The 72,089-nt window shown below is 39.4% G+C and overlaps 3 protein-coding genes across 7 annotated transcripts; 2 read left to right on the plus strand and 1 right to left on the minus strand.

Moving 5' to 3' along the window:
* Positions 1-669: 669 nt before the first annotated feature.
* Positions 670-21,613, plus strand: TWF1 (twinfilin actin binding protein 1; the record flags this gene model as incomplete). Its single annotated transcript, XM_082311066.1, has 9 exons — positions 670-694; positions 3,968-4,045; positions 6,607-6,785; positions 8,068-8,163; positions 10,701-10,805; positions 15,370-15,495; positions 15,693-15,843; positions 16,270-16,391; positions 18,388-21,613. The coding sequence occupies 9 exons, from the start codon at positions 670-672 to the stop codon at positions 18,556-18,558; spliced, it is 1,053 nt and encodes a 350-aa protein (XP_082167192.1). The 3' UTR covers positions 18,559-21,613.
* Positions 21,614-24,407: 2,794 nt separating this feature from the next.
* IRAK4 (interleukin 1 receptor associated kinase 4) lies at positions 24,408-38,798 on the minus strand. Of its 5 annotated transcripts, none has more exons than XM_082309255.1 (12): positions 38,619-38,798; positions 38,161-38,330; positions 37,010-37,155; positions 36,502-36,696; positions 35,519-35,679; positions 34,758-34,822; positions 34,339-34,453; positions 32,131-32,240; positions 29,382-29,565; positions 28,456-28,518; positions 26,433-26,591; positions 24,408-26,332 (listed from the first exon to the last, which is right to left on the minus strand). In XM_082309255.1, the coding sequence occupies exons 2-12, from the start codon at positions 38,319-38,321 to the stop codon at positions 26,300-26,302; spliced, it is 1,392 nt and encodes a 463-aa protein (XP_082165381.1). In that variant the 5' UTR covers positions 38,322-38,330; positions 38,619-38,798; the 3' UTR covers positions 24,408-26,299. The 5 variants fall into 5 exon arrangements, with proteins under 5 accessions (XP_082165381.1, XP_082165383.1, XP_082165382.1 ...); XM_082309257.1 differs by having other exon boundaries at positions 38,609-38,687; XM_082309256.1 differs by having other exon boundaries at positions 38,614-38,667.
* A 487-nt stretch (positions 38,799-39,285) lies between these two features.
* Positions 39,286-50,855, plus strand: PUS7L (pseudouridine synthase 7 like; the record flags this gene model as incomplete). Its single annotated transcript, XM_082309736.1, has 8 exons — positions 39,286-40,180; positions 40,867-41,026; positions 42,671-42,866; positions 44,550-44,648; positions 46,175-46,256; positions 47,734-48,011; positions 49,782-49,835; positions 50,470-50,855. 8 exons carry the CDS (start codon positions 39,286-39,288, stop codon positions 50,791-50,793), a joined length of 2,088 nt encoding a protein of 695 aa, XP_082165862.1. The 3' UTR covers positions 50,794-50,855.
* Positions 50,856-72,089: the final 21,234 nt, after the last annotated feature.

Raw genomic sequence — 72,089 nt, forward strand, 5'->3', positions numbered from 1 at the left:
GACGTGGTTCTGTGCTCTGTCCCCTGATTTCTGGGCTTTTCATCAGGTGACTGTTTAATGCAAAATCCACAATACACACAAGCAGCCTGGTGTCCCACCCTGTGCCTCCTTCCCTGCTGCCCCAAGCAAGAGCGGGAGGTCTCCATGGCAGACTCCTAGAGATCAACTACATTCACCTCAGTTATTTTTCAGTACTTCGGCCAACCAGCAACCCTGGGGGACACTTGTCCCTTTCTGCCGGGGAGGATGACGGCAGGCGCGGGGCCGGCGACAGGCCCTGCCCGGCTGCAGGTCGCGCCACACGCTATGGGACGGCAGCTGACGGGGGCGACAGGGCAGGAGCGGGCCGCAGCGGACAGGGCTGCACCGCCCCCCCGCCTCAAGGCACCCGGAGGCGCCGTACGGGGGCGCTGAGGGGGAAGCGGGCACCGGGCGGGCCCGAGGAGCGCGGCCCGCCCCGGCGGGGCTCTGCTGTAGGGGGCAGCAGCGCGGCGGCCGCTGCCCGCGGCCGGGGCCCTGGAGCCGGCCCGGCCCGGCGGGGCCTGGAAAGCGCCGCGCTCCCTCCCGGCCGCTGAGTGGCGGCGACGCGTCACGTGTGCGCGGCCGGGCCGGGCCGGGCCGGGGCGGGCGGGGAGGCGGCAGACGGCACTGCCCGGGGCGCGGCGCGACATGTCCCACCAGACCGGCATCCAAGGTACCCGCCGGCGCTGACCGCCCCCGCCGCGCCGCGCAGCCCACCTGCCCCGCCTGACAGCCGGGCCCCCTTCCCTCCTCTCCCCCTGCCAGCCGGGCGGCAGGCGGGCGGAGCGCCTTTCCCCGCGGGTCGGGTCGGGTCGGGGCGCGGGGGGGAGGCGGCCGTTGTGGCCGTTTAACGGGCCGTTCCCGGCGGGATTTTCTCCCACGCCGCGCTCTTTGTTCGCTACCGGAGGAGCCCGTCCTTTCCGCCGCGGGATGGCGGGGGAGGCGAGCTGAGCGGGGGGAGACTGCTGCTGGCTTCGGCCCCGGGCGGGCGGCCGCCGCTCCTCAGGGTCGAACCCAGAGCTTCGGCCCCAGTCCGGGGAAGACTTGCAGTGTTTACCCGCACGGCTAACCGCGCCTGTCCGCCTTAGAGCGGCAGGGAGCGCGCCTGGGAAAACCAGTCACTGCAGAAACCCATAAATGGCGAGGAGAGCCCCCGGCTCGGCTCAGGTAACTTCCCCGAGCGCAGGTTGCCCTACCGCGGCGGGGCGACTGGTGAGGTGGGAGCCGGGGCTGGGGGGCTGCCCGGGCACCTCCCGCAGCCCCGGCCCCTCCCGGCTCTTGGAGGAGCTGTCGCCGGCCCGGGGTGGCCGCGGCGGGTTCGGGATGGGTCGGGCAGCCCCGGGAATGCCGGGGGTCACTGCCCGCTCCGTTGTAGCGGGAGCCCTGAGGGGAACCGGGATCCCCGGAGCAGGGAGGCCCACTGAAAAGCCCATCACTGGAGGCCACAGAAGGGAAAAGTGTGGGGGAGCCTTTTTTCTCCCATGTTTCCCGGCCTTGGAGGGCGTGAGGAGCAATTAGACAGCGTATTGTTTCTCAGTATTGTCGGGTCCCCCCCCGAATCACAGAATTGCTAAGCAGGGATTATACTGCAGGATTATGGGGGGGGTCGGGTTTTACTGTCTCGATTTGTGCAATCTGCTTCTTCGGTGACTAGTACCGTGTACTTTGCCTGCTCTCCCATATTTATTGTTGAAGGTGACTTTTGTCCCAGCCACGGCAGCTCTTAACTGCTCTTCTATTCCCTTTTTTGTCCGTAGGCTGCATTTGGTCTGCACCCTTTCGCCTCTCTTTTCCTTCCCCTGCGTGCCAGTCTTTGCTCTTTTTTGCTGCTTCTTGTTTTAAGTTCTTCAACCCTTCTCAGGCTAGAGGTGCATCTGGGATAGCTTTTTTTCCCAGGCTGGGGAAAGCTGTTACAGTGGCTCTTCATTCCCTTGTTCTCTCCCCTGGCTATGCTGGAGGGAGGAGCAGGAGAATATCCTGTTGCTTACCACAGGCAAGAAGAGTGGCTAAGCCTCTTCTGCTGCTCTCCTTCATGCCTTTGAGAATCTTTTGTCCTCTGAGGAGAGCTGTAGAGAACTCGGCAGCTTTCCTGCACAGATCCTGCCTTGGCAGGCACTAATCAGGGGTCCTGTTAGCAGCAAAGCACCCGCTTCTGCAGTTTGGAAGAGGAAGAGCACTTGTTGTGCCATTGCTGGCTTTAGCTACAAACAGGCTACTGTCACTCATAAACAATTGCAAGATTTGACAGCATGGGCTGCTCTTTTCTGGAAACAGAAATGAAGTCATGAGGACAGTGGAATGTACCAGGCAGTTGCTAAAAGGACTGGACTTTCAAACAGGCCAGTGCAGATAAATGGTGTAGGAAGTCGTAGAATGCATGGAGCTGTGGGAAAATACACTAGAATATGTTCACAGTCTTCTAAATAATCTTTAAATAATATTCCCTGTAAAATATTCGTGAAATAACTGCAAATTTTAATTCTGTAGATCTCTGCTATGCAGAAAAGAATATCATTCTGTTGTGAATTTTAAAACTTTTATGAAAAAAAAAAGCATAGATCACTTGATAGTGAGATGGTTTCTCAAACGCCTTGTCTCAAAATATTACTTCAGGAGCTGTCACAGCTCTGGTATCGGTGCAGGGACTGCTCTATTTTGGTCTTGTTTTGGTGTGTAGGGTTGAAATGAGAGAATAAAGAATAAAAAGATAATAGACAAGAAGAGGAAAGAAAAGAGTCCTGGGGGAAACGGAAGGTCTGGAAAGTGGTGCAGTGGTTGTGTGCTGAATGGAATGGTGAGGATTGGGAGAGACAATTAGAAAAGCTGGCAGCAAATTATAGTGAGGGTCTGCACTGGTTAGTGGGAAGATGCTAACTGGGATGAAGCTGGGGTTGGTAACCTGATGCAGTTCAGTTTGTTTAACATCCCCTTCCCCTCCCACACCATTTTGGAATTTCAGAATGGGCCTGGACATCACTTCGATGAGCATAAATTTAAAATGTTTTGAGTATGGGCAGTAATGTTGCTGGATGCCATCTGACCATCTGTTCAGTTGGCCTCAAACTGACTATAAATAATCCTTTTTATGTGTTTCCTGGTTTGATGTGTGTTTTGCTGGTGCTATGCTGTATGCTGTGGGATTACTTGAAGGACCAGCTTGCAATAAATGTTCTTCAATAAATGCTGTACAACCCCCGTCTATGGTAAAATTAAACCAATTTGCACTCAGATTATTTAGCAGAGCAGTTGAGGTAAGAATGATCCATCTATGATTCAAGCACAGTTCTTCAGTGTGCTTAGGGAAATGAGTCTATCATGTTTGCGGTATAGTGTCAGTATGAATTACGGACGCTTAAAAATATTTTTAGTTACTTCTTTGTAAATTCATTGTAAAGCTATCCTGTTGCAATAGGTCAGGGTTTGAACAATGTCATCAAGATACATACAAGGAGATAAGGTGATAGGAAAGATGAGCAATGGGTGGCAACCTTCACTGGTACTCTTCAGAGAGGTTCCCTCAGGAAAGACAAGCTGTAACATTTTCCTGGCAGGCGTAAAGTTTCTGTCTGAAAGTTTGTACTAAGCCTGCAGACTTCATGAAGCTATTGTAATTTGAGATGCGTCATATTTTTATTGTGTTGTTGTGTTATACTCTGAAACCTGAGAGTGATGATGCGATGTCACCTTTAATTTTCACAATGTTGAAAATCATATGGTATGCTAGAGAGTAGGGCTGTTTTGTACTGTCATCTTTTTGTGGCATGCTAGGGGCTGGAATAGTATGCAGCACAGAGGGAACATCACTCCCGTGTTCCTTTTCCAGTCCAACTTTGTAGTGACGGGCCAGTTGTACACTTTTCCAGTGTTCTTCTTACCTTCGTGAATATTCTTTGTCCTAGGGAAGTGAAATATGTTAATTTGGTTGCTATTATTTTCTGTTTTTCAGCTAGTGGAAGTGTTAAAGACACCTTTGTTGGAGCCAGAAATGGACAATACAGGCTTTTAAAAATAGTCATTGACAATGGTTAGTCAAATTTTAATCTCTTTCTCTGATTCTTTTAGATATTTTCGTAGTTGTTTTAGTGACCTACATGTACAATTGTTTAAAACTCAAAACTCTGCAAAACTTAATGTTACTAAGATCTTTCATGTACAGAAGGTAAGATTTAAGTTTTGGTGATGCTAAGCTTTTCAGTATGATGCTACTGTATTTTTGCATTTGAATTTTTCTTCCAAATGTCAGTTCATATTTTACCAAAAACTGCTATGTATTTCATACAGATAATATAAATGAGCTTACTATTATCTTACTAAAGAAAGACCAGAGGAAAAAAAAATCCACACCTGTGTAGCATTTTGGCACTTTGGTTACTTTCATTAGACAGAGAGATTCTTACACAGCAGGTAGTCACTTTAAATGAAGTATAAATGTTATCTGCCTTTTATAGTGGGATCAGCTGCATGTAGAAAGTCCTGTTAAAGCAGATGTTTAAGTAGTAATCTGGCTACATAGAAAATATCTTTAAAAATCTGTAACTTTGTAAAATTTTCAAAGCTAAAACCATTCCTTAAATCTCATGTACGTGTATAAATATAAAATTACATAATTTCTTGCAGAACTTGAGTTTGATCTTTGAACTTCTTGGCAATTGATCAAGGCTGCAAACATTGAAAGACAGAATGCATAGGGGTTTTTTTTGTTTTGTTTTGTTTTGTTTTTTTTAAATAGCAGTGCTGGTTGACTGTATAAGACACTTAATGGTTTAGTCCGTCTTTTCAAGTACGTCAGATGCCCACCTTGGGTTTTTTGCTCTTTCTACAGTTCATTCATTTACAGTACACTGAGATACCTGTTAGCTGGAGAAAGGTACTTGTGTGTACATGTACATACACATACATACTTTTATTGTTAGGTAAATAACCTATTGTTACCATCTTTGTGTTTGCTCTTTTTTAGGAAGTCTTTTGACATTTTAATATTGCTTTCCTTAAGGAAGTGACAATAGTAATATTATAGGCAGGTCACCGTGGTAAAGTCTCACTAGCACAAGGTAGCAAATGTTGGCATACCATTGAATTTTTTTTTTTCCCCATTAGGCAAGGTAAAACAGTATGCTTTTGTGTGTATGCTACTTTTTAATATGAAATGAAGCCTAGAAATAAGATACAAATGGAAGACATTCCCTCTTTTTGCTTTGTGTGTATGTGTTTGTGTGTGTATATATATATATATATATATGCATTTTGTCTGTATGTAGAAGCAGAATCCAGTCTTTGATACTGTCTTCCACAGTTCAAAAAGAAATCTCTCAAATTCCCAGAATACTGGAAGAGGGACAGTTGCCTCATCTGTCTGCAGGAGCTTTCAGAAACTGTCCTTCGTCAGCAGATAATAGCCAAATTGAGTTCTGCTAATCTGAGTTAGTTAGAGAAGAGGTTTCTGCTGGGCTATAGAGTTCCTCTGATTGCATTTTTCTCTCTTAAATCCAAGTGAGTATAAAGCCACCTAGAGTTCAGAATTGGCAAGTACATTCTGAATACTCTGGTCTAGGTGTACAACTTCAGCTACTTTGCATCTAATTCAGAGAAGGGCCAAACACCCTCTCCCTGAGCTGTTCATGTTCTGTGACTTACTGTGGTAGAGTGCCTTGCTCTGAAAGCTTTGCTGTAGAGGCATTTGTATACTGTTGTACTTTTGTCTGAAGTTTTAGAAATTAGGTCCTAGACTCTCAAAAGGTATTTTGTATACTAGCTACTATGATGGTCCTCAAACTTGTAGGATCCCATTTAAACAAGGTATTTCTGTTTTGGTTGCGGGGGCTAGTATTTATTGGGAAGCTGATAAATGTTTTGAAAGACACTGTACTAATGCTTTCCTTTGGAAGCTGAGATGTGATTTATAAATAAGAGAAAAATCTTGTTGCTACAGCTATTCACGTAATTAAATCTCATCTGAAGTATTCTATACAGACTTAAGCCAATTATACATAATAAACAACTTCAGTCATTTAAAGAGACCATAGTTATGAAGCTGTATTAGAAAGAGGTTTATCTACTTACATAGTCAAGTTAAAGTGATTAGTGCAAGCATGTTCGTTCCAAACTCTTTTCACTGTATAACTGAGTTATTGACTCCTTACAATGAGTACAAACACCAATATGTTATAGCAAGAGCATCAGTAATTCTAATTCTAAAATTTAAAAGCTTACTCTCATCTTCTTTTTATTTAAGTATTCCAATTTAAAAATAAACTAACTGGCAGAAGACAGTTTTTATTTCCCTTCTGTGTACATTATGCTAAAAACACTAACATCAGTCTTATCCCTTCAGATCAAAGAACTTGATGACAACCAGCAGATTACTTCTCAGCTGTTTGTATTTGGGTTAAAGTAAGTTAGGGTTTGAACATACACAGCTTTTGTAGGAATTCACATGCTTTCACACTGACTGTTCTTGACTCCTGTTCTTGTGGACATACTTATGAAAAAAGAAGTGTCTGATTAACTGTTTACTGTAATTGCTAATTTTGAAACACAGTATTAACTGTATTGTTGCTAACGTGTAGCTTTGGTTATTGGTTATAGAGCAGCTTATTGTGGGATCCTCTAGGCGGCCAGCTGGATCATGGGAAAAGGATTATGATGCCTTTGTCCTTCCCCTTCTTGAAGACAAGCAACCATGTTATATATTATACAGATTAGATTCTCAGAATGCTCAAGGATATGAATGGATCTTCATTGCATGGTCACCTGATCACTCTCCTGTAAGTAACAGTCATCAGAGGCTTCATGCTGTTAATGATTTTTCAAAAGTGTCATTTGATTTGAGTCCTAGATATAAAAGAAAAGAATTTGAGGAATGAAGCATTCCCCAACCTTCCCCTCACTTTCCCCCAGGCAAACTGGGAAAACACCTTTCTTGAAGCTGGTTGAGGAACAACATCAGTGGGTCTAGATGGAGTGCAGCTGATCCAATTTATTTCTAGCCTGACTGGAGGAGACAAGACAATGTTTTTGCCCTGTTTGTTTTTCTGTCTTTCTGTCAGTGTTTCATGAAAATTCATGGAAGGATATAGGACAGAAATCTCAATGGGTGTTACCAGAGAGAGAAGGATTATAGTGTGAGCTCAGGCTGTTTGGCTTGCTGGCTGCCCAGCTGGCAATTGTGGATCTGTGACCTGCCACAGAATATACTGTTTCTTAGTAGTTAGAGAACATGGGAGGGAACTGAGGTTACAGTTAAGGATTTCTAGGAGAAACTAGGATACTGTGTACAGGTTCTGGGAATGTGAGATAAGGGAAAACAGAAAGTAAAGCTATTGCCATATTCCTACTACTTTCACTAGCAGTTAGGAAACAGTAAGAGACCAAGAGCAGGAGTGCATAGAAGAGATTAGGTGGGAAAGGTGAGGTGTTGTGGTGAGGATGGCATGACAGTGAAATAAGGTGGGAAGATGGGACTGTTGAGAGAGGAAGAAGTGACTGTGTTAGACACAAGTTGATAGGGAGCAAACATTAGATCTTCTGCCCCCAGAAAATTTCATTTTTCCACTCTGTAGTTGAACCAAAACTGCCTGGAGTCACTATCAAATAAAAAATAATAATGAATTATTTGCAGTCTGCTCTTTCTTTATCTGTTTTATCCATTAGTACACAGACCAGTGACAAAAGATCTAAACAATTGTGTTTTTTCCCATTTAAAATTAGTAAAGATTATGGTGACTTTTTTTTTTCCATTTAGAAAAAAAGCTCATACTCTTACCAAAGATGCAATTTAGTTTTGGAATTGCTTTGATAATAATGCATAGTATCATGCCCTTGAGAATTTAATAGCATGTGTTAGTATCATGATCCAGAGCTCATTCCATGGAGTTTATTCTTTATTAAGAATTACAGCTTCAAAATGCAGTTTCAACACTTAAAATATTTGTTCAAGAAACATGTTTGTTAATGGACTTGGTACACCAACATGCTAGATTCTCTGTGTACACCAAAGAAAACAAAAAAGAACCCAAACCAAAACAGCACTGTTTTATGATATGCTAGGTTCGCCAGAAAATGTTGTATGCAGCAACCCGAGCAACACTTAAGAAAGAATTTGGAGGTGGTCATATTAAGGACGAAGTATTTGGAACGGTACAGGTATGTTTTTCTTTTTAAAGTCAGCATGCTGACTTTAAATACTAAATACAGTAGCTGATCTTACTGGTATGAATTTGTGGTGTTTCTGATCTTTATTGATTAAGAAAAAAAGAGTTAAAAGCTATGTGTATTATTCCAGTCTTAAAATGTAATTGCTGTCATTGGAACAAGTAACTACGTATATTTCACAATTTCAGGCTAAGAAATCCTTGCTTCAAATGGCTATGAAAACTAATCTTGGAATAATGGGAGCATCTCTTAATCTCATTGCATGCATGTGAATCCTCAAAAAGCTGGAACACTGTAACTTTCAGGCCAATTGTATACACAAGCCATTTTGGATGTATGGTTCTGAATCAGAAGTGGGCTAGAACAGCTATCTGCAAGCTGTTAACATCTGAAAACAAATGTTTTTATCTTAAACCAAGGATATTAAGCTGTCAGTTCTTTAGAATTTGACCATAAAATGTAACTCAAGTCCATGGCTGCCATCTTAACTTATGGAAACAGAATTTTAGTAGCTACTAATTTGTTCAATGAGAATACTAACAGTTGACTGTTCACTTACGGTAAGATAATTGGAAGGTACATGTATGAAATCTAACAAGCTTCTAAGGGATGTTGAAAAGCCTGTAAGGAAATGTTAGGCTATTGTCTTGCCTTGGTTTCTTTGGGAAATAAGCCTTATGTCAGGCAGACATCAGACAGTCTTGACTTTTTAATCCATTGCCAGTTTTAAAGAAATACAAGTTAGAGTTCTCAAAAATACAGAATTCATATACCTTTCATGAAAACTGATAATTACTTAGAGATCAAATTATCATTCCCCTTTTTTCCTCCTTCAGCAAAGACAGAGAGAGTGCAGCAGTTATCTCCTTTGGCCTGTTAATTAGTTCATCATATGCACAAATCTGAACCAAAGCACTGCCACTATTGACACAGGGAGCTGGTGCTGAACGAAGGGAAGGAGTTGAAGATTTGGGGAAGAATAGAGGATATTGTAGTGGGGAAAAAACTGTGGAAGAGACATGGGCTGTTGTGGTGGAGAGACAAGTCCACAAAGACATGAGGCTAATAATTCTGCTGCTCACTGAGTAAATAATTTGTTATATGCAGCATTAACCTGTGATGGAGGCTTCGTTATCCTAACAAACACACTAAGAAACCTCTCTGGAGAGGCTGTATTCCAGAGAAGTAGATAACCAAGTTGCTAAGAGGGTTTGCTGGTAGAGCTCATGTTATTTTTTTCTTGCCCATTCAGTCAACTAATCTCTCACCACCACTTGCACCAAACCATTAGCAGTCTATGTAATATGTAGAATTTGGGCTCTGAGTTGTAGGGCTAGATGCAAGCCTGAGCTTCCATCACAATTGTAAGGAAGGAGCATTGCATTTGTCTATTACTGTTATTTCAGAATGTGTTTGGGGCACTTAGAGGATGAAGTCAATGTAACTCACTTTTTCCAAGTTTATTATGTTACAGCTTAATATCTCTCTAAATTGTTGGTTTAGTGTCTTTATAAGCTTCTTAATTGTAGCTGGCCTCTAATGTTCATCAGTGTGAAAGTCACAGCTTCTTCAAAGTATTCAAGTCACAAACCTCACTCAGAATCTTGATCGTCAGCATCCAGTGGGTTACTCTGTCTTTATTTTCTTAGACACAAGGATGGTTTAGTTGCAACCAGCTCTGTTATCCTGGTGGAACCTGGTTATGGTCCCACCTGCTGTTTCACGTGTATTGGCCTCAATACATCTGGGCTCCTGAAACAAGACGTAATGGAATATTGGCACTGGAAATTGTATTTGGAAAGGTCTGTCTCGTTAGGAAAGGGAAGAGCTAAGAAGGAGCTTTCTCTTTCTCCTTAGAACTTGAGTATAAAATCACATTATATGATTGCGTAAAGTCCTGCCCTTTCCTGGGTGACTGCCTTAATTATAAAAACACAACAGTATTTGCCTCTGGTATCAACCTCTTTGGAGACGGCCAGAACTGACACTGAGTGTTAACAAATTCTGCAAAGTGGTTATCAGAATTCATCATTTCTGTGATGTTGCATCCTAAACTATTTGCAGTATCATGTGCTTACTCCCTGTCCTAAGGTAGCATTTCTGTCTCCCATTTTTAGATAGAAAACTACCAATAAGCTACCAGTCTGAGCATGCAAATTTTGTAAGAAAATATATATATATATATATATAATTTATTAGAATTGTGGCAATTCTGTGAGGTTTTGTCCAAGAAGGCTGAATAACTTTATGCACACTGTCTTCATTAATGCTAATTTTTTAATTAGCAAGATAATTAGGGACTGCTTGTGGAAATGCTGCTCATGGTACAATTGGGTATAAAAGCAGCCCAGTGGGCCCTGCTGTACAGGTAGATGAGCTGAATTTGCAAATGCACCTACACTTGTAACGCCTTCAAATAAAATGACCATAACTGTATGGGAAGTAACTGCTTTTTTTATTCTGCATAGAGCACCTTTGAAGAAAACTTTCATTATCAAAAATGATCAATATTGATATTGTGCTTTCAGGATGATGTTTCACTGAATGGATATAAAAAATATTTGATATCACAGTCCTCCCCTGCTCCTCTGACTGCAGCAGAAGAGGAACTTCGACAAATTAAGATTAATGAGGTACCTACAATGTCTTCAAGCGTGGGTGGGAAACTGGGTGCAGAGTTCCAAACGTATTGTACGGAAAAAGTCTTTCTAGGGTAAAAAAGGGCAGAACAGAAAATGGAAAGTTTTGGAAAGTTTGAGTGGATGAGAATATAAATTTATCTCTAAATGAGTTGAGATTGCAGGATGCTGATGGCTGGAATTGAAGTGGCATGATCTTGCTGAGTTTGCAAGGCCTAGTGTCTGAGTCAGACGCCTCACAACTGCAGAGCTGAATTGTTGCAACTTTGGCCCTTAACATACTTTTAATATCACTGGATATGCTTCATTGTGAAGGGTGACTGAGCACCGGCAAAGGTTGCCCAGAGAGGTTGTGGAGTCTCCATCTTGGAGATATTCAAAAGCTGTCTGGACAGACATCTGAGCAGCTGCCTCTAGGTAGCCCTGATTGAGCAGGGTGGTTGGACGAGATGACCTCCGGAGGTGCCTTCCAACCTCAGCCATTCTGTGATTGCCTACATACACTTCCCATGGTGGCAGAAATAGTAGAGAAAACACAAAATAGCAACTGTTGCAGTGAATTATTGCCAGGAGTATTTCAGCATCCTTATCCCTAGAGGAAACACTTAGCTTCCAGCACCAGTGCATTTGTCTTTAAGACTGAGAGGAAGTGAATGAAATTCCAATAAAAATAAAATAGAAATCCAAAACAAGTAGCTAGTCCTTTTAAGAGACTGATTTGATTTTGCTACAAACGCTTTATAGAAAAACCTCTAATAAATGCCTTTTACCAAATAATTTGATGATTGCCAGCTAGCTAGTGACTGAAGATTTTCAGAGGGTTCTTTTCTCACATTTTTCCTTCACTTGGTTACTGTTTGTGTTCAGACTTGTATTAAAATAGGTCATGTGCTCATCTTATTAGTTCTTTAGGCTTGTATTTTACAGCCATGGTACATGTGTTTGAAATATGGTTTGTTTCTGCAGCTGGATGCCAGCAAACCATCGTGTTAAATGCAGCTCTGTGTATTCTCTAATGTTTTCACTCTACCGTGCTTTTGCTGCAACTTCGTTGTTTATTGACTTTTGTTCCCCAGTGGTTTCTTTTGTTATTTTCCATGTCTAATTTTGATTAATCCAATATAGAAAGGCTCTCATCATCATCAAACACTGCATTTTACTTGAACAGCTTTAAAAAAGAAAACCACTAATGAATGTAAAACTTCTGTGGTATTGATGATCACTTCTGGTATTAGTATTCTCTCTTATGCACTACATACGCTGTGTTTAACAGCTGATTAAAACCTTATGTGCTATTGTGAAACTTCATCAGCAATAGCTGTGCTTTTCAGAGATACATAAACTGTAGATTGCCATTTTGGCTTTGTTTGAAGCATCTTGCAATACATTAACTTACATAATTTCTCTCTTCATTGTTTCCAGCATTATGAAGCCTGTAATTAGACTTGGAAAACTAAAAGCTTTCTGATTTAAAGAAAAAAAAAAAAAAGTGTTTTCCATATATGTATTGTTTCATAATTACCCTAAGCAATATTTTACTGGGTCAGATCAAAGGATCGCCTAGTCTGCCATCAAGTCCCTGGGTGAACAACAGCAGAAATCTAGGAAGGGTATAAGAGCAGGGCAAGGCGGCCATGATAATTCCCTTGAATACTCTTCTGTTGCCTCAGCGTTTGCAGGTAGGGATCTTCCTAAGCAAGAGATGATGTCTTACTATATAATTATTCTTAATGGGTTTTTCATCCATCATCTAGTCTTGTTGTTTTTCTAAATCCACATAAAGTTTTTGTTGGCCACAGATCCTATGGCAGTGTATTCCACAGCTTGACAAAGTACTATGTAAAGAACCACCACCTGCTACCTACTAGTTTATTCTGATATCCCTACAGACTGTGTGGGGAAGGCAGAGAAAAGTCATTAAGTCATTCCTCAGTTCCCCCTCCACACCTTTGATAAAGCCAACCGTATCCTGGGCTGCATCAAAAGAAGCGTGGCCAGCAGGTCGAGGGAGGTGATTCTGCCCCTCTGCTCCACTCTGGTGAGACCCCACCTGCAGTACTGCGTCCAGCTCTGGGGTCCTCAGCACAGGAAGGACATGGACCTGTTGGAGCGGGTCCAGAGGAGGGCCACAAAAATGATCGGAGGGCTGGAACACCTCTGCTATGAGGACAGGCTGAGAGACCTGGGGTTGTTCAGCTTCGAGAAGAGAAGGCTGCAGGGAGACCTTATTGCAGCCTTTCAATACTCAAAGGGGGCTTATAAGAAAGATGGGGACAGACTTTTTAGCAGGGCCTGTAGTGATAGGACAAAGGGTAATGGTTTTAAACTAAAAGAGGGTAGATTCAGATTAGAGATAAGGAAGAAATTTTTTTATGATGAGGGTGGTGAAACACTGGAACAGGTTGCCCAGAGGGATGGTAGATGCCCCTTCCCTGGAAACATTCAAGGTCAGGTTGGATGGGGCTCTGAGCAACCTGATCTAGTTGAAGATGTCCCTGCTCATTGCAGGGGGGGGTGGACAAGATGACCTTGAAAGGTCTCTTCCAACCCAAACTATTTTATGACTCTATATCCATGGACCTCTGTTGTATTCCTTATCAGTTGTCTCTTCTGCGCTGACGAGTCCTAATCTAGGTCGTTCTTCCTCCTAAAGAAGCCACTCCATACTTCTGATGCTTTTGCTTTTCTCTGCAGTTTCTCTAGTTCTGCTATGTAATTTATGATATGGAGGGACGGGGAAGGCAGAACTGCATGTGGTATTCAAGATGCAGTCATGTTACTGATATCTGCAGTGCATAATGATGTGTTCTGTTCTCTGCTCTTTTTCTAACAATTCGTAACATTTCATTTGTGGGTGGGAAGTATTGGGGATTTTTTGGTTTTGTTTGGGGTTTTTTTGCCAAGACTGGCCACTGGGCTTGCATTTTCAGAGCTATTCAGTGTGACCTGCAAGTTCTTTCTCCTGAATGGTAGTAGCTAGCTCAACCCCATCACCATACAGGTAGAAGAGAGGGGTTTTTTTCCCTCCTGCATATGTTACTTTACATTTATTCACAGGAAATTTCATCTGCCATTTTATCCACTACTCAGCAGCCATTGCTAACAGATCTTATGGTGTGAATTTAAATATTTTTAAGTGACTGACATATTTTTGTTTTGCTTTAATGGTCTGAAATATGTTGCAGTATGGACAAGCAGATTTTGTTCATTTTCTGAAATCTGAAGTTATGCTGCATTACTCTCTTCCCTTGCCTGTCCCCACACTTCACAGCTGGTTTTTATGGGTTTTTTTTCTACTTGTATTTTATTATGGTTTATTATTTTTGTGATGCCTATTTTATGGTTATTTATCAGGCCTTTATGCAGATATATTTTGCAGATACTTTTTATATAACCTTCTTCATAAATTTATCAATCTTTTTACAAAAGTAAGCTCTTCCTCCTGCTTATTTCTCTTTCCTTGTTGCTGATAAACTGTTCTTAAAATGTGGAGTATAATTTAGTGATGCCCCAAGTCTCTTTGTTTTTTATTTTTTTATCAGTTTGTTTCATATTTCCTTAGCATCTCTTTTTAATTAAAGCTGAACATCTTCTAGTTGATAGATCTAAGACCCGCACTTTCCATTTTGTACACTTTTCTGACTTTTGCTGCTTCATCACCAATGTTAAATGTACTTGTGGAATTATAAAATGAAGTCAATATATTCAAAAGGTAATAATTAGACAATAAATTCAGACTTTGGAAAACTGGAGGGCAGAGCTAATTTTGAGAGAAACTGCATGAATGTTAAGATAAACATAAATTCTTGAAAAATGTATTTAAATTAACTGTTTTTTTCTCTTAAATAATGTGTGGCTAACATAACTGGATGATGAACAATCATCTAGCTTGCAGTTACCCTGGATTTTTTTTTTTTACTTTGTGTTAGATCATCTGGAAGTCAAAAATTAAGATTTTGTTTGTTTGTTTTGTTTTCTTTCTTTTTGGTATAGGCTTTTGGGGGGATGATATTAAAGCAGGAGGGAGGGAAGTTGCTTTGCTTTTCCTCCAAAAAGATCAGTTTGTTTCATGAGATATAATTTTTCTCTCTTCCTCTGAAAATTTTGACTCCCTAGAAATTACATTTGTATGTTTTGGTCTAAAATTTTTCAAGATACAACAAAGTTTATAAGCAATATTTTCAATTCAAAAGTATAACACAGCATATGAAAATGAGGCTCTTTCCTCCTGGCTTATTGTATCTTTATACCAGAATTTAACTTAGAGCTTCTTCACTGACACTTGAGCCAGTTTTCCCTCTGATGATTCTATTGGCTCTGCAAAGCTAGCTGTTTCAGAGATAGGAAACTGTTTTCAGATAAGCAAGCAAACATGACCTGTAAATTAAAAAATGCAAATCTGTTGTATATGGGGATGATGTTTTAGGGTAGTTTATTCTTAGAATAGCTACTGGTAACTCTGTGTGTAACCATATGCAATGCATCGTCAGTTATTGTGTGAAACCACACGAATGCTTGCAAAGGTTTCTATTGACATCTCAATTTACTTGTGTTCCAGGTACAGACGGATGTTGGTGTAGATACCAAGCATCAAACACTGCAAGGAGTAGCATTCCCCATTGCTAAAGAAGCTATTCAGGCTTTGGAGAAATTGAAAAATAAGAAACTGAATTATGTGCAACTGGCAAGTATAAAATACTTCAACTGTTTTTTAGTAGTGAGTATAAAATAGATTACTCGCACATTAAACAGTGTGCGTTGATGACATACACTGATAAATTACCATTCTGTATTAGATTAACTCAATTTTTTTTCCATCCTGTCATGTTCTCTGGTTTGCTTTCTGTGTATTAATTATATTCAGGTTTGCTTTGTTAACAGCAAATTGATATGAAAAATGAAACTATTATTTTGGCCAACACACTTCATACTGAACTTAAGGACTTGCCAAAAAGAATTCCAAAGGATGCTGCGCGTTACCACTTTTTCCTGTACAAGCATGCCCATGAAGGAGACTATTTGGAATCCATAGGTATGAGAAAATTTCCCAATATGAAATTTCATTGGCTTGTTTCAAGTACTTCAGTAATTTTGAGGCAGAGAGAAAGATGTGTCATAAAAGTAATCTATCTGTCAGCATGAGCATAAATTTCAGAGTCATTTGGTTGTGAAACTGACTTCTGAAGAGTCCTTATGTTTAGAAAGTAGTGAGCTATCTCTTTTGATTATGAACACCTATAAATCAGTCATCATGTGAAAATGTAAAGATACTGGCCATTCTCTGATCCCCCATTTGAAATGAAACACTTGCTGAAGCAAAAAAGATCCAGAATGGTGTTACATTTTCCCCTTTCAGACTGCATAGTTGATTTGCAGTGCCTCTCTGCTGTAAGTGATTTTATGATACAGGTTTTGATGGAATGTAGTTATGGTCTGATTTGTGGTCTTTTCTCTCCAGTTTTCATCTACTCTATGCCAGGGTATACCTGTAGTATACGAGAACGAATGCTCTACTCTAGTTGCAAAAGTCCACTCTTAGAAATTGTAGAAGGACAGTTGTGGATGCAGATAATTAGAAAGGTAGGTATGCTGGGTATACTGTTATTTTCTCCATCCCTCTGTTCCCTTCTTAATATCTAACTATAACTGTCTCTGCCACCACCTTCTGTAAACACTGAAAAGTGTTGCATAACTATTAACGTTTGTCCTGAACAAAAATACTTGTTGATAAAGCTTCAGATACAAAGTTAAATCATGAAAGCTTTTCTCTGGTTCACAATTTCTACACTTTCATAGCTTTAATAAACATATCCTTGTGCATCAAGGGAGTATTTGAGGGTACTTTGAAGAACTATTTAGAATTAACATGATTTCTTACTAAAAGGCCTGTCATATTTTGGACCACAACACATTGCTGTTGTTGAACACTAAATTCCTTTAAAGCTAAGGTTATTTAAGGATTTTCAAAATAATTTCAAGCTGCAGTTCTGGAACTTAAACTGCTATCTTAGGAGTCCTTGATGCGGCAAACAAGGATTTCCAAGTAAGCTGATCTTTTCACATTGTGTAGATTTTACTGCCATGCATAAAGAGTAAGTTGCTTCTCACCTCCAGAGCAGAGACCACAGGAACGGTCCATTTGTGGAATATGTGATCTATGGTTACATTCTTAACACTTGTGCTGTAAATTTAGAAGAACTTTGAGGCTTGATTTCTGTGGGGATTATGTCTACCTAAAAAATAGCAGAGTTAATATTAAACGTTTTTACTCTGGTGACATGATTAAGTAGATTATCACTATGTGTTTTTATATGTAATTATTTCTCAGAAATTTCCTTTCTACAATGAAATAAATGCACAATGTGACTCCTGACATTCCCGTAGACATATTTCTGAAGCATGTACTTGTAACAGCAATACTGTGGCTGGCAAGTCCGTCAAGTGCTATGGTTGGCAGGCCATGAAGTGCTGAATGCTCAGCAGAGCAGGGCCAAAGCATTTCTCCGAATTCTAAATTCCTGCAATTCAAAACAGTGGGGTCTGGCTTGAGAACAGTACTTTCTTTCCATTCAGGTTTATATGGTTAAATTTGAAAAACCAGAACAACCCCCCCTTTTGTTCATTAAATTTATTTTAGCTTTTCCCTGTCTTGAATACTTGATGAGTTGCAGTAGCCGGCTAATCATATAAGCTGTTTGTACACTTCCCCTTCTATCTCTAGAGAAAACAATCTGTATGCACATTGGTTTTACAATTAATGTTTGAAGCACATTCTAGTGAAATATTTTCATTCTTAAAATGTGGAGATTATGTTGGGACAAGGAAAATTTTTTATCGCAGAGGGGAGAATAAAGAAAGGAAATTGTAGTTCTGAAAGAGCGCATGCTGCTTTCATATCTTTTAAGGAAGTTACTTTACAGAGTAGTAAATAAGCACTTGTTTCCGCATGGAAACTCCTACTTAGTGTTACAATCATGGAACAGTTTGGGTTGGAAGGGACCTTTCAAGGTCATCTTGTCCAACCCTCCTGCAATGAGCAGGGACATCTTCAACTAAATCAGGTTGCTCAGAGCCCCATCCAACCTGACCTTGAATGTTTCCAGGGATGGGGCATCTACCACCTCTCTGGGCAACCTGTTCCAGCGTTTCACCACCCTCATCGTAAAAAAATTTCTTCCTTATCTCTAATCTGAATCTACCCTCTTTTAGTTTAAAACTATTACCCCTTGTCCTGTCGCTACAGGCCCTACTAAAAAGTCTGTCCACATGTACACTATGCTAAAGCTTGGGACAGAGGAAGTTTCTTGGCATACGTATTATGTAGCTGTGCTTATATTTCAGGAAAAATAATTTAGTCAAATCACACTTAATACTGCTAAAAGTATAGTGGATTCTCAGAAAAACTATCCAAGATTGCTGAGGGCATTAGGCACAAGCTGGAGAACATTTCATGCTAGACTCTGAACATTATTGCACATATGGTTTCACTATAGTATTTAGAGCTTCAGCAAAATTTCTAAATGTTTTAAAATATGTCTTTAAGATGAATATGATAAATGTTGTTTTTTTTCCCCAGATTGAAATAGATAATGGTGATGAGTTAACTGCTGACTTTCTTTATGAAGAGGTTCATCCAAAACAGCATGCTCACAAACAAAGTTTTGCTAAACCAAAAGGTCCTGCGGGGAAGAGGGGAATACGAAGACTGATCAGAGGTCCAGCAGAGACTGAAACACCTAGTGATTAGAAACTGTTGTTTGCGTTGGTTATAAAGTATTACAGTAAGAAATGAAATTCTGGCTTTTGGTAATGAACTGAAATCATTCCATTCATAGATGCTAGGACAAAAAAAGCTCTTTTTACTCTTCTGACCTCAACACTTTTTATATTGTTACATGATTATATTTCTGTTGACCATGTTTTATGACATGTGGAGGAGCTAATTATTTTAAAGCTAGAAGAGGAAAACTAAGCTAGTACCCCTTTATTTTAAATTAGAATCCATTATTTAATAGCTGTACATGTGATCATAAACTTTGCAGACATAAGACTATTAAGGCCCTGTATTCTGTGGGTAAGTTGCAGCTGTATGCCTAGGTAACAAACCTGTATTCTTATGAGTAGCCTAGTGAAACCCCTGAGACTTAGGACGTGAGGAGAGCTGAAGGACTATGTAGCATTGTCCCAGATAAATCTTTATTTTTCCTTGTAGCTCTTATGGACGGTAGTACAACAGAAGGTTTTCTTCTGGTTTTGACATGATGCATTGTTGGGTTTTGTTGTTGTTGTTTTGTTTTGTTTAATAGAAAAGATAAACTAAAATCAGTTATCCATCAATTAATGTAAGTATTCAGGAATAGCCGGATATTTTCCCACACAAAAGCGTGGTCATTTCAGATTTATAACTAGTTTTGTGGAATTGTCTTTTAAAGAAATCTGACATAAAACCACTACAGCTTTTCCAGACTTGTATACCACTCGTAAGCCTTACATATTAAGTACTGAATGACCAAGTGAAAGGTGATTAAAAGTGCATGAGTTAGTATACTCAGTAGATTATGGAGCTGCTTTCAAAGCAATATGCTTAAAGTTTCTAATAAATAATTGATTGTCTGTGCACTTGGATCTAAAACTGTGTAAATTCAGTAAAAATTGAAATAGACTTGCTTCATGATGGTGAGTTATTCTTGAGATCCTAGTGCGTTTGCAGTATCAACTGCAATTTTAACTTTCAATGTACTCTGAAAATGACTTTTCCTAAATGTTTGAACTTTCATAGTAACGTAAATCTGTAACAAAATCCAACTAGGTCTTGAACAACTGCTGGCAGTACTTGGTTAGGATTTTGTCTTTTTTTTGTCTTTTATTTTTTTCTGCCTTCCCTTCTCCAAAATACTAAAATCAGCCAGAATAGTCTAAACTTGATTGAACCATGAGTAGCGTGTTTAATAGGAAGAGGAAAAACAGATTATTTTAGTAAGTGGATTAAAGAAGAATTAGATGTGGAAATCAAGTATTGGATGACCTTAAATATTTAAAATTGTGTAATGAGGCAAATACTAGTGGATAGATTATATTCCCCAGTGGGGACTTGCTTTTTAGTGTCTTGTATGCGAGCTTTGTGTTTTTTGAATTTTTTTTTTTCTTTTTAAAGCTACATGGGAGTTGCAAGTCTTGGTTCACTGCATATTATCATAGGTGCTGGGTGTACACATATAGCTGAATCATGTGTTTACCTGGTGGAAGATAATTTTTAACCTAGTTTTGTAGGGAAATAATGCTTTGACACTACTAGTTCCTGATAAAATTTGTTTTATCTTATATATTATTTTGTTTGGAGATACTAGCTTGTTCTTGACGTCTGAGATTGCACTATATAATGTGAAGATTGCAATAGTTGTTGGTTTTACTGTGTTTTTTTATACGCAGTAGAAATTCGACACCTCAGCTTTTTTCATTTAATCTTATACACTACATCAGTCCAATTCAGTAGCTCTTGATGCTCGGCTAATCTCCTGCTTGCCCTTAGCTACTGTGTTCTTTATCCGCCTCTTGCCTTCTCCCTCTAGGGCAAGGAGCTGGTCCTTGGAGTGTTTCTTCTGTGCACTACCTGTCAGGCCACTGTCATTGGTTTTTAAACACGCCTAATGTGTGTGCAGCTCATTGTGCGTTGTAATTAAATGCATTTTTAGTTGAACTCAATCTTTTCAGCACGCCTAATTCACTTTGGGTTTTGGTTTGGGGATTTTTTAAGGAAAACCTTTGAGTGTAGCAGATAAGAATTACTGGTAGAGGGTGTTTTGTTTGAATTTAGTATTCCTGCCGATGTGTCAGGCATACCAAGAGCGCACATACTTTTTTACGCTTATTTGAACCAGTAAAGTAGTTCAGCTTTTTAATACTAAATGTTTTGAATAATGAACGGTTTCACCTGGTATGGTTATGTGCATGTTGTGTTTTGGGGTTTGTGGGTTGGTTTGTTTTTTTTTCCTAATCCTGCCCCAGGCAGATGAGGGTAGCAGGTAGAAAGCTTAATCTGGAGGATGGTGAGGGCTGGTTAAGTGATTACGCGAGGGAGTTTATAACGAGCTGCTTTAGAGTTCAGCCCAAACCAGGCATTTTAAGTTATCTTACTTGAAAATATGTGGGTGCACAAACCCCTGACCAGCCAGCAGAGAGTCATGTCCCAAGCGTGTTTCCCCCTCACCTTTCCCCTAAAAGAGAATTGTATGAGGTCTTGCGCTGCCGCCTGCCTCTCCAGGCCTCTTGTGGCTATTCTCCTGACAAAGCAATAAGGAGCATCTGATCTTTTTGTGAGATCTGTCACGTTTACATCTGCGTAGTTGCCTCACATAACACTACTGCTGTTAACGAATGTTCAGAGCCAGCACAAAATGAGGGCATTAATGAAAGCTACTCCTTCACTGTCTCTGATCGTTTAATAATTGAAAGTGTCCATTCAAAATTGTTGTTGGCCTTCATAAAGCCCAGAAGCAATGCAGCTGCTTGCAGTTAACTCACAAGCTATTAAATAGTTGTTAATTAACATGACAGGTAATTATTTTTGAAATGTTTATGTTGCAAGGTAGGGAGAATTTGATGTTTTAAAACACTCCTATCAGAGGGCTGTAAAACTAATCAAGGTAACAATTGCTCTGTTACTTGGATAAACACATCAATAAAGGAAACTTTTAATTTACGGTGTCTCTGTATTCAATGAAAACCACCTTCAGATGCTAAAATTAACTAAATTGACCTTATCTATTTTGTAATTTACTTTATAAATAAAGATTCATGCTTTAGTTTGGTGTTGTCTGAATCATTTCATAATCTCTTAAAGAAGATCTACATTCTAACACCGTGATGTGTAAGTAACAGTGATTGCAGGCTAAGAAGGGAGGTGGGCAGAAACAGAATTCCTGGCTTTTGCCACTGGAGAAAGATCAGTATGTTGGGAACAGCTGCTTTCCTGTTGCCTTACAGAAGCAGCACAGAGGCCTCCGTAGCAGGATCCAAGTGTTTTCCTCTCGAGGTTTTTATGCTTGCAGTAATAAGCCCCTTCAAAAAGTTCTTTTATCCTTTTAACGTGCTGCAGTTGTTGATGAGTAATTGAACAGTTCTATCTGTTGTTACTTGCTCAGCATGTGTCCTGGTTTCGGCTGGGATAGAGTTAATTTTCTTCCTAGTAGCTGGCAAAGTCCTGTGTTTTGGTAGGATGAGAATAATGTTGATAGCAACAACACGAGTCAAGGACTTTCCAGCTTCCCGTGCGCTGCCCGGTGCACAAGAAGCTGGGAGGGGGCACAGCCAGGACAGCTGACCCCGACTGGCCACAGGGCTATGCCATACCGTATGGCGTCATGCTCAGTGTATACACTGGGGGGAGTTGGCTGGGGGGCAGGGACTGCTGCTCGGGGAGGTGCTGCGCATTGGTCAGTGGGTGGTGAGCAATTGTGTCGTTCATCACTTGTTTTGCATAGTCTTCGATCGTTATTATTATTTTCTCTGCTGTCCTATTAAAGTGTCTTTATCTCCACCCACGAGTTCGACTTTTTCCGATTCTCTCCCCCATCCCACTGGGTGGAGGGAGGGTGAGCGAGCGGCTGGGTGGTGCTTGGCTGCCAACTGGGGTTAAACCACAACAGCATGAGGTAGTATAATTAAACTACTCAAATGATCTTGTTCCATTGTTTTTTTGTCTAAACTGAAAGGCGTTTGCTTGAAATTTTCCTCTTGCCCTCACAACTCAAGCTAAAAAGAACATTTAGTGGTTTGGCTTTTCTTTTAACTGTTCTGCCAACACACCCCCACGGGGAAATGAGCGATACGGCAATTTTGCAGTTGAAAGCAGGAAATTTGAAGATGTGTTCAACGAGGATTCAAGAGAACAATTTTAATGCAAAGTGCCATACAGGAAGAAGGCTATGCCTGTAAGCGGAGCAGAAGCAAGGCAAGAGGAGGGAATAGGCTAGGCCTCTCTGTGACCATGAGTATCAATCAGAAGCAGTTTTATTTGCCTTTTGGTCAGTGGGTGTGAAATAAAACTCTCAGCTGGCCAGCCCAAACACAAAGATCATAGCATCGCTAAGGTTGGAAAGGACCTCTGAGATCATCGAGTCCAACCGCTAACCTAACTGCCAGGTCCACCTCTAAACCATGTCCCTAAGCACCACATCCACACGTTTTCTGAACACTTCCAGGGACTGGGATTGCACCACTTCCCTGGGCAGCCTGTTCCCATGCCTAACGACTCTCTCTGTGAAGAAATGTTTCCCAATATCCAACCTAAACCTCCCCTGGCGCAACTTGAGGCCGTTTCCTCTCGTCCTATCACTTGTTACTTGGGAGAAGAGACCGACCCCCACCTCGCTACAACCTCCTGTCAGGTAGTTGTAAAGGTGAGGCAATTCTTCCCATTTCAGTAACATGAAGTACTATGGCTGATAAAAGGTGTGTTGGCTCAAAAGGCAACTGGACAAACCGATCAAAGGAAATTTGATAAAGGCTTAATAACTAATGAAGACCTCGCATCCTTTTCAAAGTTAGTATGAGCTGCACACTGCACAAAGCCTTCCTGCTCCAGTGCAGTAGCACTACGTACCTGTCCTCTCCTTGCACTCTTTCCTCAGCAGCCACTAATGGCTCATGTCCGGGCCCCGGGGCTGTACAGACACCCCCGGTCTGACTCACAGCAGCCCTTCTGTTACCCCTGCTGTACCCACGGGCAGAGCGGTTGCCCTTCATGAGAGGTTTCCTTAACAGCAATTTTCTATGGCTCATTAGCCTTTGCTTTTATCCTGCTGCTTCTTACTAGAGTCTTACGTTGGAATTGCAATAAATCACTCTTGCTACTTTTCGTTCATGCACCTTCTGGGGGTGACTAAACTGCTTGACGTTACAGTTCGCTAGGTCCTGAACAGGCAAAAGGTTGGCTCTTTCACGGAGGACAGCGATCCTCGGGTGCCCTCCATGGCGCTTTCCCGCCGAGACAGGGTGTCGGCCAGCCACGTGAGCCCCACCTCTATCCCACGAACATCTCCCACGCGCAGCTCTCTTCACCCACCAGGAACTGCACCAGATTTTCCCTCACCTCCAGTTCTGTGGAACTTGATCATCCCTTTACTCTCAAAGAACCTGAATGACTCAAGTTACCCATTTCTGTCTTGGAAAGCTTTACTATAGTAATTAATACAGAGAAGTATGGATCCTAGCATAGTTTAATGTTTTTGCAGGGAATAAATGAAACAGAAGTCAGCTTACTCTTATTCCCTGTCAGTGTCTATAGGTGCTGACTTTACTGTATGAAGACCTTGAAAAAAAATCTTGGCTGGGGGGGCAGAGTTCCTTCTTGGCCCCTGGGTATTTTTAAGAAAAAAAAAGAAAAAAAAAAAAGTTTTCACATAAGTTAGCTAGCTTTACCTAATTACCTGACACCTCACATTTTCATTCCTCACTAGAAAAATATTAAATGAGTTCAAAATATTTTTTTTTCTTTTATGAAATGGTAACTAACATGCTTCATTTTCAGTGAGTGAGGGAAAACTGCCAAAACTGAGGCGCTGACAGCAGCAGCACTGTGAATAGTCATGGTCTGCTCTGACAGAAGAGCAGGAACTCAGATGCTCGTCGCTAAGATTCCCCTAATACTTCGGACATCACAGCTGGTGCATAAACAAAGTTGTTCGACCGCACCAGAGGTGAACAGCCCTGACAGGGGAGTTAGTACAGCAAACGTACTCCAGGACAACACTATAGATGTATTCTAGCTCCAGGGAACAGTAAAAAGCAGACGTGATCTAATAAGAAACCTTCATGTAACAGCTGGAGGAGATGTTTAAAACTGAAGAATGGCTTAAGCAGATTTTACTCTGATTTAGCTTTGTAGCAGCTTTTTTCTCCACAAGCCCAGGTTCAGAGCTGTACAGCTTTATTCCATGCAGTGAGGTTAACATAACGTTATTATCAGAAATGCAAGCAACGTAAAATGACTGTTGTTTCCAACGCTCAAAGTTTTAATAGCAGAAATAATCATCTGCAATAATAATGCAGAGTTTTTATCTACGTTAACAGCTTTTTACATTTTATGCTCAATAAAATTAGAAGCTGCTTAGGTGGATACCTTTTTCTAAATTAAACTATCAGTTTTAAAAGGCAATACAGAATGAGTTAATAGCCAGAGATCTAATGATATAAATACAAGTGTTAGAAATCACTTGCGCTCTACAGAGATATATATCTCTGGGAATGCAGTCAGATCATTTCTGAATGTTTCCTTTTTCTTTGATAATCATGCAATTTCAAATTTAGCTGTAAGCCAGACTATTTTCCTACCCCTAAGCTGTCAAAAAAAAGTTCATGAGGTGCAAAGAAGGTTTATATGAAAACAGCCTCTTTCATTTACAATGGCAGTATTTTCATACCTACTCAGTCCAAAGCATCTGGAATCTTACCAGTCACTTTCATTCCATTTTTAGTTTGCTTGGATCTGTCAATGTATCTATTTTAGAAAGCTTTCCATGTTGCTTTTTTAAAAGTGTATTTCAATATTTATTTATTAACACACATACATACATATATTAAAAAAAAAAAAAAAAAAAAAGAGCTTCATTATTTGACGAAGGAAAATGCAGAATTGGTCTTAGAATTACTATTCTGGCCCCTTTAACAAAATATACCATCTGTATTTATAACCCATATTGAATCTTCTCCTAAAATGTAAAATATTCAAAGTATCTAAGAGTCTTCCTATGAACAAAAATTAAATGGTTTGTCATCAGAGTTCACTGGAAGAAAGCCCTATGTATTCTTGCATTTGCACTGCAAGATAATTATTTTGCTTGTGAATCCCTGAAACCAAAAAACAACCTAGAATCTCTCTTGCAGCATTTGACTAAAACTGATCCTGAGAAGACTTTTTGAAAAATAGTCACATTCACAAACACTACCGGTCCATTCACACTAATATGAACTCTCAAGTTAAAACGCTAAATAAAGTTTGTTTTTAAATGGGTACTACTATTGTCTTTTCCCCAAAAGACAACATAAGTGCCATTTGTATTTACTAAATGTTGTCTTCAATAGAAAAAAGGTCCAGTACACCTGATCAAGAAAGCAATTTGCAGAAAAAACATTCTGCTCTGTTACTGTCACATGCCTTTGCAGCAGATATACTTGAAAATCAAAAGAATCAAATAGATTCTAATATGGAAATGCATTAAAAGAGCTGTGGAGAAGAAGCACCAGCACTGCAATTTGTTAATACAAAAAAGTTTTCTCATGTTGAGGGCCCAATGGCTAAGGATATGAGAAAAGGCTGCTCACTTAACAAAAATAGCACAGTGGTGACAGGCCAACAGCGCACCTTATATGCAGACCAGAAATTTCTGGAAAGCAGGAAAGCTGATAATGTCGCACTAAATACTAGTAAAATATTTGCCACTGGTGTCCACTCCATTTCAAAAACATTTGTGTATCAGAAGAAACACGTATCAAGTTTTTATCTCTTGTAGATGCTGTTGGACCTGCAAGAGAACAGATAGAAATATAAATAGCTGATACTGTAACCACACACACACGCACACACACACTCAAAACAAGACTTTTATCTGAAACACTACGTACCATCTTAATGTCTGGCCTTCTGTTTTTTTTCTCATTTAGACACTGACCAGCAATTGAATACATTTTATGAACTGAAGGTGCGTCCCAGTCACTCATCTTTTCATCAAGATAATCCTCAATAGTTGCTTCCTCATCCTCAATTTCATCTTTGATACTTAACTACAAGAGAGTTTGAACCAATGAGTAGGTAACGTTGTAAGGATCTGAACATTATGTATTCCACACTAACACTTTGAAAACTTGCTTTTGAGTGTTCGCTTCTTTTCTCAACTACTTTTCTAGACAAAGAATGATGACAATGTTTCAGCAGCATAATTATTCATCAGTATCTGCAGAAACAGCCTATGAGACTATAAACAGACTATACATTTTTATTATAAATTATTTCTAATTTCTAGTTATATAAAAATACAATTTTATTATAAATTATTTCTAATTGACTTAACACAAAATTGTAAACCAATTTTCTTTAAGATGCATCATACAGCTTTAACTTTCTCCCAGTTCAAGGCTCAGTTTCTTAGTATTGTCTCTTTTTTAAGAGAAGCACGATCGACATAAAGTATTTATGTTTACTTAATAACCCACAAATATGCAAGCTTACGTGTGAATAATTTCTTTTTTTGTCAACTTTATAAAGCCTCTTTCTGTAAACTAATGCCTTCTCTCACGAATCTCAGTGGCTGCTATATCTGTTCTAAAGGAAACATCTAGTCTGAAATAAGTCTTTAAATCTGACTGTTTTAGTCCAAAGCTCTCCAGCTCCAACACACTTGAAATGCCTTATCTGTAGTCACAAATACTGTTCGAGGAATACCACAGACAAGTCAGCATGGTAAATGAAGTAAGAAATACTTACTTAGGAGGCAGGTCTAGGTAGTGAGTAGAGGCAGGTCTTCTGCCTTCCTCTATGGGTCAATCTGAAGGTGCTGACTAATGTTCAACTACCCAAAATTTTCAAAGCTAAGGATGCCACATTATCTTGCACTGACCGTTCTCTTTATGCTCCCAAAAGTGCGTTACAAAGATAAACTGTACCAGTCAAATCACGCTTTATATTCCTTTTTAGATCCTATCTCTGAAAAAGCCTGCTTCAAAAAAAAACCCCCAAACCTCAAGATTCAATTTGACAGTGACTGAGTTCTCCAAGGTCTTTACAGAGCTCAATAGGATAAGTATTGTGCCACTCCAGAACGTGCAGCTTAGAGGAAAAAAATTCTATTAATAGTACACAGGTATTCCTAAAGCTATGAAGAAAGTGATCTGCTATCAAACAGTACAGAACAAAACTAATCCAAACCTCAATGCTATTTCATACTTAGTAAATTACTAAGTAAGTAAAAAATATTCTAGGAAAACCTTGGATTATGTAGTTCAGAATTTAATTTTAAGCTAAATGAAAGACTAAACTAAGAATAGCCTTGTCAGATTTTTAATTCAAGAGAGTGAACTCTAAGACACTAGTTTCCTAATTAGTAGACTGAATTACTCATTGAATAGTAAAAAAGAAAACAAAATTCAACCCACCCCTCACCCTGCAAAAAAGCCCTTACATTCCAAACTTCCCTAAGGTTAAAAACACAAGGTATTTGCAAATTATTAGTAAAGTTGAAGAGGATGAAAATTGATTCAGGAATGGTAGGAATTATAAAGAACCATGAAGAAACAACTGAGATGAATAGTTTAAAATGTTCTGGTGAATGAGGAACTATCAGGGTGTCTGGGTATAACAGGACTATGCTGATAAAGCGTAATGGTATTAGGATAAAAAGCAGTACCAAAATGAAGAGAATTACAGTATCAGATCGGAAGGAGATGACCTTGGGGACTGAATAATCTTCTACCAGCCGAGAAATAAAAGTTTCAGCCTCACCTCTAAGATAAACATTGACACAAGAGCTGTTTTCCTAACTACGTATTTTGATGACTAATTCAATTGTCTCAGAACCTGTTAACTGACCACGACTTCATGTAAAGTGATCCTGGAGCAGGGGGAGGGGAGGAGAAAGCAAAAGGAACATACCAGTAACTGTGGCTCCCGGTTTTCATCTACTGGAGGAAGACCTGTTATTATTTCTAGTAAGACCTAGGGGAAAAAAATCGGAAGAGAAAATGAAGCACATAATACTCCTTAGCATATATACCATTTACAAAAAATGACCATCACCCCATCTTTCAAACACATGCTCACAGGATCTGTATTTGTCCAAAGATAGCTCTCCATACAATTGATTGTTGTTGCTGTTGTCCTACCTTTATTTTCATTAACTGTTATTAGCAGCGTGGTTTATGAATTTCAACGCAAGTTTTTCTCACCCTACATCGTGTTGCTTCAAAGCAAGATGGAAGGATTTCCAGAGTATTCAGAAACAGTAACTGGCCTACCTCCCCACAAAACTACATGCCATGAAGGAACTGGTCAATTGCAATTAGGGTCTCAGATCTATTAAGAATTGATTCATTATTCTCCCAAATATTAAACTCTTGTCTTTTTTGTACTCGGCTTTAAGGCAAATCCGACATGGACAGCATACTTTCAGTGCTTAAAAATAGTAAAAAAATTAATTTTGGAACATTTTCTTTGATTTTTTTTTTTTTCCCAGCCTGAGTTACATTTTTGTGCAATACTACGCAAGAAGAAACAGTGTTCCACATCACTTCCAAGCTACATTTAGCTAGAACTTGGAATGTTATTTTACTCCGGTCTTTCACATGCAAATTTACATTTTAACATAATTATTGCAATCATTAGCAAATTCAATGTTTTAATCAACATATTCAAACTACTTTAAACCAATCAAAGTTTAGAAACACTATCTTAAGAGTACATCTATTGGGAAAAGGAGAAATGATAGATCGGAGTGGATTATTTAATTTCAGATATTCTTGATTTTGTATGCTTTTATCATTCACAAAAAAAGTCATATACTGCTTCCCCATTCTACTTACTACTCCAAAACTGAAGATATCGGCTTTAGGTGTCAGCTCTCCTCGTAGAGCTTCAGGTGCCATATAGGCTGCTGTTCCAACAATTCTTTCAGTCATGATTGTTTGTGTGAATGTTACAGATGCTCTTGCAAGTCCAAAGTCAGAAATTTTGGGCATATATGTATCAGTTAATAAGATATTTGCACTGGGGGAGAGGGGAGGAAAAAAAAAAAAAAAAAAAAAAAGAAAAGAGAATTTTCCAAACCAGTACAGTAATTAGGTTTTATAACAGACTAATAACTCTTTAATAACCAAATGCAAATTGCTATTTTGACTGTTTCTTGAAATGGAAGATATTTATTTGTTATTCATATAAGAAAAATTGTAAGAGTTAATTTTGTTGGAAATTGCTCAATTTCAAAATTAATTGCTCTAAATAAATCAAGAGCTGGCTGCCAGGCTCCATCCATGTTTTTCTTGTCCATGCATGCATTAAAAAAAAAAAAAAAAAAAAGGGGGGCAAAAAACCTAACGAAAAAAACTTCCCCCCCCCAATCCTACAAATACAAAATTTCTTATAAGAGGCCAATTATGTTACACACATGTTTTGGATCTGAATACTCTTTCTTTAAGAAGGATAATAGAGAATACTTAGCTCTGATCAACTGGTACTGGATCACAGTAAAATTAACTGTCTAAATCTCTACTCAGAACTAACAAAAGCAGGTTTTTATACCTATTATCTAATACTATGTCAACCATTACAAATTCACATGCCAAATGAATAGTAATACTCTTATTCTTCTCTTGGAAGAAAAACAGAAAGCTTATTAATGCTGGAATAAAGTATGTGCTGTGTTTCCACTTGATCTCCAGCTTTTACTTCCCTTAAAAAAAACCAAACCCTGAAGAACAAAGCTGATCTAAAAAGACTTTAACGTTTTCTAAAATACTCAGTGGGATGAATTACACCATAAACCTTCTACTGTTTTTTAAACTTGTAGCACTTGGAACCATTTTAAAATACTTGATTTAACATTTCTGTAATCTTCCTCATTTTCTGACCCCCTTAATGGAACCATAAGAAAACCACATAGCCAGAAACAACATGTAACACTTACTAGAAACTTATATTTCTAACTTCCCCTTCTTGTTCACCAAATCTTCTCAACAAAATTAACACAGCTGTAAGTTACAACAGATCACTTGGTATTAGAACTGCTGTCAACAGTGTTACATAAAAGACCGCTGCAAAAGGCCAAACACTAGTCAAGGCACTGTCCACCAAACGGTTTCATATTTAAAGCTCAACTTCTGAAAGAAGAAACAACAGGATCACAACTTCATAAATCTGAGCTTCTCATCAACTTGAGTCAAGTCCAAAGAGTGGTCACTTTTTTGATACACCACAAAGGACACAACGTAAGGAAGTTTTACTGCAACTGTCAAGATTCAAGAGATAAATGAACTATTTCCTGGGCATAACCAAGCCAAAAACCTGACAACCCTGAGAACACCCATTCAATCATGTCCCCTCTAGCCTACAGAGAAGCTGTTCTAGTGCCTGTGCGGTTACAAATTGTCTTCACACATAATAGCAAAATGAAGACTGAAGTAAACCTTCTTAGATGCCTCTTCGTGTAAGTTTTACCTGGGAGCGGCAGCACTATTAATAATACCAACCAAATTTATTGAACTATTCACACTGCAAGTGCAAGACGTTGCCAAATGGAATCCAAACAAAAGAAAAAACAAAATAAAACAAAACCCAATCCTGTAATATGATCAACTCACAGCAGTTAGAAGGGTAGAGTAGCATAAGGTAAAAAATGTGTCCCTTGCAGTCATTACACTTGTCCAGAGGCTTAAGCAGGGAAGAAAGAAGAAACATAAGTTGTCAAAGCAGCAAGCACATTTTATGAGGCAGCTGAAGCAAAAACTTGTTCCTCACAAGCTGGAAGATCACAAAACCGAAGTGGCCTACATTTAGCAGAGCTGCCAGAAGCCAAAAAGCTATTGAAACATTCATCCATGACACCAAATCAGTCAGTTGCTCCTTCTTAACCCACCAGAGTAAGGCATCTGGGGCTTTTCTTCAAAGATTTACACTGCTTTGGTATTTAAAAAAAAAAAAAAACAAAACAACAAAAAAACCAACATCACAAACTGTAGCAAGGAAGGGGAAAAAAAAAAAAACAAACCCTACAACAAAACTCCCACCTTTTCTGAGCTCTGATATCCCTGGAAAAATTTCTGGTATAACAAATAAGTGAACATACATTATTCTTGGAGAACCCTGAACTTCATGAACCTGACTGAAGTAACTTTACTGTCTTCGTAATAGATATCAGTAAATCAAAGGAGACACTCTGAAGAAATGTTCTAGGAAAAACAAAAAAAAAAAAGGTGGGTTTTCATCTGAAAAATTCCCCATTTAAAAGTCATTATGTTCTCTAACAGCAGCTTTTCCATTAGCAGCAGTTGTGAAAGAACAGAACTTCTGGGTGTCCTCGCAGCACTCAAATAACTATTTGATAGTAACAGATTACAATAGCCTCATAATTATCTTTAGAAGCCTGTACTGGTCATGTCCTTGTGGCACAGACAAGATTATGGTGATGGATGTCACTTGCAGAAAAGATTGTGCCCTTGACTGAAGCAATGATTCTTGCAGTTTGTTCTCTCTAAAATGACTTTAACAGAGGGAAGAAGAAAAAAGCAAACAAAAAAAAGAGGGAAAATGTAGCCCGCGATAGTCAGTAGCTTTTACCTTTTAATATCTCTGTGAATATGATTATTTTCATGCAAGAAGTTGATGCCATTTGCTGTACCTTGAACAATTTTACATCTTGTATTCCAAGAAATTGGTGGAGTGTCATCCTTGAATAAGACAGGAGAAAGGCAAGTAGAAAGGTGAAAATCTAATGTATATACGCTCACATAAAACAAAACAAAACATACCAAAACCCCACAATCCAAAACAGACTTCTTGCTGTGTTTCGTGGTTCTCAAGTAGATCATTAAAAAACCTAATAGCATACATTTCTTAATTTACTTGGGCAGAAATACATGCATTTGTCACATTCAGTTCTTTCCCCTGCATTTTGCCTTAGATTAATTCACCTGTTGCAAGAAGTGTTCTTGACACTATTCGACTCTAACCCTACAAGGCCAGCTGCACTGCAAAGAACTACCTGTATCTACCGCATCTTCCACTTGGTACGGGCACCGGTACCAGAGCCTTTTAACCCAAAGCAAATCATTCAAAGCAATCAACAGTTTTTACTAACAATGAGGTCAGCCTTCCAGTGTTTTTGGATTTACCACTCCTCAAGAGTTTAGCTTGATTCATGTTACTAACTAAACCTTCGAAGTGAGGACACCTACATTTCAAAACCACTTCTTAATCTTGTCAGTGGCCAAGGGAAGAGGATTAGAGTATCTCATCATTCTACCACCTCCCTCACCTGTTCTTCAAAGCCCAGACAAGAAAAAGACGACATAAGCAAGAGTCTGTGCCTCAAACACATCCAGTGAAGCCACAAAATGAACTTATCAGCAAGAACACATATTCAGTATGCACATCCCTCACCTATTCGACTTTACCAGAAGATTCTTTCTGATTTATAGATTCTGATTTAGATTATTTATGATTTATATCATGTTTGTCTCTTCCTTGTAAAGGCCTCAGTTATTTCTCCTTTAGCTTTCAATTACCACCAATCTTTTAAGCTCACTTGATGAAAATGGCCAAAGTTACATGGATGAACACTTTCATACACATCCTTGTCAAGCACTGCTCATTTCTACAGATAAACTTGCACTGCCTTAAGTAAAACTTAGCCTCCCTTCTGCACTGATTCAGTTTAAAAAAAAGTAAAAAAAAATTGCAAATGTGTAAGTGTGTGCAAGCAAATCAACCAAGCCAACCTGAGACACCAGTGCTACCAAACATAGCCAGTCCTTTCCCCAACCACTGCTACTCATTCTCATCCTAACACCACTTCTTCCCTGTTGGGGCAGAAGTATTTGTGCAGCCTTGCAGAGGAAACGCCTCCAGGTGAAAAGTAAAGATTCTTTTCACCGAGTATTTTTTCAGTCTGATCAGTTCCCTAACCCAGCTCTTTCTCCAACTACTAAATGCTTGAGCCAGTACAACAGGAAGATCAGTGCAGAAAAAAAGCAAAAGAACATTTTTTAGGTCTGGGGGCATGGGGGTTTGCAGTGGCACCAGTTTAAAATGTTCACCAGATTACAACCTCAGAAGCTGCATTTGCTTAGTATAAAGCAGATTTTCGAACTCCTTCAACAAACTAACATGGACACTCATCTACTAGGTTAAGTCTGGCTTACGGTTGGTATCACTCTAACAAGCAACTGTTTGTCCTTCATATAAAGAGTTGCCTCACCAAAAAAAAAAAAAAAAAAGCAACTTATTATTTATTAAAGGCCAAGGCTAGAAGATATGTCATTTGATTAAATCAGAAGAAAGAATTGCATTTACACAAAATAATAATTAAAAAGTGTTTCCCATTTATTTAGGCACTTCAGAAAGAGATATGCAGACTATGGACATTGTGTTACAACCACTACCACAAGGGCAAAGAACAAAGGGCAATTTCACAATGCAGAATTTCAAGAACTAGCAGAGAACATGCCAATATCAGAACTGGGAACAATACTGCAGCACCCTCTGCTCTGCTCGACGCAGGCATAGCAAGTCCAAGCTCCTGTGCCACTTCAGGTACTAGCACATGACATTGTATTGTCAGCCTGCTTTGACTTTAATGTGTCTACAACATCTGTATAAAACGTTATTGGAAGAATACTTGTTATCCTATTTGTCTTCTAGAACACAGAAGTAAGTAGTAAAACGTTGTTTGGCCATTACAGTTCAGTACTGTTTCAAAGACATCTTCATAGATATCTGTACTTCAGCAAAATAAGAGAACTGGAAGCTAAAAAAGATTTTACTTACCAGACAAGCAAGTCTGTCAAGTAATGAACCGTTGGGCATGTATTCATACACCAGACATGGCTGAGCACCATCACTTGAGAAACCAATTAATTCTACTAGATTCTCATGCTGACACCTAGAGCAAAAAAATTCGATGCATATATGCTCTGAAAGACTCCCAACATTTGAGGAAAATAGAAGGCAGAGAGAACTTGATCCCCAGTTACTTGTTTCCACCCTACTGCACATGGCCAGGTTTCTGCAGTGGTGCTTTAAAACAAACAAAATACAGTCATGTTGTACATGAAACATTCTCACTTAACATGATCATAGTTATGTTATGCCAGAAAGACAAAAACAAGGGATCACACTAGCTGACCTTTCATCTGCCAACTTAAATTCCCGTAAAAGACTATGGCATTGTGTAACACTGTACTCACTTTGCCATCATTTTTATTTCTTGATCAAATTGCTGTTTCAAGTCCTGAACACTAACATCAACCATCTACAAAAGGAAATATTTGACATGAGTATCGCTGGCCATATTAAAATGCACAGTTGTTCATTAAAAAAATCAGAATTGCAAGTTTTTGTTTAGATTAGTTATATGTAACAACTACTTAACTGTCTACAATTTTTTTTTACTCAACTCAGAAATAAAGTATCAGAACATGATTTTTAATTCCATGAAACACAAGATTATTGGACAAATGGATGCAGTTTCAGCACAGTCACCAACTTACCCATCTTATTTCACTGCAGTTACCCAAAAATAGCACTTACTCATCACAAAATTAATTATTCACACAAACCATTGGTTATGAAGACTAAAATTCTGTGGCAATACCTGTTTAACTTGTGACTCGTTCATCTGATTCTGAAAGGGAGACCTCCCTAGCACCGTTTCCCTTCTGCCATTTCTTGTGTGCAGGGGAGGGAGGGGAACTGTGGGAGCACTCTGCTCTTCCAGACAGTTTGCCTGAGCCACTGTAAGGAGAGCTACAGAAAGGGCAAGACTTCATCTCTGGTGACTGTACCAACTCACACCACTCATGGGACTACAGGATAAGGTTCTCAACCCGACTAATGTTTAACATGGTGACACTTTTTGAAGTGTATCATTCAATGCTTTCCACACATAAACAAGTCTATACTATAAACTACACAGCCATTAAAAAGAAAAATGCCCAGGACAACTCACAGCAACGAGCTTCTTGACAGCCACATTTCTGCCATTGATGTAGCCTTTGAACACAACGCCAAAGCCACCTTCTCCCAGTTTATTACCTCCAGCTGATTCTGGTCGCGCATCAAAATTATTTGTAATGCTTTCCAAGTCATGAAACCAAAAATTATGGAAATCTGAAAGACATATTTGCCATTTAGCACAACTATGTTTTCACTTAAGAACAAGTCTATTGAATACATTCTCTGCTTCAGTTCTATTAAATCAAAAACATGCTACCATGCAAATCCTGACATAGCGGAGCCCTACTTCCAGCTTTGTGAAGAAGATACCAGGAAAAAAAAAAAATGAAATGCAGATGAACATATATAATTAGCTATGCACAATTTTCTTCGCAACTAGCACTGTAGCAGCCTTCTGATTGTATTTTTTGTTAATACTCATAATACAAGTAATAGAAATTCAATGCGCAGCAGATCACAGAAAGGGCCGCACTACGTCAGCTGTAAAAATATATCTAGATCACATCATGTTTCTGGCAGCAATCCAAAGGCGGACTTTAGGAAGGAAGAGACTAACCATTTACTTTCCTAGAATGCTTTCTTTAGTCATCTTTTCTCCAACATTCTTAGTCATTTCTGACACGTAAAATCCAGCTTTAAAACATAGGATGTTAAACAGTCTACACAATCAGTACTGAAAAAGGGCAACAGGATTATGCGTAGCACAAAATTAACTGCAATTTAATTAACAGTCAAATTTTCGATCACAGTAGGCACCTTATTGGCAAGATGCATCTCATATTCAGACATGTTATTATCCAAGCTAAATTCACAGACACACAGAAAAAGAGCAAAATCAAGATGCCACTTCCCATAGATGCACGATGATAGGAATATAGTCATTACTCTAATGCACTGCTATGATTTATTTCACATAGGGTGAAGGATAGATCAGCAAAAGAGACTGTACATAATTCTACGAAACTAAATACCTACCTGTGTTAATAGACTGTGAGCTATCTTCTTGACTTAAGTAGGGAGGAGCTGAATGTTGCTTCTCAGTACTCTGAGCTAAAACAGGCTTTACAGATGCCACTTCTTTTTCCTGTATAGGTAGTTGTTTCTCATGTATAGGCAAGGTTTCCTGTGAAGAAAGAGGTAATGTAACTTCTTGTGCCATCCTTACGGCTTCTGAAAATGGAATTTAGAAAAATTGTTAACTACATTAGGAATAAGAAAAAACAAGTAACATTAATGCCAGTATTTACTAAGATGGGAGACACGTAAGCATCATGAGAAGGTTATATTCTGCCACCATGTGTAAGCTGCAGGACTCTTATCTAAACTTGAAATTCTTATTTAAACTGTTATTACAAATAATGGAAAATATATCCACTTTTGGTTATTTTGACCTAATCCTTTCTGATTTTCAAGTTACTGTGAAGCTCTTTAGCATCTTAGAAAACTGAGAACACAGTACAAAATGTACAAGAGTAACAGTTACCTGGAAGCAAAAGGCTTGCTGGTGCTAGGAATTGATTCCTAATCAGCAGATCCACAAGATCACCAACTGTACAGTTTGTCGTTCCCCAGTCATAAAGTAATTCACACGTGGGGCTCTTTCCCATTTGTACAAATGCCTCAAATCTCCTTAAAAGATAAATTAAGATGAACATTAGAAAAAAAAGTGACCTCGAGAACCATGAAGAACCGAAAGAGATTAAAGGTAAATGACCAAAAAAAAATTTAAAAAAATTCTGAATGTACTGAACCGTAGAATTATTTGCAAGTCTTCTGACAATGCAGCTAAAGACCCTGAAGAAATTCAAACTCGGGGAAAAATATGCAAAATATGAGGAAAAACTAAGGGAAAAATATGCATACATGGCTTCAACATTTTGTCCAGGACCCATAATATATCAGCACATGGGACTAATAGAGAAGAGGATGTCAGCAAGAGACAGAGGGCAAGTCAGAGCCAGATCAAATGGAAAAAAGTGTTTTCCATCCATTTGGCATTCACACTTCATTTTGAATATTAAGCAGAAACTGAGATCCATTATTCTGACTGATTTATTATTATAAACAAAGATTTGATGCTAACATCACTAGAAAGACTGGAAACCCATGATGATACGCAGAGTATTTAAAACTCATAACCTTTGAAATAGCTTGAGGATTCAACAAGCCCTTCAGGCAACAAGGTGCTCATAAAATACTGCTGTTAGTTTTAGGCCTTGGGCTCCCCACATTTGTTGGACATTTTCTTGGGAACTGTGAATTAGGAGTTACAGTCCAGTTGTCTCTTGTGCTGTTCTTGTGTGAAGATGCACGATGAAGCCAATGTTTACTAGTCTCTAGGGTACAGAAAGTTACACAGCCAATGCTGTATCGCTAAAAATACATATGTCTGTGGCCCTAATTAATTCTAATTTCTTTAGTCAATTTTCTTTGGCTATAGCTTGTCTGAAAACTGAACTATGGAACAATTACGAGTAATTACCTTGAGTTCCCTAAGGAAACAGTACTGTAAGATGAGTTCTTAAGTACCTGTCGGCACACAAACTGCAACAAGTTACAGTAATGGGATGGACAACGGTATTTATGTTAAAGAGTTAATAAACAAGATTATGTTACATGACTTCTATGTAGGACCTTATATGCATTTGGTTGTATCTGCTTTCACCGGAGGGATCGGTTATATCAACCGCCAATTTCTTCCACCCTTCTTGCGGATCGATGAAATCTGCCAGCTGCCTCATGAGCCCGTAGCTAATGCAGCGGACGTACGTTGAAGTCGTTACGGGCTTGCTCATCTTCGGCTCCTAAGGAACACAACGGGCGCCGTTACCGAAGAGGCTCGCGGGGGTTGCGACAAGCCAGTCACGCGTCACACCCGACATCGCAGCTGCTTCGCGCCCTGCCCGACAGCAGCCGCCCCCGGCCCCCTCCTCACGGCTCCGCCGGCCGGGGTCCGGCCGCCCAGCGAGGCCCGGCCCGCCCGGGGCCGCCCCCCGCGACGCCGCTCCCGCCGTCCCCGGTAGGCGAGCGCCCAGCCGGCGGCGGGAGCCACCTCACCTCACCTCACCTCACCTCACCTCACCTCACCTCACCTCACCTCACCGCCGACCCCCGTCGCTTCCTGGCGGCGGCGCCCACGACCCGCCCCGCCCCGCCCCGCGCGCCTCGCTTCACGTCAGGCGTTCCCACTGCATCACTTCCCCTTTAAGAGGGTGTGAGTCAACCTCTGACGACGTTGGCGTCACCGGCGCGGAGACGGCGGATCGGTAAGAAGAAAGCGGAAGCCCTCTCCTCTCCCGCGGCCTTCCCATAGGCTGCCCGGGAGATGCCCCGCCCCCTCCGGCGCGCCCCATGTCCGGCCGGGGGGGGGTCCCTCCCTCCCTTTCCCCGCGCGCCTGGAGGAGTTGGTATCGTCCTTGGGCCCCTTCCCCCGCGGGGACGGGAGGGGGTGGTGGCGCCCCCTGGCGGCGCTGGCGGGGCCCCTGGCGGCGGCTCGCGGGGGCTGGGGGCGCGCGCAGGTCCCGCCCCGCCCCGCCCCGCCCCGCCCCACCCCGTGTGGCCGTGACGTTGAAGCGGCCCGAAACGGCCGCTCGGGACCGGCGTGGAGCCGGCGGCTCTCCCTCCCTCCCTGCCTGCTTTTCAGCCTTTTCTTTAGCAGTTGATGTTTTTTCTTCTCCCCGCCCCCCCGCCCCCTTTTTTGGTTTTCTCCTCTTGCAGGTGTCGTGGTTTCTGGCGGGGAGCCGGGGAAGCAGGGGAGCCATGCTTCGGGCCTTCAGCTACGTGACTGACCACACTGGCTTCTGTGGTACTATCAAAAACTCACCGAGTGACTTTGTAGTGACAGAAATCGAGATGCCCGAACACTTACTTAGGGATACCCGGGCTGAATCACTTCAGAAAACCAGTGAAGCGCTGCTAGAACAAAATAGCCCAGGCCTGCAGCAACCCAAAAAGCTGAGAAGGGAGTCTCCCGGTCCATGTGCCGAGGGCTGTTGTGGTGGTACGCCCAGTCCGTCGGAGCGTGACCCAAGCCGGGCAGGAGGCGACTGTTCTGCATCCCCTAACAAAAACCCAGATGAGGGTGAACCTGAACCGAAATCTGGCCTCAAGGAAGCCAGTGTATTGGATTCCTTACTAGGCAAGCCCATGAGTGAACTGCTTAATAAGTTTGCTTGTGATCTGAAGAACGCATGGGACTTGGAAAATAATGCTGATGCTGGCACTAGGGAGTTCTCGCTCGGACCTATATTGGACAAGAAAAATCGAGCTGATTTACACAGTGCTGTTAGGCAGAAATTCCCCTTTCTAGTTACTCTTACAAAAGACAATGAAATGATTGTAAAAGGAAATGCTGATTACAGAGAACTTTGTCAGTTAGTGACTGAAAAGGAAACAAGTGATTTCTTTAAATTTTTAGATGCAAAGCTAGAAAATTCTACATTTTCTTTTGAGCCCGATGGAAACAAAGAGCACAGAAAAGTAGTCCACCACTTTATCAGTAGAAAATTTGGAAAACTTTTAGAAACAAAGTCTTTTACCATGACAGATGTCAATGATCAGCCAAATATGTCAATAATGGTACGATTTCGAGAAAAAAGTTGGTCCAGAAAAAGGTCTGCTGGTGGTTTTCAGGAAAAACAAGATCTTTATACAGGTAAATATTACATTTTTAGTGAAAGTGTCGGCTATTTTGGTGTTCTTTAGTAAGACTCAGACTTGGAATAATTTTTATATGATACATAGGCCTGCTTGACCTGTTGTTTATACTGAAATAAATCATTATAAATGCAGTGTAGTTACATCACTGGAGAATGAGATGGATGAATGAAGTTACTGCAATGATTTTACATAAACTGTTCAGTGATAATTGTTACAGTTCTTTTGGTTGTAGCACTAACTCTGTGTTGTTCCCTGTGTGCTAGCTTTCCTTGAAAGTAATTGGGGGATTTTAGAAGATGCATCTAGATGTTGGAGAAGTTACTAAGGTCAAATTTGATTTATGATCTCATTCCTTAAAACAGTTGGTTTCTGATATAGAGAACATTTCTAGCAATAAGTCAATATGTGTTCATTGAATTGTGTTGCATTTTATCAGGTACAATTTTTTAAAGGCACCAGGGGTTTCTGGTTGTTCCAAGAGTTTTTACTGTGTCTTTATTTTTCTCTTTCAATACTTAAAAAAGTCTCATTTCCTTTGGTTTTGTGGGGTGGGAGGACTGTTTCTTTGCAGTTTCCAATGCTATTATAGTTTGAAGGGAAGAACCTGCCCATCTGTCATGGCAGAACACCTCTATGATTTAGAAGTGCAAATTCCTAATAATTCTGAGATGATTGTTTCAGCTTTCACCCTTCAGAAAGAAAATCTGGAAACACTGGAAGCAATCGGCTTCTTGGCTGCTGAACTTGGTGTTCTTCCTTCAGACTTCAGTTACGCTGGCATCAAAGATAAGAAGGCTATTACTTACCAACCTATGGTTGTGAAGAAGGTGACTCCTGAGAGGTACTAACAACCTGGGTGCATTCAGTTTAGCACATATTTGTATATGTTAATAAGTACCAACGTGATACAGTCTTCTGAAATGTTCTTATTGATGTGTCTTCCCTTCTCCTGTATTAGAGCACAGTGGAAATGGCTTTAATATTTTGTGGCTTTAGGGAATATATAGCTTAGTGCTGAAGTCCCCCAGTGTTGAAATTTAAGGAAAAATTCTCGCCCCTCTCTGTATTTTTCATAATATGAATGTACTATATCTCCTGGGACAGTATCCTTCCAATTCATGCTCATGGGATCCACTTCACAATTTCTTAAATACCACCCACTAGCTGGAACCGAGAAGAAGCCTATACCACATGACGCAACAGGTTTCCACACACTGTCAAAGTATTGCCTTGTGGTTCACAGACAACAACTTAAAAGCTTTATACGGCTACAAAACTAAAATATTACAAATTACATTACAAATATACTTTGGACAGATGCTGTCTTTGAGTGTTAAGTATCAACTTCTATTGTACTGTTCAGTTTAGAAACATGAGACTAAGCAGAGAAGGTATCACCAAACCTGAGGGCAGAAAATACATTCTGAATAATGTGTCAATAATGCAAGACATGCCTTTCCATTCCTCGTTTTTGTTACTCTCTGTAGCCAGCTCAGCGGGTAAAAAATTATATATAAAGTTCTGCCATAGGAACAGTAAAAATGCTGGAGTCAAAACCATAACTTATTGCTTCCTCAGCTTCAACTTTCTAGTGGTTTTTGGTCTTAGCAAAAAAGTACACTTTGCAAATAAAGGAAAGTAGAACTTATGTTTTTAGGATTTATTACTTACAAAGATGTCTATCGATAGTAAAATTCCACTGCAAACTGGGCTGTAGGGCCAGTTGTTCAAGAGAGAATTAGTAAAACTTTGCATTAATGTTTAAATGATTAAGCAAAATAGTTAAAATGGTTCCAAGCCACTAGCATAACAGGGAAAATAAATAGTTTTTATAAATAATTAATTTATAAGGTTATTAAAATATTGCTTAGAATATAAGCTGTTATGCTGAAAGTTTCCTTTGATTTGAATGACTGTTACTTAGACAGAAGAACAAAGAGACTGAGTGGATACTTTAAAGGGCAAATACTTGAACTGTCAGCTGTGTTTCCAATTACAAGCATGTGCAAGCATACCCAGAGAATCAGTGCGCTCAGTTTGTTTTTGTTAAGGCTGACCAAGAAAGAGCAATTGTGTTTTGGAGTCTGCTAGAGCGCATTACTTTTTCTTTTTCTTTTTTTTTTTTTTTAATGAAAAGCAGATTTTTAGGACTGAAGAGTAAATTACTTTTGTTTTTCAATAAAAAAATGAAAAATTCAGTTCAGTTGCCTTGAGAAAGTTCAATGAATTGCTTCATTCCAATATCTGTCAAGCTACAGAATATAAGTGCAAATGAAGCAAACACTTAGAAAGTATTTCTGGACTACAACTAGATTTTACGACTTCTATCTCTGCATTTGATTTGGTTTTCTCATAATAATCTGGTTTAAGGCCCTTGTTTTTTTAAGTGTTTTTAATTCTAGTGCAAAGTTGAAGAAGACATTTATTAGAAGTTGGATAGCTTTAGTAGAGGATGGTTCATAACTTCTCCCAATTATTTATGCAGGTTGAAAGAAATTGGAAGCAAGATGGAAAAAAAGGGCATGAGAATACACAACATCCATTCAGCATGCCAGCACCTTAGGCTTGGTCAGCTGAAGGGCAATCGCTTTGATATAGTTGTGAGAGATCTCAAACGCCACAGTCATGACTCTTCTGCAGACTTGAAAGAGAGAATATCTGAAGCAATGGAAAACGTTGAGGTAAAAAAGCCTCATGGTTGCCAATAATGAACAGAGTTTTAATTCTGTGCTGTAGAAAAAAAAAGTACTTTTAAAGAAAATGCTTGTAATACCACAATAATGGCACTATTCCCCGCTTCTGATGCTTTCTGCTATTTTGTGTCTTTCCTGCATTACTTAAGCAGTCACAGGAGTAAAGGTGCCTTCCAAGGAGGGACGATAAGTGCATTCATTCTGTGTTACAGACTGCAGACCCCAGAGTGGTGCAGCAAGACAGATGGGAAATTGGGTGGCAAATGAGCATGGATATATGAGCTGCACAGACCTAAGGCCAACCAAAGTGATGCGTTTCACTGTGGCAGTTGACAGCGTGAAACAATATAGTTACACGTATCAACTGGTTGACTTTTTTGGTCATGTGAGGAACATGCATGGTTGGCTCAGGTGAAAAACTGCGTACTTTCATGGCATAAATACATGTGAAACATCCATAGCAGAGAAAGAAGATCCCCTGAAATTCAGTGGATTTTGATTGCTGTTATCCTTAGTCCCTGAAGAAAACCCCATCATCAGACATTCTTAAATCACTGAGAAAAGTAAAAGAAAATCATGGAAAAGAAAAACTTTCCGTGTTTTGTACAGCAGTGATTTTCTTGCCCTGTCTTTCTAAGTAATAACCATAATACAAATTACTTTAAGATTAATCCAGGAATAAAGACTTGAATGAAAACTACCCAGTGTGCAAAAGCAAAATACATTCCATATATTTTGGAAATTAATTTTATTATCGAAAAAAGCATTCAACTGGTACTTTAATGCTTTTCTCTCTCTCTCTGCTCCATCTGACTGGTTTTTTGTTTTGCAGTTTGGAAAATGAACACAAGTTCCTATGATTGTGTGTCTTGCTTTATTAGATTTAGCTTACTGGTCAGATGATGAATGACAAAACCAGCATATGTGTTAATCCAAAATATGGACTTTTCATCTTCCATGAAAACAAAATCACATATGGGACCTAAGGATGTCCAAAGCAAGGTTATATAATTTGAACCGAATAACCATTTCCAAAACAAATATCATATTTTTTTTGCTTGTCTACTCCTTGCTTACTTGTTATTTTCTAGAAAAGGATGTTCTCATTGGGTCACGTGGCTGTGCTTTTACTGCCTACATGTGACTTAGAACTCATTAGGAGACTTAATATCCCAATTAACAGAAATGCTCACTCTTGGTCTTTACTATTGTAATAATGATACAAATGATCTCATGTGAAAAAAGATTAGTATTTTTAAGAAAAAATGTCCAACAGTGGTTACCGTTCATTACCTGTGCTATGCCACATTTGCTTGAGTAGTAGAGATTTCATAATTTGGCGCATATAAGAAGCTCGATTACTTTGACTTGACCAGTAGTTGTATTTATAATAATTAACTATATAGAAATAATTTTGTTTCATTTACCTATTTTTTTATGAAAGTGAAGACAATGATAGAACTTGGTTGTCTTTTTAGATGTTTCTAAATTAGGTGCTAAATATTGTAATGAACCATAAGCTGTGATTTTGTTATGTATTATTTCTGCTTAAAGAAGCAGTTTGTATGCATTTTGGATGTAAACGTAGATGTATGTGTGTTGTACACTTAGTCTTACTAATTGTACCTGGTATTTTCATGCTTTTAACATATTTATTCTTTATCATTCTAGACAAAAGGTTTTGTAAATTACTACGGACCTCAGCGATTTGGACAAGGACAAAACGTTCAGACAGATCAAATAGGATTGGCTTTACTGAATGAAAAAATGGTATTTTCATTTTGTAATTTAAGTAGTTACTGTCAAGTTAATTTCACGTTACCATTGCAATGTCTAGCACTGGAGTTGACCTTCCCAGTGTACAATTTCATTTGTGAGATAAACCCATATGTGTGCTGGAAGTAATTGCCAGATCGTTTTGACAACAACATAAGCATGAAGATCTTCATACCGAAACAAAAAATCTTTTTTGAACAGCAGGTGCAGCTTTAAATAGTTCAGGAAGTGATTCTTCTGTCTATGATTGGTATGTGATTGTGATCATCATCATGTCACTTGGCAGGAAAGTGGCTGCATTCCAGACAGGGTTTGAACACTAAAATGAAGGAATCTTTATACAATGTTTATTCATGGTCCTGATTGCCTCCTAACTTGTAGCCTCTTTATCCTGCTGGGGGTCTATATACTTCTTAAAAATGTCACAAGATATTACATAGGATCAAATGAAAGGATTTGCTTTTTCAATACCACAGTAATTCATCTGCTATATAGAAGAGATTGCTGCTTTCCATTATTCCTTGGCTACTTTCCCAAACTCTTAGTTCTGAGCAATTGCTCCCATGTAAGCTAAGGAGAGCTTATTTCTTAAGTAATAATTTATAAGCTAGGAATCATATACTTTTCAATGTATATGGTATAGTACTTGGCACAGGTCTAAAACAGAATCAGGCACTACAAAATCAAATGAATACTTGAGTATCCTTTTCTTCTAATCTTGTTTTGATCCTGAGAAAAGTCAGGAAAACTTATCCTCCAAATATAAGAAGAATCAAAATTTGAGGGCAGCCCATAAAAATTACTGTTGATGTATCTGACATTTTGAATTCTAGTATGCTAGCAGTTGCTACCAGGTGCCAGTTGCTGAAGAGTAATGATTTAAATATCTAGTCTTAACGCAGGTACTTTTCAATTTAAAACATGTAGGCACTACTATTTGTATTAGAAATGTGCCAGTATGTGCTTGCACAGTCCAATACAGAGGAGGAGAAGAACCGGATGTCACAGGTTTGTATAAGTGCTAGCAAATTGTGTGGCTCCACTGGTGTTTCAAGTAGCAGAGTTTAGTGTAGTGTTTTCCCTGTCACAGTGTCATCTAAACTAATACAGATCAGTATAAAAAAGAAAAAAGAGAGATCGTTGTCCCTCCGTGTGAAACTGTGGAAAGTGTTCAGTCTAAATTCTGTATGAAACTTGCAAAAGGGAAAGAAGACAGAATGATGGCATTACAAAATGGATGTTCAATAAGAGTGACTGATTTCTCATAGAGCTTTGAAAGCTGTCTTGTGTCTTCTGTGTGACTAAAACCTTTCTTTAATCTGAGAAGGAACACAACCACATTGGTTTGCTGTTCATGACATCTTCTGTGAAAGGGAGAATTTGACCTTAAAGAACTGATATAATTTTGAGAGGTTACAGAATATGTTAACACAGAATTGGATGCATGATTGTCTGTTTAGTTGACAAATAGTTATATTTAAATGCAAAAAAATATAAATTATTAATATTGTTCTTTAAAGGTGAAAGCTGTGAAGTTATTCTTCACGCCCGAAGATACTGATGACCCTGTAAACAACGCAAAAAGATACTTTCTTCAAACTGGTATGTCCAGTTAAATTGTCTATATATTTATTGAGGCTCAGTATTGTGAGGGAATAAGGTGACGTTGCACAGAGAGATACTTTTTATTTTGCTGCTGCTTTATACCACTTACTAGCTTATTCTGCAGAACTCAGTAGACTAGCACAGTTAAAAATTAGATGAGGATGAGGCCCTGAAGGTGCAAAATAGTGGAAAACTGATGTACTTCAGGTGCAAGACAGTATAGAAACAAATGCTGTATAGCATAATGCTGGAAAAGACTAAGATAATTTTATCAAAGCAGTTTTAGCCTCCTTCCAACTGCCTGCTTTTGGAATATAAACTTCTCGGTAATAAAGGAAGTATACAGGAATGAGACACCCAGCTCATACTCAGAACTTACCACATGTGAGCATCTAATTTTCTGAGATTTCTATAACAACCTTAGCTCTTGCTTTTTGCACCTTTGGGCTTTGCTTTTACATCTCTTTAATTATGTATCTCTTCCGTGCTTTCCTGTGATCTACCTTCTTTCTGTCTTGAACTAAAATCAATAAAATATGTCAAAGGCAGAAGTATGCTGAGTAAAATGCGCTGTTTGTCATATTTATTGATTTATCATTCAACTTAACTTTCTCTCCAAAACTAAAAATTTGGAGTTGCTCTCGACTTCAAATAAATATATTTGTTCTTTTCAAATATTCCACATCTATTAGCCTGCTTATCACTGTAGATTGACAGAACAACTATGATATATAGCTTCAAGAGACACAGATACATTTCATTTCACAAAAAAGATACGGTGAATCATTCTGTGCTATACATTGCTGTATGATGCATGGAGAGACATTGATGTGGACTCTGAAAACAGCTGCTTGCCTTTTCCAGAAAGCAAAAGGTAAAAGTCTATGCAAAAGGCTTCGGCAGATAATCACTTGTAATGAGAAAATATGTAAACCATAAAATTTTAAACGTACAACATTAATATAACGTAGTACAAATCTGATTAAATGTATTTTCCTCTTGGTTGAGGCTCAGGCTTCCCAGTGGCCAATGCAAATTGTACCTTTAAAATAAAGACCTTTTTTTAACCCTCTATGAAATACATGTTCTCAAATGATGTAAAGTAGAGATTTATTGTTCTTATAGAGCTTGGTTTTCAGTTACCCAATCTAAAAAAAAACTTTGGAGTGATGAAGTAAGTTTCTAAAAATAAAAAAACAATGCAAAGTAGGCTGAATGACAGCTAGTTTAGTTTATACTGCATGAAATAGAATAGAATTCATGGGACTGTGTTGATAGGCATCTAAGACAAAATTTGTCTAACATGACGCATTGAAGGAAAGGGAATAATAACCTAAAAGTCAGCATAAAGAGGTTAGACTGACACCATTTTTCCCTACCTGATTATTTCATCTTCTTAAGTGTATTTTTTCCTGACAGGTAATATTTGAAAAATCAGGGATTACTTATATGGTTATTTTTTTTTTTATATCAGAAGATGCAAAGGGTGCACTTGTGATGCTGCCAGAATTTAAAGTGAGAGAGAAGATGTTGCTACGAGCTTTAAATCGCTACGGTGTAAATCATGAAGGTTGTACCAAAGGATGGCTCAATATTCCTCATTCCATGCGCGTATTCTATGTCCATGCTTATTGCAGTAAAATTTGGAATGAAGCAGCATCATATAGACTGGAGATCTATGGTTCAAAAGTTGTTGAGGGTGATCTTGTCTTCTCAGAAGAAAATGATGAAAGTGTTTCCCTGAGTGACAAGGTGAGTCTTCACAAAATAGTTCTTGTAAAAAAAAAAAAAAAAAGCTTAATGCAGTTGAATACATACTCAGACATACTCTAATGCTTTTATTTTGGTTTATTCATTAAAATATTTAATATTAGTGACAAAGGTGAAAAAAGTGATGTAGATTCTTCTGATTTACCATGAATAAGTGTATAAGCCAGATGTATATTAGCAGCTTTTATCTGTTCTGACTGTTCATTTTATTCAAGTGAGAAGAAGGAACAGAATGTCAAAATCGGTATATGTAAGAATTTAGCCTGCATGGTATATAATGCTCTTCTTAGGATCTGACTGGGCAAAACCTTCAGAGTAGGCTCTGGGTGTGCCTATATTATCAGTCAGTGCAGATCTGAGTCTTGCTCTCCAGATCAGACTTTCCCGTTACATATATTAATGAATGTAAGCCCATGGTGAAAGGAGGCCTCAGACTGAACTGGTAATCTCGTTGCAGCTACACAGTCAGAGCGTGTGTAGCACAATTTCACTTACTCAGGCAATTAAAACATATTGACAGTGGGTCTAAACTCTTAGCAGCTGTTTGAAAAATGCAGCAGTCGTCTTGGGAAAGTAGTAAAGGGCAAGGGGGTGCTTCTGCTCGCCCACAGCACAGCCTGGGTGCTGTGCATGGAGCCATGGGTGAGCCAATGAGAAGAAGCCAGCAGTGGAGTGTATGCTGGTCCCAGGCCTTGGCTTGCTGAAGTCCCTTCTGAAGCCACGTCTTCTTTCAGGGTTACCATACCTTTTTCTTATTGTGGAAGCGGTTGGGTCTCTTTTCCCGAGTAGCAAGCGATAGGACAAGAAGAAATGGCCTCAAGTTGCGCCAGGGGAGGTTTAGATTGGATATTAGGAAAAATTTCTTCACTGAAAGGGTTGTCAAGCACTGGAACAGGCTGCCCAGGGAAGTGGTTGAGTCCCCATCCCTGGAGGTATTTAAAAGACAGGTAGACATGGTGCTTAGGGATGTGGTTTAGTGGTGGACTTGGCAGTGTTAGGTTTACAGCTGGATTGATCAGATCAAATCAAGATAAAATTCAATGATCTTGAAGTTCTTTTCCAACCTAAATGATTCTATGATTCTATCTTTCTCCTGATCTCCTGATGATAAGGCATAAAATTTTGCAGTGTTTTCCTGGATAATAAACAGATGTGTGCATAGGCAGAATGCATCTCATTTCTTTTGAGTGAACATCTTACAAATTTGAAAGCAAGAGCACTTGGAAGGTTACTGAATAATCTCCAGTCCCTGTAGAGTGGCTTCTGTTTCCATTGTGATTTTTCTTCAATGATATTTTCTAGAGTGAATGTTAATAAAACAAGTAGATCAAATAAAATGAAAAGCAGAGGTATCAAATTCAGTATTGAGTTACTGAGTTTAACATAGCTATATTCCTATTTAATATAAAACATTTTTCTTAGTATTTTTGCTTTTGCTGGTATAGCACAAGATTGCATTGGTACAGTTAACTTTAAACTCAAAGAATATGAGTTTGTAGTGATAGTTTGCTGATCAGTGGTAGCTAGCATCAGTAAATACTTAATGCAACACCATTTACCAGTAAACAGTTTGCTTTATATTAAGCATCTCTACTATTTTTCATATCTGAAATAGATTATTGTCCTTGTAGTTGTCAAATAACCTTCGAATCCTTTACAAGTTTGGGAGTACAGTATATAATTCCTAAAATAAAGTGTATGTTTTATTTTTAAAATTTTTTTTTTTTTTTTAATTCTTAAATGTCTTGTCAGGTTCATGTAGTCACTGCTGCAGAAGAGTCAGCTAACAAATACTCTATAAACCAAGTAAGTCTGTATGAAAAATTCTGAGTTGTTGGTCTCTTTATTTGATTAAAATGTTTTGTTTTGAAAATAATGTGATTAACTGGTGCAGTCTTTTTCCTTGCCCGAATGCACATTAAACAGAACACATGTGAACTAATCTCCACTTTCATAACAAACAGGACGAAAGAATATTTACTTTGTAATGGAAATAAGTATAGTGTCATTTGCAGTATGGCAATATTTATCTTGAAGCTGAATGTAAATACTTCAAAAATTTTTTCAGTCTACTGGGAAAAACATTCAAGAGCAGCTGACGTTCTAATTTTTGAAGGTTCAGAGTGCATAGTTGTGAAGTCTTACATAGGCAACTTAATGTCTTTATTGCTGTATCTTTCCCAACAAGCAAGGCAATTCATGTTAGTATATTTCTAGTTTGTTTTAGGAATCCTGATACATTGATTATTTTTCTGCTTTAATTACATCCAAGATACCCGCCTTGCACAGCTTTATTTCACAAGAGAAGCTGCTGTTTTACTATTTCAGGCCCTAAAGCACAAGATTTAGATACATTTAATATGGTAATCACATTTATTTAAAGGGGACTTTGTGGGCTTTATTTCAAATATGTTTGTTGTTCTGTTTTTTTTCTTTGAAGGTGGTTCTTCCAATGGTGGGACACAGTATCAAGTATCCCAGTAATAAAGTTGGGCAATGGTACCATGAAAGGCTTTCTAAGGATGAGCTGCAGATGTGCAAATTCAGAGTGCCTCCATTACAGCTGAATATACCTGGATGCTACAGACCCATTTTGAAAAATGTTCAGAATCTGTCATATTTTTTGGAAGACAGTGAAAAAGGAATTGAAATTGAAGACAACCATCTGAATGAATCAAGAGTCTCTCTTCATATATCATTTGACCTTGATCCTTCATGTTATGCAACAGTCTGTCTGAGAGAAATAATGAAATGTGACTTTTAAGATTCCAGTTCATGAAGGATCGCAGGAATATTATACAATGGTGATATTTTATGTATAATGCCAAGAAAGTAAGGGAGAATAACAGGTTGAAGGCAAGAATAGGAAAAATTCATAGATTGGGATTCATACTTCTTAGGAAAAAAAACCCAACAAAACCATTTGGAATGTTCCAAAACCATTTCAAGCCCTAAATGCAAATCCTTGCATGCATTGGAACAAAGCTCTGTGTTATGCCAGGCAGGTTTAACAGAACTTAAAGAAGCCATGGGCTGCAAGCGTGAAATTCATATTTGCATAGACATCTGACTTGCAAAGTTAAATCCTGGAAAAATGTTTGCAGCAAACAAAGGTATCTTTTATTTCATAATATTTTTTTTTTTTAAATGGTTTATACTAAATGCTGTTCAAGTAATAATGTTACAAGTTTACAGCCTACAGGTACCTAACTGAAAAGTTGCTCTGCTGGGGTTCGCTAAATATATTGTGTTTTCATTGTGTTCAGGCACCAAGTGTTAAAAGGTAAAAGTCCTGAGTCAACAGTGACAAGTCATCTGATACATTTGGTGAACCCCCCAACTTAAGTTAATGCTAAGGATTCCAGGATTAAGTAGTGCATAACTGTTAGTTAGTGCCTATTCAAGTAAGTTCATCAAGACGAGGTGAGTAATTAACATAACTGCAAAACCATTTATAATAAAACCAAAACCCTGATTTATTGTTTACAGGATGCAGACTTTATTCCTGTTACTGTAAAGCCTTATGGTGGCAAAAAAAAAGTTAATGGTACCATCCTTGGAAAAAAGATTTTATATTTTTTTCCTAATTAAAAAAAAAAAGTCAACTGTGATAAAATGAGTGGATTTGTGGAAAAGGAGAGAGCAGAAAATGTCATTTAGCTTGACTTTAGCAAGGCTTTTGACACTGTTGCACAATATTCTTGAAACCAGGTTAGGACATTATGGTCTGGATGGGTGGACAACCAGATGGGTAAAAAAGAGACTGGATGATGAGGCTCGGAGAGTAGTGGTTAATGGGTCATACCCTACCTGGAGTGAGTACCACAGGGGTCTCTCCTGGGCCCCATCCTGTTTAATGTCTTTGTCAGTGACCTGAAGGAGGAGATGGAGTTCACCCTCGTCAAATTTGCAGATGACGCCAAATTAAGGGAACAAATAGACACTCTGGAGGATCAGGCTGCCATTCAGGGCAACCTGGGCATGCTGGAGCAACAGGCCAACAGGCACCTTATGACATTCAGCAAGGACAAACGCAAAGTGCGACCCTTGGGAGGGAAGCACCCCTGCAGCAGCTCAGGCTGGGGAGCAGCTCTGCAGGAATGGCCCTGGGGCCCAGTGGGCAGCTGAACGCGGGCCAGCCGTCTGCCTTGGCAGCAAGGATGACCAGCAGCCTCCTGGGATGTGTTAGCACGGGCACAGCCAGTAGAGCAAGGGAAGGGATTATGTCTCATTTTTCAGCATGTGTTAGACCACATTTAACTTCTACGACCAGTTTTGATCCCCAGCACAAGAAAGATCAAAAAACTGGAGCAAGTTCAGCGAAGGGCCTCCAGGCTATTTGGGGACTGGAGCACTTGCCATTTGAGGAGAGGCTGAAGGAACTGGGTTCCTTCAACCTGGAGAAGAGACGGCTTGGGGGGAACAAACAGCAGCTCCTCAGTACCTATGAGGAGGTTAGCAAGAAGATGGAGCCAGGCTCTTCATAGGGGTGAATGGCAGGAGAACAAGAGACAATAAGCATAAATTGAAATGAGAGATTCAGATTGGTTAAAAGGAAATACTTTTCTCCTGTGAGGACAGTCAGGCAGTGGAACAGGCTGCCCAGAGGCTGTGCAGTCTCCATCTGAGGAGGTTTCCAAGACCCAATGGGATAAAGCTCTGGGCAACCTGGTCTGAGCTCAGAGGCAACCCTGTTTTGCGGAGGCAGTTGGACTAGAGACCAGAGACCTCTTCCAACTTGGATTACCGTTATCCTAAACAGAGTATTGCAAGTGTTTATTCAATCTGTAGATGGCAGTATGACTTAAAACTAAAATGGAAAACGGCTCATTTTTACTGAGAGAGAATAATATAAATTGAATTCTGTTTATGGCATCAGTCTTTCAGTTGTTGCTAACAGCTGAGTAAGATACATCTCCCAAGGCTGATAAATAGACCTACAATTATAGGAATAGGAAAAATAGAAATATAGAAATGTAATTCATGTGATTTCAATGCTTGTGTAAAACTGCGTAGCAATGAAGGATGCAGATAATTCACTGCCTTAAATAAGAGGATTATGCTGTAAGTCTGTATAAGTAATTCAAAATTTGACCCTTAGCTTTTATATGGGAAAACAGACTGTCATGCAAACAATAGCTACAGAGCCACTGTAGGCAACTTACAATGCTCGCTCTATTACCGTGCTTACTCTACACCTCAAGTTTATGGTATACAGCCAAACTGATTGAAAAATCCATTTCCCTGCCACGACCCATCTGAGACAGCTTTGTTCCTGTCTTTGCTTTTCAGTATCACCTCTTCTGTCTTTAACCTGCCCTTAAAAATACCCTCTTCTGGAAGATTATTTTTAACTCACATCGTTTTGGTACAGCACAGGTCAAAAAGAGTTGTACTGTCACCACTGACATGGTAAAGTGCTCCAGTGCAGACAGGAAGATGCATGCAGTTACAATGACCAGAAGAAATAAATTAGCACTGAAGTTCCATTTAAAGAGACTATTGTGGTCATCTTCGATGTGGCTCACCTGAAGCCTCACATCTCAGCCTTGAAAACCATCTCATCACATACAAGATTAAAATACATAAAGTATTAAAAGTTGAGCCTTGATTTGGAAAAATACAAAATGTCAAATTAAAAGGTTTTTGACTGAAAGGCATGCTATTTTAAAATAAAAGATCAGAAGATGGTGTTAAAAGAGCTCCCCTATAATCATTTTAGGCTCATTTGTCAGTACTTCTATTGAATGCTAAAAGGACTAATCTTCTTAAGCAAATAATGCTTTCAGCAACTTTAAGGCGAAAGAGCTAATTATGTGTGTCCATGGGTTAAATTCCTATAGTAGGAATGTTCTACTCGGGAAAAGTCAGGTTAGCTATTAGAGTGTTTATATGGTAAACATCCTTCTTATTTCAGTGGACATTTCTTTGTAATTCATTCTCTTAATCTTAGCAGCTATTTTGCAGGATTATGTACATGGAACAGTTGAATTCAGAGAGTTTTGTATGAGTGCAATACTCAGATCCCTAAGTATAATCTATACAAGCAAAACATCTGTGCCCCTGCATTTAGAAAAGAAGATAATCATTGTGCACTGATCTGAGTTTAAGGAAAAGATTGATGTGTTAGTCATCTCTCATCTTACTAAGTACTTCTATTGCTACCATCCTTTTCTGATAAGCCTTAAAGCACTTTGCTAATACTAATGAAGACAGGTCTCTGATTCTGTTTCTAACAAAAGGGGTTTTAAGTTCAATGGCCAGTTGATTTTTTTCAGCACAGATGATAGATAATTGTGCATTTGAATGGGAAAAATGCAAATGTTCTTAATCTGTGAAATCCTGTTACTTGTAATTCATTACAAATTTGACAACTAGTATTATCCTCAATGAGAACATACAAATTTTCATATCTTTCAGAATGAGATGATTTAAATTACATTCCTATCACAGAGGCAGTTCAGAAGCCAGGTAGATGTGTGCTTATTGGCCCAGCTCGCTCATTAAAACTCCATTAACTCCTCTCTTAGTGTTAGTGCCTGTCAGCTGGTGATTTGACCTCTTACACTCAGCTGATGAGCACAAACCTCTTTTCCTTTCTCTTGCAGAACTTCTGCCCATAATAAAAGCTCAAGGGAACAAGCTGAGACACTATTAACACTTTCCTTTCTTTCAGTCTGCAGTCATGCCTTGCGGCCCATTGTTTCAGATCTAGATTCCTTTTAGAGGAAATGAAACCAGAAAGTGAGCTCCAGCTGCATGCCAAGCACACTCTGCATCCAAATGGAGGAACAAGGATCCAAACAAGAGGTGGTCATTTGGACAGCTTCAGACCCTATACATGGGTGCGTTCTGTTGTGGAGCCTAGGCAACATTTAGTCCAAAGTAAAACCATTGAACCACATGTGTAAGTACAGGGGCTTCAGTGCGCCAGCGTGTTCATCTCTTTCTGTCACACCAAAAAGCGTGCTCATGTAGACATTGAGAATGTTGTGTTTGCAAGGAAGGGAGAATCAATGAAGTCGGATGTTTGCACCATCTGAAGTTACTTCATTCTGCGCAGCAGAAGTCAGAATCATATATTACAGCAGTTTAAATGCATTTTCAGCTTATACACAAATGCTCCTATCTGCTTAGAACAGCAAGGTTTTTAATTAGCTTTAGAAATGATTGATTTAAAAAAATGATTCTATCTGTCTTTCAGAATGTTCCTGCACTTAAAAACCCAGGACACCCTCTCCCACCCCCTGCAAAAGGCACCTTGTCTTTTTACCTTCACATATCTACTGAAATCAGTAATATCTGTGTTGAGCTCATAAGCTAAATTTCAGAACTCTGCATAAAAGGAACTGTAATAATACATGGCCAAACCATTCACTTGTGAAAGCACAACAGGAACCATTTAGTGATTTTGCATTGATATTATATAGAAACAAATACGTAGAATTAAACTGGATTTCGATTTAGTGCTCTACAACGGCAATGGTTTGGATCAAGGCTCAGTCTTGTACCTTATCCTGTCTGCAACAGTTCTTGTAAGGGGACATGTAGGAAAGAGTAAAGCAAGGGAAGCATATATGATATTTATCCTCCAACTATTTTCAGTTCAGGTGATTTCCTGAGCCTGAGTGGTTTTGCTGTTTAATAACTCTCAATGGATTTCTTTCCCAAGTAGTTCTCGTCTTCCCTTGAATATGTTCAACCACTTCCCAGAGTTCCATGTTTGCTACCTGTTGTATGAAGATCCACCTTTTGTTTTTTTTAAACTGCCTCCTTCTGACTTCATTTGATGATCCTTAGCTCTTGTATTTCAATACAAGGGATAGTAAAGACTCCATCCCTATCCATCCTCTTGATACTCAGCCATTTGTATGCTTCCTGTATGTATCCCCTAAGTCAGTTGCTTACCACAACTGAGGAGCTGTGCAGTCTCTGCTCCTATGGAAGCTATTCCATACTTATAATACTTGTTGTCCTTCTATGAGCTTTTCCTAGTTTTTAATATACCCTTTTGGAGACGAGGGATCTAGGACTGCAGACAGTTCCATACTTATACCATGGATTACTCCACTGACATAGTGATGTTTGGTTTGTCCTGTACCTCTCCCAATATGTGATTTCCTTTTTGACACACCCTTCTTCCCCAAGCATTGAAGCAATGTATTCTTGGAACTAGGTATCATAATCCCAAGATTCCACCCCAGAGTGGTGATTTCACCCTGGAGTCAGGTGAAAGATCATTATTTTATGTGTGAAGTTGGGATTTATTTTGTCTTTGAGTCACTTTGCATGTGTCTACGCTCCAGATTTCATATGCCGTTGTATTCCCCTGTCATTAGCATCATAAGGATTATCTGCAGTTCTTCACACTCTACCCGTATCTTTGTTACCCTGAGTAACTCAGTATCATCATCAGTCTCGGTCACCTCTGTGCTCCACCCCTTAATGCACACACTGAACTGCATTCCAGGGCCCTCCAGCTTAGGCAGTGACTGCTTAAAGGTGCTTGGTGACGGACTTTGTCAAGTGCCTTCTGGGAGCTCAAGTGCACCATCTCCACTGCAGCAGGCATTTCCATGCAGCTCTTAACCTCTCCACAGAACTCCAAGGAGGCTGTAAGGCAATGCTTTACAGAAGCCACATCAGGTCTTCCCCAGTAGATCACAATTCTTCAGCTGTCTACGACTTCTGTCCTGTAGTAGATTTGCCCATTACAGTTCTCTGGCTTATAGGCTTGCACCTCCTCTCATTTTTTCATCCCTTTTATAGAGTATATAATTTACAGTTATATAATTAAATAGTTTAAATATCTACTATATCATAGAATAACTGCAGAAAATGCATACTGTTGTTACCAATAATCTGAAGTTGAGTTGAAGGTATTAGAAATACACTGAAGAAGGCATGCCAGCTTAGAGTATTTTTTAGCCTCATTAAAATGTTCATGGGTTTTGAAAGATTTTGGTTTGGATCTGTATTCTGCTCAGTTCAAAGTGGAAATTCGAATCCGTATTTCATCATAGCCTGTTAACCACAGTTACAGCCTGTAAAAGTAACTGTTAATGAAGGTAGTGTCAAAGTATGACATTTTTGACTGAAAGTAAGAGAAAGACTTTCTTGAAGTTTGAATATGGGAGACAAAGGTCAAGTTCTAATTCAGGTGGAAAAGACTTTGAATCTGTGTGCTGTAGTCACCAGATTATTCTGCAACAAGAGACTGACACAGCTGCGTGCCCATGCTCAGTGTTTCAGGTCCTAGTCGTGAGATATGGGAAACATTGTCCCTAATGAGAAACTTGCTTCTGAGCGTCAGAGGTTTGGGATGGGAAAAGAAGGAAATATTTAAGTTCAGTTCCTATGTGCCCAGCAGCAGAAATGAGCTAGTGAAGGAATTCAGACTCCTCAAGGATTTGCACATGCTAAGTAGGACATTTGGGAATGTCGTTAATACCTAACCACTGCTGAGAACCCAAGCCTTAGAGGCAACATCTCATAGAAAATCAATTTAAGCACCTAAATCAACATGTCACTTTTCAAAGTCTGGGCTATAAGTTTGAGCTTAACTATATCAGTTAAGGATGCATTTTTTTTAATCCTAGGTTTATACCTAAAGGTCTGATACAACATGCCAAAACACGGGAAATTGCCCCCTGGAGCAATGCACACACACCCCCCCCCCCTCCTTCCTCAGCGCAGGTTAAAATGACTGGGGAAGGCAATACCTACCTCTACCCTAACCTGCCAGCGGATGCATCAGATGCTGCATAAAGCCAGGCATTTCTGGTCAAGTCATCTAGCATCTTCCCTGGAATACATAGTCCAGCTGACAACCGTCCCATGAGAGCAGCTAAAAAGGTATGATTTTTCCTGTGGGAAAGGAGTTTCACGAAGGAACATTTTCTCCCTCATAAAATTCTGGTTGCAGCGTGCATCATCTATATGATATACGCTGAAATCAGACCGTATAATTAATCCCAACACTTCCTTTGTAAAGCCACTTTCTTTTACACCTTGCAAATAATGCTTGTTAGCTAAATGGTTGACAAATTATTAACCTGTGTTACTCAAAAAAAATCCTGGAAAACTACAGGGCAGAGTTCACAATCTCACACCATCTGTAAACCCTAATTCTTGGCTAGACACCTGATACAGATAGTGCTTATCTCCTACCAGCATGTCCAAGGCAAAGAGTAGTTTTCTGTTTCACAACTTTTTCACATAAACGCACACTCAGGCGTTTTAGCAATGCCTCAAGAAGCCCACCAGTTACTTATTATCCCAGAACAGCGTATGATATATGTTATAATGTTACTGTAAATGAACTCTCATCTATTTGTTTTTCCCAAGGGGAAAAGCCCAATATATTCCATCAGATTAAGAAGCTCTCTTCAAGTTTAAGAGTCCTCCACCTGTCTTTCACTCAGACAGCCTCTCCAGCCAAGCTGGGGAAGTACATCTCAGGGTGTATAAAACAGCATAAGATCATTTTCCAGATGAAAAAGCAGCTTTTGGGGTGGATGCTTTCAACAACTGGTCTAACAGAAGTGTGAAGAAGAAATCATTTTGGAGGCTGGGTTGACTGCTATATCAAAAGCAGCTATTGATAAGATTGATACTCTGTGGTGTTGGGAAAGGCAGGAATGGAAAGAGAGGGATGGTCTGAGAAGGAAGCAGTGCTTGTAAAAGAATGATATTGGGAAGTGAATAATATGGGAGGAGAAAGTCAGTAAGACAGGAGAAGATAAACAATTAGATCTGCTTGTGTAAATTGGTATAGCCCCATTTAAGTCAATATTTCTCTGTACACGTACATCAGTTCAGAGTGTGACTTGTACTGACCCACTATTGCCTTTGCTTGAAAAACGGAAACCAGTTTCTGAAATGGCAGTTCTGTTAAAAGCTGAGGTGGAGTGGAGTAATGAAATCAACAGTACTTAGAAAAATATACTTATGGGCTTGACCTGATGCTGCCTTGCAATTTATGCAGGCATTTACCCCTATTCCAAAACAGACGAGGTAAGAGAGGGTTTTGCAGCTGTGGCACAGAAGGGTGAGTGACTATGCAAGTCTGGAAGTACGCTCTTGCGGGCACAGGAGCGACTGCCTGCGATCAGGACCTGGGGTCAGATCCTTGTCAGTTTGACTGACAGGAGCCAGTTGAGATACTGCAGGGAATATATAGTACAGTGGGGTGTGGGCTGTCAAGGAACATGCTGATTAAAGGGCAGTTTAAAATAAAAGACAATCTAATGGAGGAAAAGCATGATTTTGGTCTATCTCACTGCAAGTGCAGCCCCACTGTGATTATAGTATTCCCAGCTTCAAATGGACTCTAAGGTTTTATTTTATGCCACTTGTTTTCAAAAGAAGCCAAAGGTTGTGTCCTGCTGTTAATTTATAGCTGCTTTTTAGTACTTTTTCATCAGTAAATAGGAGAAAAATGTTATATCACAACCCTCCCCCTCCTGCCCTCCCCACATCATGTGCTTTTGTGGTATCTTACTCTTTTAGTTAACCCTGACTTCTTCATTTCACCTTCCATTTAAAGCCTTTCCTCTCTCTTACAGGCCGAGAAGCATCTTCATCATAGGAGCAGCAAATAACTCGTGCCCTACTAAGCTAAAAATGTGACCTTTTAATGTTAACCATTCCAGTCAGAGAACCTGCCATGCTCCTTCAACGTCCACCCCTGCCTACCCCTGCCCTAGGACTGCCATTCAGCTTTGCATAGCTGAGCTGGTATCCCTTTCCCATCTCGTCAGTATGGAAAGGGCTGTGTAAAGTAAAACTGCAGGGCAGAGGTTCAATTTCACAGTAGGGGCATAGGTTCAGAAAGTCACTGAGCCTCATTTTCTTACTGAGCTCAGCCCTTCAACCCTTGAGAGCTCTCCAGTACAGGCTCGAGGGTGTCAGACAGAGCAAGGGGAGACCCAGCATCGCCCAGAGCTTGTCCGACTTGAATTTACACAACAAAGACGTTAACAAACATAAGAAAAATAAGCTTGCAGAAGGCTGGTATATTGGCTTTGGCAAAGCAGCTGGCCTACAGCTGATACTTGTTCTCTGAGGACCTTTTTGATGCTGATTCTGTTCAGGAACTGTGAAGTGATTTGTCATCTTCAAAGGACAGGTCTGTCTTTAGTGCTTTTAAAGCTTAGTTGAGCAAACAGATGAAGTGCTATTCCTAAAATGCAGTAAAAAATGGCACTCTGTTCAGAATATAAAATATTCTAATGAATTGAAAAATGAGAATCAGGTGAATGTGAAAACTTTTCATCCTTGAAACCTTCTCCCTCCTGCCCCATGTATTAAAGCAATGCAGATGTGGAAGGTAAATCCTTTACTGTGTGGGACAACTATGTTGTATGCTGTGGTCTCCTTAAGCTAGCATCAGGAAAGAATTGTAAAAATATTATATCAAAGATCTTTCTTTTGTCACATGCAGTCTTTACTTTTTAACATCATTTTCTTCCAATGTTGCAATGCTGAGAAAGGGTACATGAAAAGAACCGATTAGCATTTCTACTGTCAGAACTTCAGATGTCTTCTGAAACACTGGTATTTACTAGCCCCCTTTATGTTCTCCGTTATAATATATGAGCAATTTGCTCTGTCTTCTAACATCCCTGTTTTCAGACAGACAAATGATGCAGGTGAAACAATTCATATTTCAGTTTATTATCAACATAATTGTCCATCCGACGTAAAAATATCACAAGAAATTTGATTCTAGGATTTAAACTGCTTTTAGGCATTAAACAGGAGATTTCCAGACTGTCATGTTTTTAACGAGTGAGTAAAGAATAAAACAGCATATTGTGCTGAGGTTCTTGATGAAAGACCATCATGTGGTTGTGTAGGAATGCTGAGGTAGAATCAGAGCCAGACAGACAAATTCACCAAAAGTATGTGTGTGGGAAGGGCATTTGATTTTACATGCCACGGAGTCGAACCACAAAGGTTCATAGAGAGACCCACGTAGGCATGAAGTGCACTGAAACAAGGTGTTCAGTCAAAAGAATTGCTGCTTTCCAGAGATATGGATATGGAGGAGAAACTGTGAAAACAGTGAAGTGTCACATTCCTTGTGTGCTGTGTTCTAAAAAGCACATTGACACATGCTTGCTATAAAATAATTTGATATGCATTCCTTGTTTCTAGAACATCAGATTGATACAATTCATATGAATCAGATTCCAGTAGAGGCTGCACATACAGACACAGATGCACACTTCAGAGAATCTCTTTGCCCCATTTCTGGTTCCCCAGAACATCTGAGGCAGAAGGGCTTTTCCAGGGTCTTTGCTGGCCCTTCATGGCAAGATCTCTGCATTGGATCCCCACGTTCATGTGGAGCTGCTTATCTCAACTACATACAGATTATTCTTCTACTGGAGTATAACAATTTGCATGACAGTGCCTAATAGGAATCAGAATGTGGGCACAATTTACTGCAGTTTTTCCTTTTTTTATGCCTTAATTACCTATTTAAAAACAGAGTTATATAGAGTTAAAAACAAAACGAAATCTGTATTAATGGACTCTGAAATGAATATGCTGCTTTTTGGGGTTCACAATTAGCACATCATACAACTTAATTCTGTAGATCTTTCTTTTCTATCAGTTAGCATGCACAATAGATTAAATAGAGTTTACTAGAATTTACTAGGTTACTGTGGTACATTTTAGTATTGACATTGGCAGGAAATGTGCAAAAGACTATTTGACAGGGCCTTAGGTATGATATAATTTAAAGGATAAAGGGTAAGTTCCAAGGGCAAAAACCTGGGAGGAAGAGAGAGAAATTCAAGATAAAATATTGAATACTTTCCCGAGGTGTTCCTGATATTTCAGAACTGCCTCTGCGAATCAGGCCTGCCTGGAAGCCTTACACAAAGCTGGCTGCAGAGAATTCCCAAAGGAGAAGGTTTGGATGTTCTAGATGTTTTAGAGTGGAGCCAAGCTCTTTTTCACCCAGTTCATGTGGGTCAGGAATATCCTAAGCCAAGGACACTTACAGCCCCATCCACTAGCAGATACCCTGAGGCTGGCTTTTTCTAAGCCGTTTTAATGTTCTCAGCCAAGTTACAACAGAGTCCACAGTCAGTAATGTGGGCAGACCAGGCGTGGCTTTCCCAGCCTTGAGCCTGCTCTTAACCTTGCTGTGTATGTAGGGAGGTTATGTGTAGACATAATTTGCAATTCCACATTAAAGAATTTTTGGGGCTTGTGCGTGCTTTTCTTAAAAGCCTAGGAAATTACTGCCTCGAAAGTGCATTGAAAGAATATTATGGTAGCAAGAAGAAAAATACTGAAACTGAGATTCCCTGTGCAACCTCAATTCACTTTTCTTCTGTGTCTCTGTTATTACACAGCCCTTTATTAATTATTTTTCCCACAGGAAAATGTGAAGGATGGATAAAGTTCTGAGGAAGACTAAGAATTGTGTAGTGAAAGAGGCTTTGTCTTGTGATCTCTACTTATGATGGAGGGATCTATAGAGAAAAGAAAAATGGTCTTTTGTTTCAGGCAGTTGAATACAGAATTGTAAAATGTGGAATTGCAGCAGCTGAGTGTTGTGGGACTAGATTCTGTCCTTGCCTCCAGCACAGAATTCCTGTGTAATATTTGTCAAGGCATTTACCCACAGACTTTTTACAAATGTGTCCTCAGTTTTAAGGAAATCTTTTTTGACACCATAGGATCTGATCTGCAAAGTGCTGAGCCATGAACTGAGATTGAAAGCAGTGATACCTTGGCTTTCCTTTTTGTGAAAATTCAACTGTAAGGATCAGATTTGGCACCTAAAGTCGATGGAGGATGTTTCCATTAATTTCTGCTCCCCCATCTGGAGATGAATGATTCTTTCATTTTCTGAAGTTTTTGTGAAAAATTATTTATTGTTCGTGAGGCATGGATGGTGCTATAATATAAAGAAACGCCCATGAGGAAATCAATAAATCTCTTCAGAGCAGAGTTTGAACTCTTGCATGGAGCCTGGAGCTGTGCACTGAATGCCGAATGTCAAAGGACACTTTCCATAGCTGCCTGTCTGGTGTTTATGGCTATTCTATCCCTTGGGTGAGACTGCAGACCCATGAAAACACAGGATATAACAATATTCTTAAAATTATTTCCTAACACATTGTCACGATGGCATTTAGTGGCATTTTCTAACTCCGCATGCTTGACCTTAAGAGTTCTGATGCAGCTTCTTCTGTACAAGGTTGTTATAGGCTGGCATTGATAGTCAAACAGCTTTAACAAACAAATAAAACTGATCCTGAGGCAAGTGGATACAACTACTCTTTTGTATACATGCTCTCTTTTCAGAAGTAGCCCCAAAGGAGTAATTTATTTTGATTGAACAAGCATTTATTATTCAGAGATAGTCTGAGAATCTGATCTAATCATCACTGACATCAGCCTATGTATCACATTTGTCCACAAAAGGTGATGGAGATGAATGCTATGATGTGGCCCTCAGTTCACAGTTTAATTTGTCTGAATGTATATAGTCATTATCTCAGACAAAGAAACATGCAGTCTTAAGATGGCGACTTTCATTTGCTGCCAATTTGGGCATAAAATCAAACAAATACTCTGAAATTTCTGTGTTTTTCTATTGGTCGCTAATTTTGTAGCCACCTGCAGTATCTGTTTAGATGAGCTTTTAATTACGAGAGATAATTGAATGAAAGTGACTGACAGGAGCAGTTGGAGCTAAATGCAGAATTCTGAAGGTGCAAATACTCTGCCCTTGCTCTTTTGATCCAAATTGTGGCTTTGTCAAGCAGAAAGTGATTCAAGAAAATAAGAACACCTGATTTAACTGAATTATGAGATAAAATGAAACAGCAGGTGAGGAAACCCCCATCATTATGAAAACAATGCCATCCCTTGTATTTACACTACAGCTGTCTAAATCTCCAAATGAAGGTATTAACTGAGATCAAAGATATTCATACAAATGGAAAGGGAAGGCCAAAACTCAAAGTAATAAACCAGGTAACTATACACACTGACAGCACAATGATTTTCATTTAAATCAGCAATAGCACTGCTGTCTTATTTCTGGGGGCTATAGCACCTTTCATTCAAAAGGATTTTCTGAAATATCCAGAAAAGAATCATTGCAAGTGGCTGAACTGCTGGAAAGCTGACACCAGGTTATAACCCAGCCTGCAGCAGGGTGTCAGGTTGCCCTGGTGTAGCCTTCTTTGAAACCCATCCTATTCTCCTGTGAGAAACAGAAAGGATGAACTGCAGTGAAGGCTTTGGGCTGGGACTTAGCAGATGCAGGTTCCCAGGCATTACTGCTGTGACCTTTGGCAGCTCTCCGAAATACCTCTCAGTGCCCAGCATTTAATCTTTTAGTGCCTGTGTTTCCTTCTCATGTTTTGGAGGCGATAGTAAGCCTGTTCTCTTCACACTGAGGAAAAGATGAGATATAGAATCAATATGAAACCTCCATCCATTTAGCATTAAGAAGAACTTGAACCACAAAGTCTTTGGTTTGCATAAGGTGGTCATTTTGAAGAGGAAAATCAAAATAACAGTAGTTACCAGTGAAAAGAAAGAAAAAGGAAAGGAAGGAGAGACAAAATATTGAATACCAGCCTGACAGTCAATGATTACTTTAGTCACTTTTCTGGTTTGTATGCAGTTAGATCTGCAGACAGCACTCCACAACTTTTTGAAGGAGAAGGAAATGGTGGCCAGCTGAGCAAGCCCCTGATTCAAAAGTGAGTGATACAGTAAGCTGCATATCTTAATATACGTGCCTCAGAAGACAGGGAACAGACTTGACTGATGCTTGACAAATTAGTTTGTTAATGCAAAGTATTTTTTATGTGATGGATAGACTTGCATTAATTTCATAATAAATGGATACTATTTTCCATTTTTTAATTATTAGAAGTAATACAGATGATGGTGAGCAGCGCTGGACTGCACAACATGACTATTCTTACATTTGAATGTGTTTCAATAAAAGAAACTTCTATAGGATTAAACTAGAGCAAATCTAAAAAATTAAGGCCTGGCTTCATAACTAAGATAGCCAATGTGATGTTCACCTAGGAGTATCTAGTGCTAAGACATGTGGCTCTCAGCATGGAGCCCACGTGCCTGAGTGAGCCCTGGGAGCACTTTATGCACTGCCTGAGGAGAACTGAGCATCTCAAAATGAGGTCCATGAAAGGCAAAAGCTAGAGATGTTTCGAAGATCTATGTCCTTCAGTGCTTTGGTACCCAGTTTGGGCCTGTAAAGTGACATGTGCTGGGCTGGAATTTATTGTCTATACTCTGTGTAACTTCTGCCATCAGGCACCTACATGGTTTCTTCAAAACTTGTGGATCGGCCATTCCTTTCTTTAAAAACACAATTGCAGAAGACAAACAAATGACCTGGTATATTTGTCCTCCTCGACCTGAGAGCATTCAATCCCAGATCTCCTATCTCCTAGTTATCCTGCCGTGGACTTGTCCTCTATATCTCTTTGTCAAGCAGTGCCACTCTGCTAATATTCGTGATTCATTGTAGTAATAGACGGCAGCAAGAGTGAGCACAGTCCTGTAGTTTAATGACAAGATATTCCTCTGGAAGAGAGGATACCTCCTAAAAAGATTGCTTACAGATTTCACTCAGGGATTATTTAATTACAAACAAAATTTATTATCATATGGTTAGTGTGGGAAAAAAAGCAATGGGATGGGAACTATCAGAATGAGGACAGGTCACTGGTTTGATGACTTCGTTAGCCGCAATGATGGGAACGGACTATTTTATCATCAGAGAGGATTAAAAAGAGACAAAATAATGCAAAAGAAAACTTAGGAAGTAAATTTAGGAATAAAAAATAAATCATCATCTGGTCAGAAAGATGTTAGAAGTCAGTTTTCTTTGGCATTTATTTAATGTGAACCCATTATTATGTGGAAGAGTAGGCGTAGGTTAAAGGCTAGTAAGCTCTATTCCCATGTAAACTTAAAACAAGATAATAGGAATGGCATATTAAGATTTTTTTAATAGCACAAAACCCTCCTTATTTTTATGACAATGACAATGGTGCTGCATTATTGGAGGAATTATTATTTTTAAGTAAAGCCGTGGGCTTCCAGTGCCTGGCAGTCAGCTAACACCAGGCTGCCAGGGCACCCTGCCAAAGCATCAAGACGCTGTGAGCCTGGGCTAAGCCCAAATCAAAGACATAATTCAATAGACGCTCTTTTGACACTATCTTCCTGCCAGTGTTGCAGTAGGTAGCTGATAAAACGTCTTGCTTTGTAGCTAAAGTCAGCCTTTGGCTTTGGTTTCAGCCCACCGCATCCATTATCAGGGCAGTATGTTAGCGAAACGGGTAAGAAGTCCTCGCATCCTAGCATCCATCAAGGAAATTAATATGAACCCATCAGTCTGAGAACCTGGGCACCACAAAGATGAATACATCCTCTTATGTTTGAATTTGAATTCTAGGATCTGGCTCTGAAAGGCTACGTTTGCATCTGAGCTTGTGCAATTTACAGTACAAAGGTTCTGAGAGAAGATACTGAAACCAGAAATTGCAGGGAAAACATATTGTAGGAGTACATAGCAGAGGACTGATATTGCTGAAATTATGAAGGGATATAGAGATATTACGCTCCTGCTGAGGACATGGAATGAGATTTCTAGATTGCAAGATAAAGCAACTATGTGCTTCAAACAGCCACCCACAGAGCTATGATGTACATGTGGAAAGTGACCTGCTTGGGGAGCAATTTCTTGTAACAGTTTTGGATTTAATTATGGATGCAAAAGAACAGCCTTGAAAAACTGCTGAAAGATGTACACACACAAACTATTCCAGCCGAAATAGAATGGGAAATAGAATAAAAATAGAATTCTTTTAGAGAGAACCATGAACATCTCAGAGAGATTAAAACTATCAGATGGCAGAGATGATGAGCAAATATTGCAGGCAGCTGTGCAGAAAAGGGATTTCTCAATCAGAAACTAGGAAAATACGTTCAAATCCTACAGAGAGCTGGAAAGGGTTTCAGTCAGTTTACGTTCATGAAGTCAAAGATTAATATATTTCTTGTATCTTTAAGACCTCATGAAAACTACCCATTTTGGTAGCTCAGATGCTACATGGATTCCACCATTACAACTCCATCTCCTTTGATCCTTGTCATTAATTCTCAGTTCAGCCTCTTGCACTGCCTTTGCTGTATTCTGATGCTGAAGCAGAGCAAAGCGTTACTCCCTTTCACTTCATGTATCACATTGGTTTAGATGGAACCCAACTTGATCTGCAAGGAAGGGGCAAGTTGGCACTCCGTTTTGCTAGGCCACAATATCTTGGCTTTGAATGTTTCAAAGACTGATGTCTGCACTGGGGCAGAAAGTTCTGCTTGCCCCTTATCTCTAACTGAGAAGATTGTTCTTACCCTAGGCCTTGATTTTGCTCTCGTGTCGGTAATCTTGAAGTCATTGTGGACTTAGACCATTTTTTCCTCTCCAAAATCCTCCCTTTGAAATGAATTTTCTTTGTCACAAACTTCAGAAAGTTGATTAAATATCATGATCTTTCTTCCGTATCTGTTTACTTAAAGTGGCCCTACACTATTTTTGTCCCATTATTATTTCTTTTTGTTGTCCTCAGATCCTTGTCTGTAAATGCCAATGGATTAAGAATGCTGAAAGGAGACAGTTTTATGCCTTCAGAAAGTAGCTTTTTATCTACTGTGAAAGCACACAATTGCCTTCCTCACCATAATGTATGAAAGAAGATAATGAATTTTCAGAATATTTGTATATTCTCATAGCATAGGTTCTTCAGATCATATGTGTAATGTCTTTTGAGAGACTATGGGGTTGCCCCTAATGAGCACCTCTAATTTGCGAAATCTTTTTTGTGTAACTTCAAGGATAAGGGCAAACTCCTGCAAACATGATCAGCCTTGGATGCCAAAGTGTGCCCTGAGCTCCTGCTGCAGGTATTTGCCTGCATCATACCTACGATTGTTTTTCTCTTCCAGGCCTCCCACCTGGGAATGTGCTCTGTCTTCTTCCAGTTCTTCAAGCTACAGTGGGAATGTTGTTGCACGAGATGTGCTGCCACCTAGTTTAGTTAAGAAATACCCAGCTGGTAGCAAAAGCATCAGAGACACTGCTGATGTAGCCGTGCTACCACAGGCAATGAAAACGGAAAGTCTTTTTTTCTCAGGCAGAATGACTTAGAATGAGTTCACTGGAGTTAGTTTTCTTTTACATATAATGGTCTTCCAATAGACTAGGTTTTTTTCTGCAGCGCTCTCTCTAAAATTTCAAGAGCTGTAATGCTCTTTAAAACTTTTCATTGGGCTTTTAATTTTACTAAAGCAGTATGGAAAGAAGATTATACCAGGAGAGAAATCAAAATTCCAGAAGCTGGTCATATAGAGTTCTTGATAAAAACATTTCATAATAGTATCAGAAGCATTATGAAAAATAGATGATTTTTTTTAAATGACCAGCATAGTCAAGATGCCAAAATCAGTGGAAGAATGTTTTCAGTCTTTTTGATGATAAACAAAACTAATATGTCCATGTTTTCCCTAGTGTGACTGATTATGTTAGTGACTGAAACAACAGTTAATATTCATGATGAAATTATATTAAATGATCTTATGGGAACTACATTTTCAGGTGTAATATAGTTCTCACAAAACCACTTTTTATCACATTGTGACTTTGGAGTTCTAAGACTTAGAAAATCTATTGATTCTATGGAATCAGTTCTTAGAGTGCCTTTCTAGCAGATGATAGCATTAATTCACTGTCACTAAAAGCTCTTTCCAATTTAGGAATGAGGTTCTCTAGAAATGTTGTATTTATCTTAAACTCTATTTAGCAAGACACTTAAGGATCTGACATGAGCAAGATACTTTTAAAAATCTGCCTTCTTTTCCCTATGTGGAATTAGACGCTTAAAGCCAGTCACTCATCTATGATCTTTGCTTACTCAAGATGTCAGGACCATAACTCCATATACATATGAAACCAGGAAGAGTGGCCAAGGCTCCACACTTAGCATCCAAGACGTTTGTAGGGCAGCAAAGGAGATCTGGATTCTGTTCTTATTGCCAAGAACAGTTTACAGCTTTCATCCACAAAAACACAGGAACCATGCCAAGTTAGACCACAGGCTCAGCTAGCCCAATAGCCTACCTCCAACAGTAGCAGATGCCCAAGGAGGTTAGAAACAAGCTAAGGATGCAGTAATAACTCCCCAGAATATTCTGCTGACCCCCAGCAACTTGTGGCTCAGGTTCATCCCTTGCCAAAGATACTTTTTTCTTCATTTGTCTTGATTGAGATGTGTTTCATTTGTTCACCTTCCCTGGAGCAGTTAGAGACTTTTATCAGCAACAACATCTTGTGACACCAAGTCCTACAGCTTCGCACAGCTGTAAGCGGTGTGAAGAATGACCTCCTTGTTTGCTGTGAGCCTCCCTCCCTCATTTGAGACCCTGTAGTTCTGTAGTAGAAAAAGCAGTAAACAGTAATTCCCTATTCACCTTATCCAGGCCACTTAGGGTTTTGTAGTCCACTTCCATATCAATCCTCGGTCATGTCCAGTCTGCAAGTTTTTGTCTGCTTAGTTGTTTCCCATAGGAAAGTTGTTCAACATCTTTGAAGATCCTTGTTATTCTTCTCTGACCCTTTTTCATTTCAGTCTAGTCTGAGCAGAGCTAATTGTCTTTGATTGCTGACTTTCATCAGGAAAACAAAAATTAGCTGTTATTATTTGCTGCACATCTAAATATCTAAGAAGAAAGGAGTTCTACCCCCTTTTCCTGCCTCTCTACAAAGGCATTCAGCTGCTGTTGTTATAAAAAATGATTAGTTGCTTTCTAACCAGTATAAAGAAATTTCCAGTTGGTATTTACAACTGTTTCTCAGTCATCTGTTCCAGAGGAAGTGAGCTGTTGCCAGTAATAAAACATCATAATTTACTTTTACTGTGTTTTCAGTTATATATTTTACTTCATTGCTATTAAATTTTGTAATCAATGTTAAAATAAAAACTTAATTTAATACAGTAAAACAATAAACAATAAAATAGTGAATTATAAAATCCCTAATATTTTTTTCTGTAGATCAGCAGAAATTAAATTAAATTTTCCAATGCCCTTTTTGAAAGGCTATAACCCATAATTTTAAAGATTCTGCACCAGGATACCATACAAAAGAAGGCCATGAACAAGCCCCTCATGGCTTTTTTTTAAAATTCTTAGGAAAAGACTAACTCCCCTCCTTGAGTTTAGGAATATATGGAGTATCTGCATCAGAAACACCAGGGTGGTGGCTCTGGAGTGTCCGTGGCGTAGCTGGGGCTAAGGGCCAGGGAGCCAGGCAGCGGTGGGACTGGGGCACCACGCCGGGCGTTCTGATGCTGCCTCCGAGAGGGCCAAGGGCCTAACTCACTGCCCTGGATTCCACTCTGGGGACCAGATGCTGAAAGCTAGTGATGGTGGAGTTAGCAACTGAGAAGTTTTAACATATTTCAGTGCCCAAGTTCCTTTTTGGATCTAGCTCTCTCTTAGTACGTACGGTGCAGGGTAACAGTTACCACATTCATCGACAGAAGCTTTGATGTATCTCATGCCGCCTGCTTAGCAAAGGATGGGGAGGGGGAGGCTGGCTGGCCTTAAAGCCTTTTGAACTGTTTCCATGTTTAACTCTCTTTTTTGTAAATGTTCCAGATATGAAGCATCGCAAAAAATACAAAGCACTGCATTATCTTAAGAGAAAAAAAAATTATCAATTTATTATTTCAACAAATGATAAATGTTGGAAATCAAAAAACAGACTCAGTTTTGAATAATGTTAATGTTCTCTCCCTCCGACATTGCCTCTAAATGTTGATATATCATGTCTGTGAGGAAAAGGTGGTATTGCAGCCGCTGGTAGTGATTATTAGATAAAGGTTGCAATTGTGTGCTTACTTTCCCTCCCTCCCTGAAAAGGGTCTGATTGTTAAAACATTCTCCGAAGAAGCTGTTTCAAGCTTTTCTGCTATGCTAGACTTCATCCTTGGTGATTAGCAGCCTCTTTGCTTTGAAGATTTAGTGCAAGCAAACTATACTTCTGTGACCTTTCATTTATGTTCTGAACTCTCTGAAAATTCTTGCTTGGCACAAAAGAAGCAACGCACATGCCAGCCTGACAAAAGGAAAGCAGCTTTCTGAAATGGGATATAAATCAGGAAGCAATTCCTCATCCTTGACTATTTAGATATTAACTTTTTCTTTCTCTAGCCCAGAGAATATAATTTATTTTTATAAATCGCCATTCAGAGATTGCCTTCACAGTTGAGGCTTTGGCTTGACACAACAGAAATCTGTTTTCGGTTTGTGGCTCTGATTTAGACTTGCTGTACAGCCTGACAAGTGACCAGGGACAAGAGTAATCGGCCCTAACAGGCATCAAAAGATAGACTTCTAAATCTGAGTGAGTCACTGACAGACTGCTAATCTGAACTGGGCTCTCTTTATAGGTACAGATTCATTTTCTCCTAACATAGACAGTTGGAATAGGCCAGATGAAGTGCTTTGTGATGGTGCTTATTTATCTCCATTAGCTATGAAGGGACTCCAAGGTGACACGGTTCTACTTAGCATTGGACTTTTAAAAATATGATGTCTGGTGAAAAGACTCCTACTTAAAATCTCTCTATTTTCTACTTGTAAAATGTAATTATGATAGTACTTTTCTATTCTTTGTTTGCCTCTTCTCTTCAAATAGGAGATTTCTGGGGAAAAAATCAATGTTTTGTCATGTGGATTTCTGGTGCCTACCCTGGATGGGGGGTGGAGAGGAGTCAGGTCCAGGCAGGGCTCTTGCTTCTTGAAAAATACAAAAAATTAGCCATAGCCACAAATTTTAACAGAAATAACATTCTGAAATATGATGCATCTCAAAGATACTTGCAGGATTGTTAAAGTGTCCCAGGAAAGATTGCAATGCTCCAGAAAACATCCCTGATGTCTGAGAAGAGCTCTACATTCTGAACCTTTGGAAACCTTAAA

Source organism: Platalea leucorodia (genome assembly GCF_965183815.1).
Source record: "Platalea leucorodia genome assembly, chromosome: 4".
NCBI classification, from domain to species: Eukaryota; Metazoa; Chordata; class Aves; order Pelecaniformes; family Threskiornithidae; genus Platalea; species Platalea leucorodia.

Coding starts and splice junctions, on each gene's coding strand:
- IRAK4 (XM_082309255.1), bottom strand. CDS start 38,321: ATGAGCAAGCCCGTAACGACTTCAACGTACGTCCGCTGCATTAGCTAC. Junction 32,241..34,338: donor TTGACAGACTTGCTTGTCTG/GTAAGTAAAATC, acceptor GTCTTATTCAAG/GATGACACTCCACCAATTTC. Junction 26,333..26,432: donor GAAGGCCAGACATTAAGATG/GTACGTAGTGTT, acceptor GTTCTCTTGCAG/GTCCAACAGCATCTACAAGA.